The following is a 72,089-nucleotide window of genomic DNA, read 5'->3' as shown; positions in this document are numbered from 1 at the left end:
TGTGAATATGGAGTGTCATGTCCCGTTGCCCTTCCACCTCAGTCCCTTGCACTTCTGCCTTTTTGGCTGGTCTCTGGGGCTTCCACCCCCTGGCTTGTGCTGAACATGGAGCTCCATGCCCCGTTGCCCTTCCACCTCAGTCTCTTGCACTTCTGCCTTGGTGGCTGGTCTCCAGGACTTCCACCCTCTGGCTTGTGCTGAACATGGAGCTCCATGCCCCGTTGCCCTTCCACCTCAGTCTCTTACACTTCTGCCTTGGTGTCTGGTCTCCAGGACTTCCACCCCCTGGCTTGTGCTGAACATGGAGCTCCATGTCCCGTTGCCCTTCCACCTCAGTCTCTTGCACTTCTGCCTTGGTGGCTGGTCTCCAGGACTTCCACCCTCTGGCTTGTGCTGAACATGGAGCTCCATGCCCCGTTGCCCTTCCACCTCAGTCTCTTGCACTTCTGCCTTGGTGGCTGGTCTCCAGGACTTCCACCCTCTGGCTTGTGCTGAACATGGAGCTCCATGCCCCTTTGCCCTTCCACCTCAGTCTCTTGCACTTCTGCCTTGGTGGCTGGTCTCCAGGACTTCCACCCTGTGGCTTGTGCTGAACATGGAGCTCCATGTCCCGTTGCCCTTCCACTTCAGTCTCTTGCACTTCTGCCTTGGTGGCTGGTCTCCAGGACTTCCACCCTCTGGCTTCTGCTGAACATGGAGCTCCATGTCCCGTTGCCCTTCCACCTCAGTCTCTTGCACTTCAGCGTCGGTGGCTGGTCTCCAGGACTTCCACCCCCTGGCTTGTGCTGAATATGGAGCTCCATGTCCCGTTGCCCTTCCACCTCAGTCTCTTGCACCTCTGCCTTGGTGGCTGGTCTCTGGGGCTTCCACCCCCTGGCTTGTGCTGAACATGGAGCTCCATGTCCCGTTGCCCTTCCACCTCAGTCTCTTGCACTTCTGCCTTGGTGGCTGGTCTCCAGGACTTCCACCCCCTGGCTTGTGTTGAATATGGAGCTCCGTGCCCCCTTGCTCTTCCACCTCAGTCTCTTGCACCTCTGCCTTGGTGGCTGGTCTCTGGGGCTTCCACCCCCTGGCTTGTGCTGAATATGGAGCTCCATGTCCCGTTGCCCTTCCACCTCAGTCTCTTGCACCTCTGCCTTGGTGGCTGGTCTCTGGGGCTTCCACCCCCTGGCTTGTGCTGAATATGGAGCTCCGTGCCCCCCTGCCCTTCCACCTCAGTCTCTTGCACTTCTGCCTTGGTGGCTGGTCTCTGGGGCTTCCACCCTCTGGCTTGTGCTGAATATGGAGCTCCATGTCCCGTTGCCCTTCCACCTCAGTCTCTTGCACTTCTGCCTTGGTGGCTGGTCTCCAGGACTTCCACCCCCTGGCTTGTGCTGAACATGGAGCTCCATGTCCCGTTGCCCTTCCACCTCAGTCTCTTGCACTTCTGCCTTGGTGGCTGGTCTCCAGGACTTCCACCCCCTGGCTTGTGTTGAATATGGAACTCCATGCCCGCTTGCCCTTCCACCTCAGTCTCTTGCACTTCTGCCTTGGTGGCTGGTCTCCAGGACTTCCACCCCCTGGCTTGTGCTGAACATGGAGCTCCATGTCCCGTTGCCCTTCCACCTCAGTCTCTTGCACTTCTGCCTTGGTGGCTGGTCTCCAGGACTTCCACCCCCTGGCTTGTGTTGAATATGGAACTCCATGCCCGCTTGCCCTTCCACCTCAGTCTCTTGCACTTCTGCCTTGGTGGCTGGTCTCCAGGACTTCCACCCCCTGGCTTGTGTTGAATATGGAGCTCCGTGCCCCCCTGCCCTTCCACCTCAGTCTCTTGCACTTCTGCCTTGGTGGCTGGTCTCTGGGGCTTCCACCCTCTGGCTTGTGCTGAATATGGAGCTCCATGTCCCGTTGCCCTTCCACCTCAGTCTCTTGCACCTCTGCCTTGGTGGCTGGTCTCCAGGACTTCCACCCCCTGGCTTGTGCTGAACATGGAGCTCCATGTCCCGTTGCCCTTCCACCTCAGTCTCTTGCACCTCTGCCTTGGTGGCTGGTCTCCAGGACTTCCACCCCCTGGCTTGTGTTGAATATGGAACTCCATGTCCCGTTGCCCTTCCACCTCAGTCTCTTGCACCTCTGCCTTGGTGGCTGGTCTCCAGGACTTCCACCCCCTGGCTTGTGTTGAATATGGAACTCCATGTCCCGTTGCCCTTCCACCTCAGTCTCTTGCACTTCAGCGTCGGTGGCTGGTCTCCAGGACTTCCACCCCCTGGCTTGTGCTGAATATGGAGCTCCATGTCCCGTTGCCCTTCCACCTCAGTCTCTTGCACCTCTGCCTTGGTGGCTGGTCTATGGGGCTTCCACCCCCTGGCTTGTGCTGAACATGGAGCTCCATGTCCCGTTGCCCTTCCACCTCAGTCTCTTGCACCTCTGCCTTGGTGGCTGGTCTCCAGGACTTCCACCCTCTGGCTTGTGCTGAACATGGAGCTCCATGTCCCGTTGCCCTTCCACCTCAGTCTCTTGCACCTCTGCCTTGGTGGCTGGTCTCTGGGGCTTCCACCCCCTGGCTTGTGCTGAACATGGAGCTCCATGTCCCGTTGCCCTTCCACCTCAGTCTCTTGCACCTCTGCCTTGGTGGCTGGTCTCCAGGACTTCCACCCCCTGGCTTGTGCTGAATATGGAGCTCCATGTCCCGTTGCCCTTCCACCTCAGTCTCTTGCACCTCTGCCTTGGTGGCTGGTCTCTGGGGCTTCCACCCCCTGGCTTGTGCTGAACATGGAGCTCCATGTCCCGTTGCCCTTCCACCTCAGTCTCTTGCACCTCTGCCTTGGTGGCTGGTCTCCAGGACTTCCACCCCCTGGCTTGTGCTGAACATGGAACTCCATGCCCGCTTACCCTTCCACCTCAGTCTCTTGCACCTCTGCCTTGGTGGCTGGTCTCTGGGACTTCCACCCTCTGGCTTGTGCTGAACATGGAGCTCCATGTCCCGTTGCCCTTCCACCTCAGTCTCTTGCACTTCAGCGTCGGTGGCTGGTCTCCAGGACTTTCACCCTCTGGCTTGTGTTGAACATGGAGCTCCATGTCCCGTTGCCCTTCCACCTCAGTCTCTTGCACTTCAGCGTCGGTGGCTGGTCTCCAGGACTTCCACCCTCTGGCTTGTGCTGAATATGGAGCTCCATGTCCCGTTGCCCTTCCACCTCAGTCTCTTGCACCTCTGCCTTGGTGGCTGGTCTCTGGGGCTTCCACCCCCTGGCTTGTGCTGAACATGGAGCTCCATGTCCCGTTGCCCTTCCACCTCAGTCTCTTGCACCTCTGCCTTGGTGGCTGGTCTCCAGGACTTCCACCCCCTGGCTTGTGCTGAACATGGAACTCCATGCCCGCTTACCCTTCCACCTCAGTCTCTTGCACCTCTGCCTTGGTGGCTGGTCTCTGGGACTTCCACCCTCTGGCTTGTGCTGAACATGGAGCTCCATGTCCCGTTGCCCTTCCACCTCAGTCTCTTGCACTTCAGCGTCGGTGGCTGGTCTCCAGGACTTCCACCCTCTGGCTTGTGCTGAACATGGAGCTCCATGTCCCGTTGCTCTTCCACCTCAGTCTCTTGTACTTCAGCGTCGGTGGCTGGTCTCCAGGACTTCCACCCTCTGGCTTGTGCTGAATATGGAGCTCCATGTCCCGTTGCCCTTCCACCTCAGTCTCTTGCACCTCTGCCTTGGTGGCTGGTCTCTGGGGCTTCCACCCCCTGGCTTGTGCTGAACATGGAGCTCCATGTCCCGTTGCCCTTCCACCTCAGTCTCTTGCACCTCTGCCTTGGTGGCTGGTCTCTGGGACTTCCACCCTCTGGCTTGTGCTGAACATGGAGCTCCATGTCCCGTTGCCCTTCCACCTCAGTCTCTTGCACTTCAGCGTCGGTGGCTGGTCTCCAGGACTTCCACCCTCTGGCTTGTGCTGAACATGGAGCTCCATGTCCCGTTGCCCTTCCACCTCAGTCTCTTTCACCTCTGCCTTGGTGGCTGGTCTCCAGGACTTCCACCCCCTGGCTTGTGTTGAATATGGAGCTCCGTGCCCCCTTGCCCTTCCACCTCAGTCTCTTGCACTTCTGCCTTGGTGGCTGGTCTCCGGGACTTCCACCCTCTGGCTTGTGCTGAACATGGAGCTCCATGTCCCGTTGCCCTTCCACCTCAGTCTCTTGCACCTCTGCCTTGGTGGCTGGTCTCTGGGGCTTCCACCCCCTGGCTTGTGCTGAACATGGAGCTCCATGTCCCGTTGCCCTTCCACCTCAGTCTCTTGCACCTCTGCCTTGGTGGCTGGTCTCCAGGACTTCCACCCTCTGGCTTGTGCTGAACATGGAGCTCCATGTCCCGTTGCCCTTCCACCTCAGTCTCTTGCACCTCTGCCTTGGTGGCTGGTCTCCAGGACTTCCACCCCCTGGCTTGTGTTGAATATGGAGCTCCGTGCCCCCTTGCCCTTCCACCTCAGTCTCTTGCACTTCTGCCTTGGTGGCTGGTCTCCGGGACTTCCACCCTCTGGCTTGTGCTGAACATGGAGCTCCATGTCCCGTTGCCCTTCCACCTCAGTCTCTTGCACTTCAGCGTCGGTGGCTGGTCTCCAGGACTTCCACCCCCTGGCTTGTGCTGAACATGGAGCTCCATGTCCCGTTGCCCTTCCACCTCAGTCTCTTGCACCTCTGCCTTGGTGGCTGGTCTCCAGGACTTCCATCCCCTGGCTTGTGCTGAACATGGAGCTCCATGTCCCGTTGCCCTTCCACCTCAGTCTCTTGCACTTCTGCCTTGGTGGCTGGTCTCCAGGACTTCCATCCCCTGGCTTGTGCTGAATATGGAGTGGCTTGTGCTGAATATGGAGCTCCATGTCCCGTTGCCCTTCCACCTCAGTCTCTTGCACCTCTGCCTTGGTGGCTGGTCTCCGGGGCTTCCACCCCCTGGCTTGTGCTGAACATGGAGCTCCATGTCCCGTTGCCCTTCCACCTCAGTCTCTTGCACCTCTGCCTTGGTGGCTGGTCTCTGGGGCTTCCACCCCCTGGCTTGTGCTGAACATGGAGCTCCATGCCCCGTTGCCCTTCCACCTCAGTCTCTTGCACTTCAGCGTCGGTGGCTGGTCTCCAGGACTTCCACCCTCTGGCTTGTGCTGAACATGGAGCTCCATGTCCCGTTGCCCTTCCACCTCAGTCTCTTGCACTTCTGCCTTGGTGGCTGGTCTCCAGGACTTCCACCCCCTGGCTTGTGCTGAACATGGAGCTCCATGCCCCGTTGCCCTTCCACCTCAGTCTCTTGCACTTCAGCGTCGGTGGCTGGTCTCCAGGACTTCCACCCCCTGGCTTGTGCTGAACATGGAGCTCCATGTCCCGTTGCCCTTCCACCTCAGTCTCTTGCACCTCTGCCTTGGTGGCTGGTCTCCAGGACTTCCATCCCCTGGCTTGTGCTGAACATGGAGCTCCATGTCCCGTTGCCCTTCCACCTCAGTCTCTTGCACTTCTGCCTTGGTGGCTGGTCTCCAGGACTTCCACCCTCTGGCTTGTGCTGAATATGGAGCTCCATGTCCCGTTGCCCTTCCACCTCAGTCTCTTGCACCTCTGCCTTGGTGGCTGGTCTCCGGGGCTTCTACCCCCTGGCTTGTGCTGAACATGGAGCTCCATGTCCCGTTGCCCTTCCACCTCAGTCTCTTGCACCTCTGCCCTGGTGGCTGGTCTCTGGGGCTTCCACCCCCTGGCTTGTGCTGAACATGGAGCTCCATGCCCCGTTGCTCTTCCACCTCAGTCTCTTGCACTTCAGCGTCGGTGGCTGGTCTCCAGGACTTCCACCCTCTGGCTTGTGCTGAACATGGAGCTCCATGCCCCGTTGCCCTTCCACCTCAGTCCCTTGCACTTCTGCCTTGGTGGCTGGTCTCCAGGACTTCCACCCCCTGGCTTGTTGTGAATATGGAGTGCCATGTCCCGTTGCTCTTCCACCTCAGTCCCTTGCACTTCTGCCTTGCTGGCTGGTCTCCGGGACTTCCACCCTCTGGCTTGTTGTGAATATGGAGCTCCATGTCCCGTTGCCCTTCCACCTCAGTCTCTTGCACCTCTGCCTTGGTGGCTGGTCTCCAGGACTTCCACCCCCTGGCTTGTTGTGAATATGGAGTGCCATGTCCCGTTGCTCTTCCACCTCAGTCTCTTGCACCTCTGCCTTGGTGGCTGGTCTCCGGGACTTCCACCCCCTGGCTTGTTGTGAATATGGAGCTCCATGTCCCGTTGCTCTTCCACCTCAGTCTCTTGCACCTCTGCCTTGGTGGCTGGTCTCCAGGACTTCCACCCCCTGGCTTGTTGTGAATATGGAGCGCCATGTCCCGTTGCTCTTCCACCTCAGTCTCTTGCACCTCTGCCTTGGTGGCTGGTCTCCGGGACTTCCACCCTCTGGCTTGTTGTGAATATGGAGCTCCATGTCCCGTTGCTCTTCCACCTCAGTCTCTTGCACCTCTGCCTTGGTGGCTGGTCTCCAGGACTTCCACCCTCTGGCTTGTTGTGAATATGGAGCTCCATGTCCCGTTGCTCTTCCACCTCAGTCTCTTGCACCTCTGCTTTTCTGGCTGGTCTCCAGGACTTCCACCCTCTGGCTTGTGTTGAATATGGAGCGCCATGTCCCGTCGCTCTTCCACCTCAGTCTCTTGCACTTCTGCCTTGGTGGCTGGTCTCCGGGACTTCCACCCCCTGGCTTGTGCTGAACATGGAACTCTGTCCCCCCTGCCCTTCCACCTCAGTCTCTTGCACCTCTGCCTTGGTGGCTGGCTGCCCCCAGGACCGCAGTCCCAGGGCTCTTGATGGTTGTGGTGCACTCCTTCGCCCCATGCGCCCCTTCCTTCTTCGCTCTTCCTCCTGCTCTCTCCGCAGTGGTATGGCGCAGTTTTCTCGACATGCAGGCTCTGTTCAAAACAACGTGTTCATACTTTATTAATATTCTTTTTTTAAATTTAATAATTGCCAACAACAAAGAAAGCCCCTCCAATGCGCCCACCATAGAACGTTTCCTACTAATATTGTGTGTTCTAGGTTACTTGTTCTAAAGATAGCTGTGTGCCGAGCTTAGCACTTATTTCCCCTTCCTTTACGTACAAAAGAAGGGCTGTTTGTGTGTGACATGTGGGCCAGGTGGCGTCCCCGGCCCCAGGAGGGCGTGATTGCGGACACTCCCCAGTTCACAGCCAGGGGACCTCTCCTTGCCTTGGGCGGCCCTTTGGTGGGGGGGGGGGGCAGGAAGTCCCCAATGCACAGCATTTACCGTTGGGTGAGTCATGTACTATTTCTGCCTCGGTAACCAATGTGTCATTGTGGCTTTCTGCCGTTTCCCCTTAAAAAAAATCTATTGTGTGTGCATTTATTTTGTGCGTTTTTCGCCCTCCCTCTCTGCAGCCAGTGACTTCCTCTCTCTGTTGCAGCAGGCTGTGTTTTTTTTCTCCATCTTGCCACAGAGCCCTGGTGATATCACTGTTTGTAGTCTGAGCTGTAGGGAGGGAGGGAGCCAGGGAGGGAGGGAGGGGGGTTGTTCTTGGCAGACATTTCAGGCTTCGGCGCAATCAAGGAATGTGAAATATACAGCGGATGTTGAGTGAGATTTCAAAAGTCCTATTCATGGGAGCTCTCTGAAGGACATGGGGTAGGGTGGGGGGAGGGGCGGTAGGCAGCGGCGGGGCGGGAGAGGGGTACTGGGCAAGGTCCATCTAACAGAGAGGGAAGGAGAGCGTCTGCACAGAGGCTTTAACCCCTTAAGTGCCGAGGTTGTAGATTTGTATCCTCATTTCCACAGGAAATACACATTATTTGCTATATTAATTATAATGTATAATCACACTAGACTGTTTGGGTTTCTAAGCGCTGTAATATTCAGTATCCCTGTTTTTACTCAGTCTTATTACACAATTTACCGACATGCGTAAGATGAAGGCCTCGTTGCTCTTGCCCAGCAGCACCATACTTAATTCAAGTGATGTTGAAAGTGGTTTTTGTTGTTTGTTGACAAAAAGCATAGGTATTGCATGAACAGCCTGTCTTCCCTATCCAAGTATGACGAGTAATGAACATTCAAGTATTCCCAGCATGCACTCGGGCTAACTTGTCATTACTGTTGTGACTAAAGCACGCTTGCGTGCTTTCACGTGTTATTTGAGTGGTCACAGCACTCCCACGGGGACGGCTGTGATCACGTGGAATGCCTTAATGAAAAAGGGCGAGCAGCTTCAATGCTCCGTGTGTTATGCGTATCTGTGTGCACGAATAGCGCCCGGCCTCCCAGGAGCTCTTAACAACTAGCAACAATGGTCTAAAAGTACCCACGTATGTGCTGGCCTCCCCGGCGCACACTCTGTCTGGCTCCTGTGGTGGGGCTCTCGACTGCAGGTGTGTCCTGCTGTGTGGCCGGTATCCCCAGCACGCTCCTGGTGTCCTCAGTGCGGAGGTGCCACAGGAGAGCTTCATAACTCTCGCGGTGGGCCCGCTTCCCGGCCTGCGGTGGGCCGTCCGCATTCTCAATGAGGGCCCAGCTCGAGCATTAGAGGGAGCGGGTGCTGCAGATCGAATAAAAAAAACCCCAAAGAAATAAGGCGGTGGCGTTGAGCTGGCCGCCGGCAGCGAGGGACCGCAGAAGACGCCTGCTGCCCGCTCCAAGGCAGCGGCCCGCTCCAACTCTCAACGGTAGAGTGCAGGCGAAGGAGGAGCTAGACGCGCGCAGCCACATAGAAAGTAAGGTAGTGCGGGTCATGCCCGGCATGGCATCCTGGTGGGAAGGCTTGCAGTTGGCAGCAGGCCAAAGCTGCTGACGGCAGAGAGGGGTTAGGACAAAATTACCTAAGTAGAAAAGTCCTACCACCAAAAGTCCAACCCCCATTTATTCGCATATGTATATGTGGCGGGGGGGGGGTAACGTTAATAAAAAATGTCTAGGTTAGGTGTAAGGTGGTGGGGGTGTCTGGGGAGTCTCCCCCGACAATATGTGAAAAAATGAAGGGAAAAAAACCCGACTTTTTGTGGTCCCAGTAATTTCACGCAGATCTGGGGCAGAGGGGATACAGCGTGCCACGTCTCCCTGGCAGGGCTGAGAGCAGACTTTGGTCTGCAGTACATTGGAACAGTGTGGGAAAACAAGAACATAAAGTCCAACAGCATCGGCTGCAGCAGGTCACACAAGTATACCAGAAAAAAGCTGCAATAACCAGAAGTGGAAGAGCCGCAGGCTTGGGAAACCTGTTTATTGCCTCAGACCTGCAGTGCGTTGGACTTGCCAGTGTGCTACACACACAGACCAAAAGCCTCAGAGTGGCGTAGACCGCAATGTTATGCTTCACGTCCGCAAAGAAAGGCATGCACTGTTCAATCAAGTAGAATTTTGGACACAAACACAAAAGTCAGGAGGGGCGGCACCTGAAAAAATGTGCCTCTTCTGCCACGGCCGGCCCGCAGGAGGGTGCTGGTGCGGCAGGGTGAAACCAAGTCCCAGGGGAGCACGCCTGCGTAGCAAGGTCAGCAACAGCTCATCATGCAGCGGGGCTCCAGATTTGCCAGCAATGGCAGGGGTGCGAATGCCCAAGGGGTTGGGCTTCCAGCACCAGGGCTACAACTTCCAGACACCAAGCCCGAGCCCAAGGGGCACAGTACTGCCCACGGGCACGTCGTTTCACAGCCACCCAGCGCCAGAATTCGATATGAGGGCAAAGCCAGCGACCCTAGGCCCGATTTGGTCCCGCTGGCTGGAGAGGTTGGATATGTTTATTCGAAGTAGCTGAAATAAACGGCATGCCAAGAAGACACTCTTGCTGTTTTATGCAGGTGGCGAGGTCCATAAAATGTACAGAGTGCTGCCGCCAGGTGATGGGTCGTACCGAGCTGCGGGGAGGGCACTGTCCAACTACTTTGCCCCAATGGTCAATATTAACTATGAACGGTTCCAGCTCCGGCAGGCTGCTCAGGGGCCAGCAGAGTCCATTGATACATTCTACACCCGCATCGACGTGCACATTTGTTGACGAAGAGGGAGAGTTGTGGGGCCAGATAATCCAAAAATGCTGGTCCAACAAGTTGCGCACCCAGCTCCTGAAGGAAACAGGTGTTCCTCTGGCGCAAATTCTCAAGCTAGCGAGAGCCCAAGAGCTGGCCGAGGTACGGTCGAGCCAGATGGAGGTGGCTATGAAAGGGCTGCTAGCGGAGGAGGTACACGCCGTCAGGACCCCAAGCAAGGAGGCCGTTCCGGTGACAGGCCGGGGCGGAGTCAAGCAACAGAAGGGAAAGGATGAGGCACCCCTGAAACTGTGTGAATTCTGTGGAGGAGGGTTGCCACATGTAGGGCTTTGTCCGGCGGTGGGGCGGCAGTGTGGTAGGTGCCACAAGGCAGGACATTATGCCAACTTCTGCAAGACCTCATGGGCGTCAGTTACCGGGGCCAGCGAGCCTGAGCCATGGAGAAACACGAGGGCCGAAATAGCAACCACCATGTCACTCATCTCAGAGGATGCCAACTGGCTGAAGGAGGAAGTAAGAGAACGCAGAAACCGTGACGATTATGACATCAAAGACGTGTTCTTCCTGTCAGAGCAGGCGCCGAGACCACCAATAAGCGACCTATGGATGGCAGAGCGGAAAAGACAGAAGAAGAGGGCAACGAAGGCCTGTACCCGCCAGCACAGAAGTGCGAGTGGCCACGGCTGGCTGCCCAGATGAACTCTGGAGCCGAGTCGTATCAACGTTATAAAAGTTTATGTTGACTTTTGGTGCTCCTACCCTTGGCATCGGATGTGGTGACTAAAGCACGCCTCTGTGCTTTCACGTGTTGTTGTTTGAGTGGTCACAGCACGTCTCCCACAGGCACGGCTGTGATCACGTGGAATGCCTTAATAAAAAGGACGAGCGGCATCCCGCGCGCTACTTACTTTCATTCACAAGATGGCTCCGTGTGTTATGTATGTCTGAGTGCATGTATAGGACCCGGCCTCCCCGGAGCCCTTAAAAGTTACTCAAATGTACCTGCATGCTTGTTCAAATAGGCAGAGGAGGGTAAGTGCATGATGCTAAGACCTGTGTGCAACCAGCAAGTGACAGGTTTGAATCCTGGTAGGCTGTCCCCTTCTTCTAAGGTGAGTGAAAGAACACTAACTGTTTCTTACTCCTAGTTCTACCCTTCCTCCTTACAGCACTTATGTCCAAAGTAAGCACTGGGACGAGGAAGAGGGATTTGGAGGTAATGCTGGATTACTTACCGGTAATCCTCATTACTCCTAGTCCTATTGTTACTCGTCACATAATTTACTTTGGGCCTAAGTACTGGGACGAGGAAGAGGGACATGAACGTAATGGATAGCTAGAGATCAAGCTGCACAGCCCTAATAAGGCTAAACTCGGCCGATGCATGTCTGGAATTGCTTGTGTTTATTGCAGGGGGGACTTGGCCTAGTAGGAAAGGGGGCCATTGTAAAGGCAATGGGTGCAAAATGATGGATACACTCTTTCCATGGCTGTTATGATTAGTTGAGAGCTTTTTGGTGCCTTTAGCTACTGATAGTCCAGTCGCACACACTGCAGCATCAAGATTAAACTGAAATACGTGTTCTTAATTTAGTTCCTGTGACCCGCTGAGCCATTTTACCAGCCCCATCATTCCCTGTCTACACATTTTTTTTATGGTGGTTCAATTCCCATTGCCCTGGCAACACTGCCAAGTAGTTCCATGCCTTGTGTGCAGAATCTTCAACTAGAGTCTCCTTTTTTCACCAGGAGTCCTTTACATGCCGCAACTGTTAGTTTTGCCTTTCTTGTTGGGTGTATGAAACTGCAAGATCCAGCAAACAAAGTGCTTTTGGTGGCTCAAAAGCCAGGACTGGATTAGGTTGGCACGAGTGGCATGGGTCCAGGCAGCAGCTAAACTTCAGACATGATTATTATGAACCTTTTCAGAGTCATGTTTATAATATCCTGTTTTCATAGAGCCCTTCCTGCCAGACCCCCTGTCCCCCTACGCCTATGGAGTGTAATAGATGTGTTATTACTCCAGTTAAAGGCACTCAATTGATTAAGCTCAGAAGGATCAAGAGGTGAGATAATCCTACCAGGTTTCACACTCGATTTGGCAGGCTGCAGACAGATGTCAGAGGGGGAAAATTACCAGCTGTATATTACAGCAACACAGAAATTACCTGCTTTGCAGCTTGAACCATTAGCTGTAAGAGGTAGGTTTGAAACATGTAAGAGTTGCTTAAATATATCTAATGTTTAAACCTTTTGTAAAAACAGTCTAGTTTACTTAAGTTATTGGTTTTCCCGTTTTCTGTTGTGTGCACTCCTTATGTTTGACATGTAAATGAAGAGTATAGCGCTAACTTCATTGCAAGATTGCCTCCTGGTGCTATGCATTGCCCATACTCGTGTGTCTCTAGCCTTGGCCCACCTTGTTACCAGTGTGCTGTTTCTTCTGCCTGCTGGTTCTCACCGTCTTGCCAAGTTCATGGTAGTCACTTAGGGGTTAGGGGTAGCAAGCAGCACTTCTATTATGCTGCTTTTCGCTTTTGTGATTAAACCAATCAGACTCATGGCCTAGAGATGGTTTAGCCAGTGCTTAATTTGGTGGGGTGTTTGCCAGGGCTGAGCCCTGGCACTTATATTTCAGACCCGGCACTTATTGTGTCAGACCTCCCTCTAATGATGACGTTATTTAGTTGAATTAGTTTAGTTTATGTGAAGTTCATTATGAAGCCTCCACTGGCTCCAGGTTGCTGCAAGGATCACATTTATATCCCTCTGCATTATCCATAAGGCTGTCTGGGGCCGAGGACCAATCTATCTACAACTTGCTCTCACCACTTACCTTCCTTCCGGATCCCCCCGTGCTCCTCCGGCTCCAACTCTCTGTGTGTCAGGTGCTTTTCTAAGCAGCCAGCTGGTGACAGATCTCTCCCCTCGGCTGGCTCCTGTTATGTATGTCACTGCACACAGCGGCACGTGACGCGCAAAATAACAAGCCGGAAGCCCGGCAGTTCCGGGCTATCCACGACACTGGCTGGACGTGTATTATTTGCATGCGTCCCAGGCCCGCGACCTACATATGGCGCACCGGAGCGCCCTCACATCACGGGGTGCTCAGATACCATCTAATAGCTCCCTCCCCTGGAATAGCCTTCACCCTCCTCTCTGTCTTGAGCTGGATCTCCTCAAGTTCCGGAAGCCCCTCAAGACTTTCCTGTTCACCTCATCCTTCCCCCTCTGACCCCCTGGCTAATACCCCACAGTCACTGAGATTGGTGTCCTGGGACCTTACGTTTCCTTCTGGGTCCCGGCCTTCCGCCCAATCATTATAAGCCTGCCGCACCATCCCAGCACTTGCCTTAGGCCCCCACTGGCTTGTGTTCTCACAGGCCTGCACTTATTAATGGCAGGGGATCACCCTGCACAAAGCGTTCTCTGTCAGGTGCTTACTGTTGCACACAACCGATACCATGGCACTTCCTTCTGTGGAACTCCCAGCACTTACCCCCTTCCCTGCCCCTCTCTCTCTCTCTCCCTGCACTTACACGTTCTGAACAATAACAAGACCTAGAAGGACTGGCCTTCTAGCCTCTGCTCTCTCATGCCATTGCTCCCATGTTCCCTCCACTTCGCCTTTGTGTGCGCTTTGAAACACAATTTCTTCTTGTTTAAACTCCTTCCAAATGCACAATAAATAAAGTAATTGCTGATAATCAGTGCATCCATCAAACACAATGAGCAGGTGTGAGCTGCAGAGTAACCCCAAATATGTCTACACTGTGAGGAGCAGCAATGGGTGGTGGCAGAAGTGGTGCCCACCCGCAGTGCCACAGGAGTGCTAGAAAATATTTGGGCCTTGCCATTTTTTTCTGTACAAATTAAGCCCTGGGTTTAGCACACACTCTTTGAACATAGACGTCGCACCTGGCAGCATCAGATTTGAGGACAGAACAAGGGATGGTGAGGCCTAGGGTCAGGCACCAGCAGATGACGCACGTATCACAGAGGCCATAACTAATTCCAGCTGTGCAGCAACAAATAATACACACCGGCTGTGTAACCTATTGGCGCACGAACTTCATTGCAGGCTGGCTGTCGTGCTGGTTGGAAAGCTGTAGTTTTTGAAAGCTGCACCTCTCCTGGAGTCTCGAGAGGCCCACCCTGGGCGACCGAGCTCCAGAGGGCCTCTCACCTCGCAATGCTCCCATGTTTATTTCAGTGTTTTGTTTGTTTCAGAGGGTGCCTGGGGCCTGACGTGGCGGCGGCTGAGGCACAGGATGGAAAGTTGCACAGACCGACCAGCTATGCAACAGTGACATCCAGTGGCCGGAGGAAGCGTTGTCACAGGCGAGCAAAGAAAACACAAATCAGGTCGTAGATGGAGTTTTCAGGCTGTGAAAAAAAGCCCCCAAAAGGTGTTCACGTGCGACGTGCATTTTTTTAAATTGAAGAATGTTGCATTAGCAGTCATACACCATTAACAAAGTACACTCTTGCCAAATCACTTGCAGGCTAAACACCTACATGGAGGGGTAAGGAGGAAAAAGGCAGGGTCTACTTGGAAAGAGAAACAGATTAGGACATAGAAAGGGCTCAGATAAGAAAACGAAAACCAAGAAAAGCCGGTAAAACCAAGCGAGGCAAGCTAAGCACTAAGTATACCGAAACAACCACTTGTTTAGGCAAACGTACCAACAAAATGCATGGAACCGTGGCTCCCAATATTCGAAAAGATCCCCCTGGCCCGCCCCAGTGGGCCACCCACTCCGACACAAGCGGATAACAATTGTCAAATCTGCCACAGAGCCAACAAACAGTAATCCTGGTGCCAACAAAGAACACAACGATACACGTGGAGCTAGACAATTCAGGGACTGCACCAGGTGTCGCCCAGCACATGGAAGAGTGCCGGGTGACATTGAGAACTGCAAGGGTCAGATGGTGACTACCCCTGCAGAGGAAGGAGCCATGGACTGTAATGAAGATGAAGGGCACACGGGTGCTCCTTCCTCCTCTACACGAACCCCACCTGTTTGGGGATAATGGCAGGAGCTAGGGGTCTGAAGCTAGGCGTCCCTTGGACGTCCGAATATGATATCACTGGCGCTCCAGCAGCCTAAAGACCCAGGTGGGAACTATGGGCAGAAATACTGTGTGTCCTTCACATCAACTCATGAACTGATGGGTGCAAAGAGGTCCATGTTAATCCTTTTTGCAGGAGGAGCAGAACACAAGATTTTCAAAGCTTTGCACCAGCAAAAAGGGCTCAGACGAACCATTTCAGCTGCAAAGTAAATGCACATTGTGAGTAGGTCAGCATTCACACCAACCATGGGCAAAGGCCATATTGAGTCAAAATGTCCCTCTTTTCCCAGATAAGCCGAGGACACTGGGGCCATCGGGTTTAAGGGAGAGCAGTGGGTCCTTGTCCCCAAAGGGGGCGTCAATCCCAGTGAGACTGCACTTGCCCAAACCCCTAGAGGAGGTTTTGCATAGTGGGCTCCCTTCCCAAGTCTCGCAGGAGGTGCCCCCACCCCTCCTTGGAAGAAGGCTGAATTCCCAGGATCTGTCACAACCCTGACTCCCAGATTCAATTGGCCACACTTAACAATGTCGACTTTATTCCCTCTTTTTCCTCCAAAGAAGTAAACACTGGAATATTGACAATAACCTCTGTTCCTCAATCATGCTAAACAAAATCATTGGCTTCGACCCCCCTCAGCCAACTTCCCTCCCCTTCAGCTGCTTTGAATCTTTCTTCTTCCACAGCCATAAACCTGGGAATACGGCTCAACTCTAACCTTACTGTGGGGACATCACATGATCGCGGGAGCGTGGACTCGCGAGATCTCGGCATAACAAAATCTCGCGAACCCGCGCTCCGCGAGAAAACGTTCCCGCCAGTGTTGGCGAAGCGCCAGACCAAGTAGTCGACCCACAGCGCTGCTCCTGATAAGGAGCCATCAAACCAAGGCCCTGAAGAGCCTGATGATCCTGCTTCCAGGGCATAAATCCAAAGCCACAGGAGGCCACCTGGGGGCCGTGGAAGCTTACAGCGTGCCATCCTTGTGCACACCTAGCCCCAGTGAAGTAACGGAGAGGCCCTGAACTGAACTGTGAGTAATTCCCCTGCCTGTACGAGGACTAGTTTATGTTCACCTGTTTGTCTTGCAATAAAGACAGTTAGAACCCACTGAAGCTTCCTGTCGTCCTTTAAGGCCACAACATAATTGGCGACGAGGATATCAAAAGACCCACAGGCCCACCATGCAAGGTGCCACACCGCCCCCTGCGTTTCTCCCCTCACCAGGGAACCCGGCAATTCCGTGGATGCAGTGGGAGCCCCTTTTCTCCACCTATCGAGATATGCCCCCACCAGGAAGAGGGCGATGCTGCTGAATTCATTGGGGGTTGAAGGTCAGCGCATATTTGCCAGCTTAACAGCCATTCCAGTGGTCGACGACGACGACGACGTCTACAAGGAGGCGACTCGTCGCATTGTGAAGAGGTTCACCAATAAGGAGAACGTGGTACTACACAGGCTGAGGTTCTACACCCGTAAACAGGAAGGGAACGAACCCGTGGACGACTACATCACCAGGATGAGGGAGCTGGCCTCTCTTTGCACCTTTGGCGAAAACACAGAGCAAGTTATCTGCGACATGCTCGTCATTCACACTAACTCCAGGAAAGTGCAGGACAAGTTCATCCAAGAAAAGGAGGTCACCCTCTACAAGGCCATCCAAATTGCCAGGGCGGAAGAAGAAACCTCTAGCAGACGCAAAGAGGCAGGAAGTCACCTGCCCGTACCCGAACTTGTGGCGCTACAGTGGAGAGGGCGCAGAGACAAGCAGTCCCGCGACAGCCCCAGGGACAAAGGCCCCAGGCAAAAGGACGTGCCGAAATGCTATAGATGCGCCAGCACCAAGCACATGGCGAATGATCGGGACTGCCCCACCAGGAATAAGGAGTGCTCCAAGTGCGGACGCATTGGTCACGTGGCCCCGGCATGTACGTGGCAGGAGAAAACCGTTTCCCGCGTCGATGGCGACCGTGCTTCAAGCGATGATGACGAACTACAGGACAGACCCATGGTCATCATGGTCAACGCCCCCCATGCAAGGAGGGAAAAGCCCCACTTCACCATCAAAGTGGATGGAATGGAAACACGTGTCATGGCAGATTCAAGATCTGACCTCACAATCCTTCCCATCAACACGTATAAGGAGATGATGGGACAAGCACAAGTAGAAATCAGAATGACCAGGCAAAAACCGACAGTGTTCGGAGGTGCGACGGTCGACCTCCTAGGCTACATCAGAGCCCGGATCGAATTCAAAGGGAGGTCCAACACCACCAAAGTGTACTTCTCACCCAAGGGCCCAGCCGTGCTGGGATGGGACGATCAACACAAACTCAGTATAAAACTAGATCCCAGCACTCCGGAACAGGTACTCATGGTCTCCTCAAGAGCAGCGCAAAATTTCAAGGAGATTTTCCCGAGCCTGTTATCCGAGAAACCAGGGAAAGTGAAAAACTTTGTCCACAAGATTCACCTTAAACCCAATGTGGTCCCTGTGAAACACAAAGTCAGGGCGGTACCTGCCACGGCGAGACCTGCATTGGATGCCCACCTTCGGAAGATGGTTGAAGAAGGAACAATCGAGACTGTGGAATCCTCAGAGTGGCTGAGTCCAGTGGTGTTAGTCAAAAAGAAATCCAGCAACGACCTCAGGATATGCATCGACCTCAGAAGCCTGAATCTAGAGGTTGTTCCGGATAGTTTTCCACTCCCCAGCATTAGCGAAATTGTCCTCATGATGAAAGAGGCGGCAATCTTCTTGAAGCTGGACATGCGTGACGCCTATTACCAGATTCCTCTACACAAATCTTCACGCCCCCTTACAGCGTTCATCACTCCTTTCGGCACCTTTCAATATACCCGCATGCCATTTGGGTTGTCGTCGGCGGCGTCCGCATTCCAGAGGATGATGAACTCTCTACTTAAAGGACTCACAAATGTTTCGTTCTTTCAAGACGACATTCTCGTGTATGCCAAGGACAACGAGACCCATGACAAAGCACTCAGGGCAGTCCTGACCAAGCTTCAAGAGGCGGGCATTCATCTACGCCACGAAAAATGCGTGTTTGGAGTGAGCAAGGTAGAATACCTTGGGTACTGCATCTCCAGCGAAGGGGTCAGCCCCAAGAAGAACCTCATGGAGGCCATAACAGATGCCCCGGCCCTGATGTCCAGAGAAGAACTGCGCTCGTTCCTGGGCCTAGCCGAGTACTATGCTAAATTCGTCCCAAGGTTCTCCGAAACCACGTCCCCCATGAGGGAGCTTCTGAAGAAGGGGGCAGCCTACTCCTGGGGCCCAGAGCAAAATGAAGCTTTCTGTGAAATCAAAAGGAGAATTCTACACGCACCATGCCTGAAACCGTTGAACCCTGAATGGAACACCTGCATTACCACAGACGCCAGCGCATACGGGCTGGGGGCCACCCTGACCCAGAAGAAGGGAGACACCGAAAATATTGTGGCGTTTGCATCAAAAGCCCTATCATCATCGGAGAAGAATTACTCCACGGTTGAGAAAGAAATGTTGGCATGTGCCTGGGCCGTCGACTACTTCAGATCTTATGTTTGGGGCACGAAATTCAGGCTGGTCACTGACCACAAACCCCTCATTCACATGTTGAGCCCGGGCGGCACCAAGACTGCCACCCCGATACTGGCCAGGATCTCTGCAAAGCTTCAAGAATATACATATGAGATAGCCCACATTGCAGGCTGGAAAAACGCACAAGCGGACTGCATGTCCAGGCTCCTGAACCAAAGCGCCCCTGGTACCACATTCTTGGAAGATGAATGTGTCGTAGCCTCCATCGGTGACTTGAATAACGGCGAGTACATGGACCTGAGTGAACGCCACTGGCAGGAGGAGTTCGAGCAGGACGAAGCCCTACGGTGCGCAGCACCCTGGGTCCACGAAGGGTGGCCCGACGAAAGAGCGATCCCTGAAGGCCTTCGTCCCTACTGGAAAGTGAACGAGGAAATCACCACCATGAACGGTCTCATCCTCAGAGGCAACCAAGTTATCCCGCCCAGCGGCATTCGCAAAGTGATATTGTGCAGAGCACACTCAGGACATCTGGGATGCAACATGACCAGACGCAGGATACGCGACGCCTACTGATGGCCAGGCATGGACCAGGACATACGACAAATGGTCGAAAGGTGCTATGAATGCACCAACAGTGCCAAGCGCCTAGCCGTGAGGCAAGCCCCCATGCTGCCCACCGAAGTCCCCAAAGGGGTGTGGCGCAAACTAGGGTTGGATTTCATTGGGCCTCTGGACAGCATGCCCCCAGAACGTAAATACGGGATAGTCACGGTCGACTATTTCTCCAAATGGGTCGAAGTTGATTTCACTTCAAACATCACCACAAGCACAGTCATCGAAGCACTCACCGCCATATTCCAGCGGGAAGGCCTCCCAGAAGAAATTGTCACGGACAACGGGGTCCAGTTGGTCTCTCGAGAAATGGAGAAATTCCTCAAACTCAACAACATTCGACAGCGGAGAGCAAGTCTCTACCACCCACAGGCCAATGGCCGGGTCGAGCGGGCAAACCGCTTCATCAAAGGGGCGCTGCAACTGGCGAATGCCTCGGGCCTAGACCCGTACAAGATAGTCAAGGAAGCCGTAGCAGCTCACCGCATCACCCCCAACGCTGTCACCGGTGTTTCGCCATTCCATCTGCTAAGGGGGAAAAGGGCAGCATCCACACTGGTACCACCTTGGCTCCATCAAGTGAGAGCTGACGAAGACGTGGACATGGAAGACGTAGTTTTCCGCATGCAGCGTAACAAAGAAGCCATGAAGGCTCAAGGGGACCTGCGTCGAGCCGCTCGCCACACAGCAGTTAACAAAGGCGACCCAGTAAATATACGCCTCCCCCACAAAGACACTTCGACTGGCTCCAGATACAGCAGTCCCATAGAAGTCCTGGAGAAAGGGTCAAACCACATTTGCACCAGCGACGGAAGGAAATGGAACCTAGAAAGGGTGGCCATGTACCGCAGCAAAGGACCTATTGAACAGCCACACTGGGAAACTGGAGAAGATCAAGACCACAAGGAGACATCCGAAAACCCTCGCGTGTCAGAAAGAGATGCCTCAGAGTCACACTACGGCAACAAGCCCTCAAGCCCCAACTCTCCAACCCCACTCAGGGAGTCACAGCGAAGAGTAAGACAAGGAGAACCCGAATCACCCGCACCTCCCCAAGAGTGTTCCCGCAGTCCTGCCCCATGTCCAGATCTAAGTAGACCCCAGAGAAAGAGAAGGAAGCCCAGCAAGTTTACAGACTTTGTCATGGAATGACCGTCCATCCTTTTTCCAGCAAGGGAGGTGTGTGGGGACATCACATGATCGCGGGAGCGTGGTCTCGCGAGATCTCGGCATAACGACATCTCGCGAACCCGCGCTCCGCGAGAAAACGTTCCCGCCAGTGTTGGCGAAGCGCCAGACCAAGCGGTCGACCCACAGCGCTGCTCCTGATAAGGAGCCATCAAACCGAGGCCCTGAAGAGCCTGATGATCCTGCTTCCAGGGCATACATCCAAAGCCACAGGAGGCCACCTGGGGGCCCTGGAAGCTTACAGAGTGCCATCCTTGTGCACACCTAGCCCCAGTGAAGTAACTGAGAGGCCCTGAACTGAACTGTGAGTAATTCCCCTGCCTGCACGAAGACAAGTTTATGTTCACCTGTTTGTCTTGCAATAAAGACAGTTAGAACCCACTGAAGCTTCCTGTCGCCCTTTAAGGCCACAACACTTACCTTTCCCCCTCAAATCAGTCTAACGAACGACTATGCTCCTGCACCACTGTGCCCACATCAGGGACACACAGTTGATCCATACCGCCACTACCCAGACAGGGGCACCCACTTCCTCCCACCCATCCTCCCACATACACTCTACTACCTTACAACCTCACATATGCCCTCATCAATGCGTGCTCCCTGTGTGCCCATGCTATGCACATACATGTTCTAACACTGGAAAAGGACCTCGACATACTACTAGCCATGACTGAAACTGGGCTGCACGATGCAGCTGGTCCAGCATTATTTCTCGCTATCCCCCATGGTTACTCCAATCTCAGATCAGAGCGACCCGCCATACAAGGCGGCAGAGTCGCAATCCTCTCCAAATCTATGTTTTTTTTTTAATCAAAAATGTATTTGATTTTTAACATGCATCAACATTACAAATAACACTTTGCATTGCAGGGAGGGAAAAGAGACATAAGGGGGAAACCAACAAGGGGGAAAGAAAAGGGGGATGGGGCCGGAGCCCCTCGGACCATCAAGTCTTTAGCGAGGGATCACATGGAACAAAATGTTCGTATCGGGTACGCTAGCCCGGTGCTGCCCAGCCCATCTAATACATATTGATTGTGCCATCTTGTCGGGAGTTCAATTGTCATCTTCCCATCTCTGCCATATTTTGCTCGCTTTTTGCGGGCATCCCCTTGCCGCGTACACCCTGCTTTCTGTTATTGCACAAATATCCACGTCGGTGACCCATTGGTCGTGGCTTGGCGTGCTCTCCGATCCCCATAGGTGTGCAATATTCCTTCTGAGTACTGCTGTAGCGGTTGACCAGAGCAGTTTTTCATAACGGGACAGATCACATTCGTCGGAAATCCCTAATAGGAGCTGTTTTGATCCCCTGTGTAATGGTTTACCCAAAACTCGGGACGATTTATCACAGCATTTCCGCCATACTTGCTGTATCTTGTCGCATTCCCATATGATATGGAAGAAAGTTCCTTCCTTACATTTGCAGCGTAGGCATCTTGGGTCTGAGGCTCTACCCCATCGGAAGAATGCCACCCTTGGATAGTATGTGCGGTGCAGGATCTTCAGTTGGACCAGACGGAGCTTTGACAAAATGGTTACTTCCCGGGGGTACATTAGCGCCTCTGGCTGCAGTGGTCCCACGTCCTGTTCCCATTTGGCTTTCAGGCTGATCAGTTTAGGCGTGGCGAAGGATGTGATCATGCTGTACATAGTTGAAGTGATTTTTTGTTTTATTTGGTCCTGGACTATGTTGCGCTCTAGCGGGGTGCACTCTGGTATGTCTCTGATAATCTGCCAGCGGGTATGCAGTGCATGTTTCAATTGGGTGTAATGGTATCTCTCGGCAACTGGGAGGGCGAATTCAGAGTGCAGTGTTTCAAACGGGCCAGTTTGTCTTCCCGCAGCACATCTCCGTCTCTGGTGATACCAAGCTGGGTTCAGACGTGCCATTTGGGCAGCTTCTGTATTTTGGGGAGAAGGCTGTTGTTCCACAGGAGTTGGGCCAGTGTTAGTTTCGTGTCCCACCCCACGTATCGATGTGCTTCTGCTCAGATTTGCTTGATATGCGTTTCCATGTCAGGGTTTGGTGTGCGACCCAGGCCGCAGTACAGGAGTTCCAGGGGTGTTGTTATGCCGTTAGTATTGATCCTTCTGATGTGCGGCAGGTTCCTATCTCCATGGAGCACGTCATTCACCACCGCCATCTGGCTGGCCCAGTAGTAAGTTTGCAGCCTGTGCAGCCCAATCCCACCCTCCGAGATGGACCTCTGGAGTGTGCAGAGAGCTATCCGTGGGTGGCCCCCGCACCAAAGTAATTTCCGAAGGATGCGATCGACTTTGAGAAATTCATGGTGTGGGATGTGCAGCGGTGCATTTTGCAGGATGTACAGAAACTTGGGGAGGGCAATCATTTTGAACAGAGCGGCTCTGCCCAGCAGCGTCAGTGGCAGAGGGATCCAGTGGCGAGTATCCTCTGCGAATCTTGTCACAATTGGGTGGAGATTCAATGCTGTGTAGTCTGTGAGGTGCTTTTTGATTATTACACCGAGGTATTTGAATTGTTCTGTTACAATTCGGTAGGGGCAGTCTGCAGGTTCTGTGGCTGCCATGCTGCCTATGGGAAACAAGATGGATTTGAGCCAGTTCACGCGTAGACCACTGAAGGCTCCGTATCTCTTCAGCATTTGTGTGACCCTATGGCAGGAGTTACGTGGGTCTTTCAAGTAGATGAGTAGGTCATCCGCGTAGAGTGAAACTCTGTCCTCCCATGTCTCTGACCAGCGCAAGTCCTCCCACAGTGGTGTGTTTCGTAGGAGAATGGCCAAAGGTTCGATGGCGATTGCGAAGATCATGGCCGATAGGGGGCAGCCCTGTCTTGTGCCTCTGCCCAGACTGAAGGGGTCCGATTGCCAGCCATTGACCTTGGTTCTGGCAATGGAGCATTTGTATAGTAGTTGCACCCAGCTCATAAAGTTCGCACCAATGCCCATGCGCCTCATTATGTCCCATACAGACTCCCATTGCACCGAGTCGAAGGCCTTTTAGAAGTCTATTGCTAATAAGGCTGGTGGGCATTGTATGCTGTCTGCTCTTTCCAGGGCTGAATGCAGTCTATAAAGGTTCATGCGCGTCGATCTCTGGGGCATGAAGCCGCATTGGTCAGGGTGGACCAGGGAGTGGATAACCTGTTGCAGTCGGTCTGCCAGTATCTTTGCTAGTATTTTGGTTTCGCTGTTTATAAGTGAAATAGGTCTGTATGAGTTGCAGTTTTCACGGGGTTTGTCCGGTTTGGGCAATACTATTATTGTGGCTTCTCTCAGATCTGGAGATAGGACGCCCCGTGTCCTTGTATATTGGTACATTTGCAGTAGGTGTGGGGCAATTGTGTTGGTTCCCACCTTACACCACAACTCGATTGGGAAGCCAATTGGGCCTGGGGCTTTGCCAGCTTGGAGGCCAGACATGGCGTGTACGACCTCCTCCTCCGTGATGTCCCTCTCCAGCAACTCTTGTTGTGCTGTGTTCAAAGTGGGGAAATTAATTTCCTCTATGATTGAAGTGTTTGCACGGGTGGTGGGAGTCTTATAAAGTTCAGCGTAGTAGTCTGCAAAACCCCCTGCTATGTCTCGATCCGATACTAGCGGGCTTGTGCCCCCTGTCCTTAGCTGCCGGACATGGCTGCGTCCCTCCTCCCTGCGCTCCAGCCATGCCAGCATCTTACCGGCTTTGTCGGCCGTTTCATATATTCGTGCCAGCATTGCCGTGTGTGTGCACCTGGCGTTGTCTAGTGCTGTGTTTTGCAACTGTTTCTGTGCTAGGAGCAAGGCTCGGTTCGTACCGGGCGTGTCTTGGGTTATGTGCAATTTTTCTGCCCGTTTTACCTGATGTTCTGCTTCGTGTACCTTAAGTAGATGTTGTTTTCTGTGTGCAGTCGTCCATGAAATGAGTTCACCCCTCAGTACTGCTTTGTAGGCCTCCCAAAGTGACTTGGGGTCTGATGCAGATTCTGTATTTAGTTCGAAATATGATTTGGTTATCTCTGGGAGGTTGTCCACCAGGTCCGGATTACCCAGATAGTAATTATTCAGGTGCCAGCAGGGTGGGGGGATGGGTCTGAGTGTTGTGATTTTTAGCACCAGTGGGGAGTGGTCGGAGAGGCCTCTGGGGAGCAGGTTTGCTTCTTGTGCCCTGTGTAGGTCAGTTGCCGGGAGGAGGAAGTAGTCTAACCTGGAGAGCGAGGCGTGTGCCCCAGAGTGGAAGGAGTATTCCCTGGTGTTGGAATGGAGATCTGTCCATACGTCGCACAGGCCCAGGGCATTTGTGAATGTGGCAAGTTTGGTGGGTATGTTGGGGTTCCTATTGCGTAGGTGTGAGCGATCTAGGGTTGTGTCCATGACTTCATTAAAGTCCCCTCCTATTATCGTGATGTTGGAAGTGTCTTTTGTGATCAGGGGGGAAATGTCAGTTAATAGCGGGATTAGTAGGGTGGGTGGTGCATAGATAGCTAGTAATGTGATGGACTGCTCCCATAGCGCGCCAGTCGCGTATATGTATCTGCCTCCGGTGTCCTGGATAACTGCATTCAGGTGGAAGGGAACATTTTTATGTATGAGTATCATGACGCCCCGTGAGCCCGTTGTGAAGCCTGCATGGAGTGCGAGTCTGTAGTTTGTACGTTTGAATAGGGTACACTCTGCGCCAGCGAGGTGTGTTTCGGAGAGAAAGACTACATCTGGTGCATGTCTATTCAGGTATTGCCGTACCAATCAGTAGATTCTCCTCGAGAGGTATAACTAGGGGGGTGCTACCACTCGTGATAACGTAGAGTGTATTTAATTATTGGGGGGGGCCCTAAACGTGCGGGCGTGGGGCATCACCGTGACCGCATCAAGCAAGTGTGTGTTGCCTTTTGTTGGGTGTTAGGATGTACTGCAGGTGGTTCGGTAATTCAGATTATAGGCCCTGTCGAGTATCAGGGTTTTATTGGAAATTGAGGCAGGGGTCAACCCTCTAAGTCTTCTGGCGGGTTTTGTGCTGGTGGCTGTCGAGGTGCTCGCTGTTGGTCAGGCGGTGGTCTACAGTTCCTTCCCCTATTGCCATGAGAGGCCGACCAGTCACCATCTATGTTTTGTTCGGCCCAGCGCCATGCTTCTTTGGGGTCATTGAAGTGGACTGTGGTTCCCTTGTGGTAGATCTTGAGCTGTGCGGGGAAGAGCAGACCGTATTTCACTCCCATTGTTTGTAGTTGTTTTTTGAGGTGGTCAAAGGATTGCCTTGCTTTCTGCACTTCCCCAGTAGAATCGGGGAAAAAGGCGATTTTGGCACCATTGAAAGTGATTGCGCCCTTGGCGCGTGCATGTTGCAGTAAAGCATCTCGATCTCTGTAGTTTAGAAACTTTACTATTACTGTGCGTGGGGGTGCCCCGGGCGCTGGTCTGCCCGTAGGTACTCTGTGTGCTCTCTCTATAGAGAAGAACTTGGAGAAAGCGTCTGGTTCGAACAGGTCGGTGAGCCACTGTTCTAGAAAGAGCTCCATGCAAGAGCCTTAAGCCTTCTCGGGTATGCCGAGTATGCGCACGTTGTTGCGTCTAGATCTACCTTCTCCATCTTCGATTCTGTCCTCCAGCACCTTAAGTTTGGATGTGACGTTCTGGAGCTGCTGCCGCATGTTGTGTATCCCATCCTCTGCGTTGGAAATGCGATGTTCGGCTTCACCAGTGCTTGCAGTTAGTTTTTGGAGGTCGTGCCTGAGGAGAGACACATCCATGCTTATCCCGTCCATTTTCTGTTCCATTGATGTGCGGGAGTCGGCTATGGCGGCCATAATGTCCTTCAGGGAGATTGCCTGGTCTGTTTCCATCTCTTCCGAGGATGGCGAGTGGAGGTCGGAAGCCTGTGATAGAGGAATGGTGTATTAGTCCATTCTTCTTTGAATGGGGAGTCTTTTGGGTCTGTCCTTCCCCATGGTTCCAATTGCGCTATGTGGCTGTGGTCTTTGCGTGGTGGACCCCTTATGGTAGTTGGCTGGCTGTATGTTTGGTCCGCACACTTTTCGTGCTCTATTGGCGCTGGGATTGCAGTCGTGGTCCTCCATGCAGTGGGATCCGGTTATGGCCCATGTGTCCCACCCATCACCAGCAAGCTCTTCTTCTTTGGGTTGATTTCCTCGTAATTGTGTTTGTGATGCTTAGCCCCTGACCTTGGTCCTCTTTTATTGGTGCCTTCAGGGGTTGGGATGGTGTGCGTTGGTTCTGTGTCCTATGAGGGATCCCTCCAGGTCTTGGCGTTATGCTGGTTGTCGGTATTTTAGGGAGACTGACCCAAGGGGCATTCTGCCACTTCACAGCCGGGTGCATGGGGCTGCAGCCATTTTGCTAGGTCTGCCTGCAGCTTGAGCGGCGTGCCTATTCTTGTTGTTGGTCCCAGTGGCGCGCCCGCCCTCCACACGGGCTGGGGTGGTTGTTGGGTCCGCCAGGTGACTGCTCGGGCACACCACCTCCCTCAGGACCGGCTTGGTTGTTTTCTGGGGTCCGGGCCACACCTGCTTGGTGCGGCTCGCTGCGGGGCTCCTGTCACCCTACCTCTATCGATCTGGTAGTCATTCATGTGGGGTATAGTCCTCCGGTCTGTCCCTCCCGGGCTGGGCCGATGGTATCTCCGCGCGCGGGCCACGCCTCGGTTGCCGCGTGGTGCAGGCCTCCTGGCCCCGCTCCTGGGGCGGTACGTGTGCAGCTTTACTCCAGACCCTTACAGGGTCAGGCTGTTGGTGGGCTTCTTGTGCGCCCCGCGGCGCCACAGCAACCCTCCGCCGGTCCTCCGGTCTACGCTCGAGGTAACATGTCCGTCCCCACAACGGGGGTGCAGGTCTCCAGGCTCTGCTCACGGGGCCGTTTGTATGTTGCTTCCGTTCGGGTGCCTACATGGTCAGGCTGTTGGTGGGCTCTCTTCAAATCTTTGTTAACCATCAGAACCTCCTGCCTACCGTTGTTGCAAGGTTACAAACTCCTACTTACCAAGATCAAGTCTAGCTGCCAAACAACCATCAATTTCCTACTCCCCTACCACCAGCCCAACTCCCCGGACACTGACAGCACTCTTCCCATCTCACCACTTATCAAACCTAACACTAAATGAATACTCCTCTGTGATTTCAATTTTGGGTTCAGTGACACCACTGAAACTAAGGCCACTGCCCTCAGTGCCATGGTACAAGAGATGAATCTTGCCCAAATTACCGCCACTCCCCCCATTCTAGAGGCCAGGTTTCTGAATCCAGAATCTCAACATACACATCACGGGCCCCACCACTGACCCATTACCCTGGACTGACTACTCCCTCATTCTATTCTCCCTAACACTGGAATCCACTACAGGTCCCAAAGCCACAAACCGTCTCCCCATAACTTCAAGGCACACCCGCAAACTCACCAAAGAGATGTTGGAACCTACCATCTGTATCTCACTCACCTCCCTGCCGGACAGCAATGACCCTGATACTATCCTTGCCGCCGATAATGCCACACTCCTGCGCACACTTAACCACTGCGCACCTCTCAAAACATCTCTACAGAAAATAATCCACCAATCACAAATGGTTCACAGATGAATTACTCACCCTCTGTAGACACAAACGGGCATAGGAACACCTCTGAAGGAAAAACCCCACGATAGATTCCAGAGAGGCTTTTCTGTCCTCTGCTAAGACCTACAAAGGGGCCAACATCTATAATACAAGAATTAGTGAAGCTAGCTCTAACACCAGGAAACTATTCAAAGTCTTCAAGGAACTTGAATCCCATGCGATTCCCATCGCCAACTTTCCTAAAGACAAAGTCTGGTGCACTCTCCTCCAATCAGCCTTTACCAAAAAAACCTGTAATAATAGAGACAAAACTATCCTCAAAAAATCCACGCTCTGTGCCAAGGATGAGTCGCCGCCTCACCAAGTAGAGCCCTCTAAGATCACTGCACCCCCTTTCCACTTCTCCATTGTCACACCTCCCACACCCTTCCCATCATCAGGCGACGCAAACCACTGAATTGCAAAGGAGACATCTGCTCCTCCCACATCATCAAAATGTGTGCGGATCCCCTTGCATATCATCGCCAAATTCATCTTTGCCTTGTTTGCCTCCTGCTCTGTCTCAAACGCCATCAAAGAAGCCTGGGTTACACCCCTACTTAAAAAAACGTCCCTAGATCCTCCCCTTCCTGCGAACTACCGTCCCATCACTACAGAGCCATCCCTTCTTAAAATACTTGACCGAACCGCCTGCACCCAACTCCAAACCCACCTGGGGACACACAATCTTCTCGGCTCGCGTCAATCTGGGTTCAGACCTAGGCACAGCACGGAAGACGCCTTCCTTGACATCAAGATCCAGCTCGATTATATACGCGATGCCAGAGAACTCACCATCCTCCTCTCTGCGGCCTTTGATCTTGTCGACCATGACATCCTCTGCCAGCGCCTCACCTCCGAGTTCAAATTCTCCAGAGAAGCCATTAAATGGGTCAGCGCCTTTCTCAATAAGCAGTCCTCTAGGATTTTTGCTGGCTCTGAAGCAGATGGCCCTATCCCCGTACTATATGGTGTCCCACAAGGTTCATGTCTATCCCCCACGTTCTACAATGTGTAGATTAAGCCCCTCTTCTGTCACATCGACAATCTTGAATTTCCCTACACAAACTTTGCAGATGATACCCAAATTGTATTGAAACTGATGGGAAATCACAACTTTGAATCTGCCAAAATTAATCAAGTCTGTAGTATCCTCCAAGCATGGATGGCAGACCACCATCTTTGCCCGAACAATGATAAAACAGAGCTCCTCATTATAGGCTACCCGTATCGACTAAAGCATTTGGACCCAGCCTTTGCATCTTTCTCCATTGATGGCAACATCACTGCTGTCTCCAGCCACATGAAAACATTGATCGTCTATCTAGCTGCTGAACTCTCTATGCAAAAACATGTTAAGGCCCTTGCCTCATCGGCAGCCTACTCAGCCAAGCTTATTAGCCTGAGGTTCTCCCTTTTGGTTCCCCTTAGCACTTCCCTCCCGGGCCCACCACCAGCACTTGCCACTCCTCGGGTCCCCCCTCCTTATACCCTGCACTTCTCCTCACTGCACTTGTACACCCAAATGCCACAAGGCCTAATAGGACCATGACTGTATTTTACTGTTTTGCAATTGTTTTTTCCCCTGTTCCCTTCCCATTTAGCCTTGTGGTGCTTTGAAACACTATTCAGTTGTATAAGCTCCTAACAAATGCTAGCCAGAGCCATCATCGGTAGCAAACAGGATTATTGTAATGCCATCCTCTCTGGAATCTCCCAGTGGATGCAAGGATTACATTTAAAACCCTCTGCATTGTCTACAAGGCTTTCTGGGGCCTGGGTCCAAAATACCTTCAGATATCCCTCCGCAAATACCTCCCCTCTCCAGCTCTTCACTCCTCTACCTCTAACTCCCTCAGGGTCAGTCGTTTTTCTAAGAAACGAGCTGAGGGCAGATCTATCTTCTGGGCTGGGGCCTTCCTCTGGAACAGCCTCCCTGCCACCTTGAGACTTGAGGAGAATCAACTTCGGTTCCGGAGTCACCTCAAGACCTTCCTCTTCGCTTCTGCCTTTGCCCCTCTTCTCCCCTGCTGATCTGTTTTTCTCTCTCTGCACCGTGCACCTGGCCACCCTCTGTCCTTTGGGCCCAGGTACCTGCTCACCCTGCCACCCTCCTGCACTGCCTCTGGGCCAACTCTTGCACTGCGACCTGTATCTGTCCCCATATAGTCCCCCACCCACTCTTCCTCTGCACTTATCAGATGCACCCTATCTGACTAACCTAGCACTTTCCCACCTACCGGCTGCACTACCACTGTTTATCACCTTTATTTTTTATTCTTTTATTTTACTTATTATTATTTATTTTGTTCTCTCCTATGTTCTTCACTTTCCAATTTCTCCGCCCTCCCATGTACTTTCCTCCTTCTCCCTTCCCCATGCACTTGCGCATTCTCACTGTCACTGGGCCTTGTAATATCATTGTTTTTGGTCTCCCCTGTTCCCCTCCCTTCGCCTGGTCGCGCTCTGAACCACCTGTGTACGAGTGGGATATAAATAAAATATCATTTCATATCATTTCATTTCAACAAAAAACAATACCAAACTTCAACTGATCCAAAATAATATCCTGCGGGAAGCCTGAGGTGTCAAGTGAATGGATCACATCTCCCTAGCGAGGCGTGAAACTCACAGGCTGCCTTTCAAAGTCTGCATAGAGTACAAAATCTTATCGATTAGTCATCAATGCATACACACCTACTTTCCCCAAACAGCGCACCTTCAAAGGAGCCAAACCACGCTGCCTACTCTCCTCCACCACCATGGCTCTTGCCACACTAATATTCACCAGAAAAAGAGCTGGCGGAGCTAGCTTTACTGTTACAGCTCCCACTCTCTGGAACGCCCTACCCCTTGCATCCAAGAAAAACGAAAACCTGTATTGTTCGACATAATATGGGTGGGTGTCGAAATACATAAGACACCCACTCAACTTTCAGAAAACTGAAAACAGTATTGTTCAACAACTATGCATAAGACGCCTAATGTATTTCTGCTTACCGTGCCTTGAATGTGTTTTGATCTAACTATATTCTAGCTCTGTGATACCTCCGTGTCTGGCCGCTATCAACAAATTCAATGAATAAATAAATAAATGCACAGAAGCTTCACTTCTAACTGTATATTCCGAAGAAAATCTTCTCAATCCCAAATACACTGCAGAAAATCAATCTTACTCAAGCACTCATTCTATCCATGATGGACTGCAGAAACTCTCTCTGCATGGGTATAACCAAGGGACCCATCCAACATCTGCACCTTCTTCAAAATGAGGCAGCCAGGATGATGTTCTCCCTCAAGCCCTGGGTTCACATTTCCATGTCTCTCAAGTTCTCCACCTCGGTTGGCATGACCTTGCAACGATTGCAGGTACACCAGGTGGAAACGTTTTCCATGCGACTAGGCTCAGGCTCATGATCCAGTGATTCATCTTGCAAACTATCTGTCAGGAACCAGGATTGGAAATGCTGGAGTCGCTGGAAGTTCAGACTTCGATGAACTTTCTAGTCCTCACCCAACATGGCGCCGGCGCCTATAAATCTAGGCCCCGCCTACTACTCGGCGCGTTGTATCTGTGTGTTGTTTTCATTCAACGCTCCGAGACTAGTGTACTCATTCTTCCCTCCTGTACTGCTGATTCCTCTACAGCCCTCCTGTATTAGCCTGTACTACATTTATACCCTCTCTTTCTACCTGTCCTCCTTGGTTCCGTACTTCTATTTTCTTTCCGCTTTCCTTTATTGCTCAGCTGTTTGTTTTCCTCCTCTCCTCCTGACTATTCTAGCTCGCCTACCGCTCTGTGTAGTCGGCTTTGGCTCCTCGTTCACGGAACCCTTCCGTACTCCTTGCTTACCTCTCTGTCCGCTCGACTTCTGCCTCCTTCTTGCTGGCGGTCTCGGCGTCGCCTCTCTGCGCCGCATTCGGCGGAGCTTAATCACCTACCGCTCTGTGGGGTCGGCTTCGGCTCTTCTTTCACGGAACCCTTCCGTACTCCTTGCTTACCTCCCTGTCAGCTCGACTTCTGCCTCCTTTTTTCTGGCGGCCTCGGCGTCGCCTCTTTGCGCTGCATTCAGCGGAGCCTAATAAGGTGTCCCCTTTTGCTTCTTCTCTTGTGTGTATTACCGTTAACTTACGTCCTCCTTCTTTTCTCTCTCCGCTACTTTCTTTATTCGTTGTTTCCCAACCCTTTCTTCGTTACTCCCCCTTCCTTACTTTTGTAGTCTTTTTCCTCCTAGCTCTCTCTTCTTCTTTTTATCCATTGTTATCATTATCCTCTCTTCGGATTGTGTATTCCATGATTATGATTATCCCGGACATTGTACCTGAAGATCTGTGCCATCTCTTGAACTCATCATCTGAACCCATCTATGATCTAGGGTTTTTTCTGCTTTCGCGCTTTTTCCCTAGTACTGAGGCTGGCCCCCTGGTGTTCCCCTAGGGGAGGTCTTAACCTCTGCCAAGGTGGCCTCCGGAGGGGCCAGACCTTACCTACACGAAAAGAAGGTTCGAGCACCTGGAGTCAAAGGTTCAAGGACAAAGAGAAGACCCCAGAAGACCGAGACTGATCTTCAAGGATATACCTCAGGGGAGTCAGGTGAGGAGAAAGGGGAGGTAGACTCGGATATTGACAGAATACAACGCCCAACACCTACCATGGCCTCCTTGGAACAATACCAAGAATTGGTGGCAGCTATGCAGAACCTTACGGCAGAAGTCCAGGCGCTGAGAACAGAGAATATCGCTCTCCGACAGCAGGTAGTCTTACATAGAGATGACCACGGCGATCTACCAGCTGTGCCCCTTTCTTTCGGCAAGTATGATGGTCATCCGGGAGGATTGAAGGACTTCCTGGACGTCTGTAATGTGTATTTTGCCTTTCGAACCCATGCCTTTGAATCAGCGAAATCTAGAGTCGGATTTATAATAGCCAATCTCACAGGGAACGCACTAGCCTGGGCTACCCCGCTGGTAGCCAGAAACGACCTCTCCTTGAATGACTATGATCGTTTTGTTGTAAACTTCAAGGAAAAATTTGACAGACCCGAAGTATTCTACTCTTCTCTAGAAGCCATTTTGGATGTCATACAAGGGAATACAGACGTCCAAACTTACATATCCCGCTTCCAGAGATTGGCGGCTAAGGCAGACTGGCCAGACTCTGCTCAACAAACCATATTCAGAAGAGGACTTTGCGATGAAATCAAAGATGAGTTGGCTCACGTGGCCCGACCAGTATCCTGCCAAGATTTGATGACCTTGTCTCTACAGATAGAATTCCGTTTGACGGAACGGCGACAAGAAAGACGATGAATCAGAGGAACCCCTCAATCTGTCAGTCTACCAAACCATTCTCCCACAACCAGGACAAATTTCACTCCTGAAGAACCCATGCAAATAGGGGCCACCCGAGGACCTCTCACTCCTGAGGAACGCAAACGTAGAAAGGAAGCCGGATTATGTATGTATTGCGGATCCTCTAAACACTTATTAAGAAACTGTCCGGAAGTGCCTCCCAGGCGGAAGGAAAACTTCAGCCCCCGATCTACTGCAAGGGAAGTTTCGGGGGAAGTGCCAAGTACCCTTGCAACCACTCAAGAACCATGAACAACCCTGAGGAGAACAGTCTGATGGTGTTCCGAGTTAAATTGTGGCTATCCGACTCTGGTCCACCGAGGTGCTTGCCATGTTAGACTGTGGAGCAGCCGGGAACTTTATGGACTCCAACTGGGCACAGGAACATCATGTATCCACTAAACCTAAAGTTACTCCGATTCCGGTGGAAGGGGTGGATGGCAGGCCTTTGTCCTCCAGACCAATTACCAGAGAGACGATACCCTTAAGGATGGAGCTGAGTCATCATTCAGAATATTTGGTATTCGATCAGAGCTGCACACTTTCCAGTGGTCATTGGAATCCCTTGGTTAAGAAAACACAATCCTCACATAGACTGGAAGGCCAATAAGGTGAGTTTTAATTCACTCTTTTGCAAGTTGACCTGTCTGAACCAGTCTGTATTCTCCACATGCGAAGAAGTGACGTCGGGTCTGGCCCTAGGTCCGGCTCTAATTGCCTCGATTTCAACACAGTGGGCCTCATTACGACCCTGGCGCTAAGTGAAAAACGATGGCGGTAAATGGTTACCGCCATCGTTTTCCTCCAGGTCCGATCATGACCCGTGACCGTTAACTACGATGCCATTAGCGGCATCGTAGTTAACGCTGCCGCTAACTGCGCTAAGGGTGCGCGCACGCGACCACCCACACCATACTTAGCGCCATGGCGGAAAGGTACGCAAATGCCGACCCAAGCGGACATGCACCTAACGCCATCACCCAGCCCGTTAAGTACCTTACCGCCATGGCGCTAATAACGCCATCGCGAACCAACCGTAAAGGGCCATGTTAAGTGAATGCAGCTGCCACAGGTGCACAGAAACAGCACAGGTGAAGGCAATACAGACTCAGGAAGTACAAAAAGAGCACACCCCACCCCTTCCCACACCCAGTCACACTCCACAATGATACCAATACGACTAGCAATGTTGGGGCTGGAGGACCTGATAGCAATGCATGTGCTACAACAGCAACAACAACAACAGGCGGCACAGAGGAGACGCAGGAGGAGAAGGAGGGCAAGGCAGGCCCAGCAAGCCCCACCAGCACAGCCAGTGCCACCATGCAGGCAGCCCCCAATCCCACGCATCAGAGCCAATCCATTCAACCTCACTGCTGAGCAGATCCACACCCTGCACCGTTTGGACCGGAACACCATCACCGCCATCGTAGACATGACACACAACGACATCGTCAGCATGATAGAAAGTCCAACCGCCATCCCCCCCCTTACTGAAGGTAGTGTCTGTACTCCACTTCCTGGCCACAGGCACCTACCAGCACACAGTGGGGCACCTGCATGGCATTTCACAACCATTATTCTCACGAACACTCATCCAAGTGCTCGATGCCCTCCTCAAGCACACAGACGACCACATCTCATTACCACGGACTGCCCAGGAGATTGCAAACACCAAAGTGGGTTTCCATGCACTAGCCGGCATACCCGGTTGCATTGGTGCCATCGACTGCACCCATGTGGAATTGGTGGTTCCACGTGCCATGGAGGTACCGTACCGCAACCGGAAACAGTTCCACTCAATCAACGTGCAAATGGTCTGTGACTCCAACAAGATCATCACACATTGTTGTGCCCGATTCCCCGGATCAACCCATGATTCTATGGTCCTGAGGAACTCCACAATACCACGCTACATGGAGCGACATGCAGGGCCAAGATCCTGGCTACTCGGTGAGTCCAATGTCATGGAAGTGGGCAGGTGAATGACGTACCGATGCATACTCCACCTGGCAGAAAGGGGGGGGGATGATGCATACTCCACCTGGCAGAAAGGGGGGGGGATGATGCATACTCCACCTGGCAGAAAGGGGGGGGATGATGCATACTCCACCTGGCAGAAAGGGGGGGATGATGCATACTCCACCTGGCAGAAAGGGGGGGGGATGATGCATACTCCACCTGGCAGAAAGGGGGGGATGATGCATACTCCACCTGGCTGTGAGTAACACAGAGAACGGAGACAGAGGATGGGCACTCACAATGCACACAACCCCTCTGCATACATTGGGTGATGGCATGCAAAACAGGCCATGGGAGCCATGAGCATATACTGGTTGCATTGTGTGAATCAATCAGTGCATGTAGAAGTGAGCCAAAGTAACAGTTGGATGCGAGCTATGGTGGAACATCATGTTCCTGATCAGACGACATGACTGACACATACATTCTCGCCTACATACAGGTGATGCAGGCTATCCCCTGAAGAGGTGGCTCCTTACACCAGTCCGGAACCCGCAGAACCAGCACGAGGAGGACTTCAACCGTGCACATACACGTACTCGTGTGGTCATAGAGCAGACATTCGGCCTATTGAAGGCACGGTTCCGAAGCCTCAGCAGGTCTGGTGGGGCACTCCTGTATGGCCATGAGAAGGTGGCAAAGATCGTCATGGCATGTGTCATGCTACACAATATGTGCGTCAGACGGAATGTGCCCCTGCCCCCTGACGCAGAACTGCAACCACCTGACGATGAGGATGAGGAGGGTGCAGATGGGGCGGCACCCCATGGAGGAGGCGATGCACAGGAGGGGTGTGCAATGCGCCAAAGTATCATCGACCACTGCTTCTAGCACACACGGCTGGTGTTTATCACATGGAGACTGCACTTGGGGCACTGTGTGTCTCTGGGACATGCACACTGTGGACTGTACACCAATAAAGCACACATACGCAATGAAAATGTCCACACATTACTTTTTTTGAAAGAAAAAAGTGTATTGAAACTATGAAATGTCGTGTCACACCCCCTCCCACCTCCCCCCTGCACCCCCCAACACACCCCCTACCACCTCCCCCCTGCACACCCCAACACACCCCCTACCACCTCCCCCCTGCACACCCCAACACACCCCCTACCACCTCCCCCCTGCACACCCCAACACACCCCCTACCACCTCCCCCCTGCACACCCCAACACACCCCTACCACCTCCCCCCTGCACACCCCAACACACCCCCTCTAGGTGTCAACAGATGCCTGTGACAGTGGCCACAGGCTGTCACAAGCCCCCTCTCCCGGCCCCCGGGGCACCCCTGGCTGTGGAGCGCAGGTTACGTCCGGAACGTCGCACGGGGCTGCTCTGTGCAGAACTGGCAGTGGAGGATGTCCCTGGCTGCCCCTGTGCATGCACGTCCTGTAGGGTGTGGGTGTGCTCAGTGAGCGCACGACGCAAGGCGGCAAGTTCAGCACAGATGTCCCTGGACATGGCCTGCATGGCATCCCTCAGGGTGGCAGTGCTCTGTGCTACTTCGGCCCTTAGGGTCTCCGTGGCCTGTTCAATGGTAGACCTAGCCCCCACACATTCCGCGGCATGCTCATTCAGCATCGTGGACAGTTGATGCTGCCGTTCTGTGATGTCCTCGAGGGACTGCTGGCCCTGATGGCCCATGGCCAGTGCTGGTGGAGTGATGGAGGGGCTGCTCCCCTCCTGTGGAGTGTGGACAGGGCATGGGGTGGAAGGCCACTCCTCTACCTCTGTGTGCCCCTGTGTGTGATCCTCATGGGGGCTGGCGTCTGAGAAACGGGGAATGTAGTAGGTCAGTGGGGCTTCTGACCTTGTGCTCCATGTCTGAGTCTGAACATGCAGCTGTTGCAGCTGTCTCACCGATGTTGCTGCTGGCCGCTGACCCCGTGCCTTCTGTGGCAAGCAAAGTCGGTGGAGGTGAAGCAGCTGCTGCTGGCTTGCTGCCTACAGGGGTGCTTGCCGGTGGGACGTCCGGTGTGCTTGCAGTGGGATCTGCTTGTAATGGGGTCTGCCTCACTGCAGCTGAGGTTGAGGGTGCAGGGACGTTATTGATGGCCTTCTTGGCTCTTTTCGGCGCAGGGGTGTCCTGGTCCTCTGGGTGTGAATCTGTTCCTGTGGTGGAGCAAAGGAGGGAGGGCGTTATTGATGGGTCTGCGGACTTTGGAATGACGATATTGACATTATTCTGGTCAGTAGATGAGGCAGATTTCAGGCAGTGCCATGCAGGTTGTCTCCTTTCAGTGTGGAATGTGGATGCAGGTATGCGGGTGCCAGCAGTGTATACAGGGTGGTGCTTGCATGTGGCTATGGGCAGTGTTGATATGTGTTGCATTTACACTCTAGGGCAACCTTGTGCTACACATGATTGGACTGCAGTGACTATGGCATGTCTTGTTTGAGGCACCTACCTTCTTCGCCTGATGTCGGAGCTCCCCTTTCCATCCCTCCGACGCCTTCAATGGATTCCATGCCAATCGTGGTTGCACAGATCTCCTCCCACGGTTGGAGTTTTAGGGGGGATTCTGACCCTCCACCGGTACCCAGGGCAAGGTTGCGGTTTGCTGAGATGACGGCTCTGACCCGTATGCGTAGGTCATCCCAGCGCTTCCTGCACTGCTGTGGGGTGCGGGGTACCGTCCCCACCGCGCTGACGCGCTCAGCCACCAGGGCCCAGATGGCCTTCTTCTTCCCTATCGCTGTCCTGGTCATTTCCGGGGAGAAAACGACACCTGCGTTGTCTTGCAGGGTCTCCGCAAGCATGCAGAGTTCCTCCTGGCTGAATCTCTCCTGGCGCTGGCGGTCACATGCCTTTTTCACAGATTTAGGCATTTTCGGGTACTTGGATGGGTGGGTGATAGGTTGGGACAGGTGTCAGGGTTGGGTCTGGTGTTGTTCGGTAGGATGGCAATGGATTGTGTTTTTAAAGATGGCCGATGGGCTGTTTCCCGTTCCGGCGCGATGACGCTATTTCCGGTTCTGCTTTTTACGGCCGCCGCAAATTACGGTGGCCGCTACTTACGGTGGCCGCAAATTACGGTGGCCGCTACTTACGGTGGCCGCTACTTACGGTGGCCGCTACTTACGGTGGCGGAAGTGCACCTTGCTCGCTTTACGATGCCGGTAGGGGCCTTTTCCGCCATGGCGTTAATTGCATTACCGCCATGGCGTAATGCTCGTGCGCGATGGGTCGTAATGTGGCGCTCTTTACGCCATCGGCCCACGGCGTAAACGCTCATTACGCCATGGCGGTAATGACGGGCGATTACCGCCTGGGTCATAATGAGGCCCAGTATCAGGAGTTTTCCGAGGTGTTTTTAGACATTCAACCCCGAGAATTGCCTCCCCACAGAGCAGAAGACTGTGGGATTGACCTTGTTCCTGACGCTGTGGTTCCATTCGGGCGGATGTATCCTTTGTCTCTCCCGAAAGGAAAGCCCTGTGAAGCTACCTGGACTCCAATCTACAAAATGGGCTCATCCAGGAGTCAAGATCCGCCTGTGGAGCCTCATTGTTCTTCATTCCGAAGAAGGATAACGCTGAATTACGCCCATGCATCGACTATAGAGGGCTAAATAAGGTGACGATTAGGGACAGGTATCCCGTGCCATTGATCCGAGACATTCTGGAGGTGGTACAGGGGGCTCTTTACTTCACCAAGCTGGACTTAAGGGGCGCGTACCACCTCTTAAGAATAAGACAAGGGGATGAATGGAAGACGCCATTCCGCACCCCTTTTGGACTATTCGAATACAGGGTGATGACATTTGGCCTTGTCAATGCCCCCGCCGTTTTTCAGAGGTACATGGATAAGGTATTTGCAGATATGTTGTTTGTATCAGTTGTGGTGTATCTGGATGATATCCTGGTATTCTCCCAGACGTTACCTGAGCATAGGCTACTGGTTAAGAGGGTACTACAGCGACTTCAGGATCACAAGCTTTTGGTTAAACCCGAGAAATGCCAATTCGAAGCCACTTCGGTATCCTACCTAGGATTCATTTTGTCCGGTAAGGGCATAGAGATGGATCCCATTAAGGTGAAGGCTATCAGGGAATGGAGAGAACCCAGCACTGTCAAGGAGCTACAAAGCTTCTTAGGATTAGCCAACTTTTATAGGAGGTTTATTCCCAATTTCTCCAATGTAGTGCTTCCGCTTACTTCCCTGCTAAAAAAGGGTGTCAAGTTCATCTTTGGAGAGGAACAACAGATGGCTATTCAAACCCTTAAGGAGTGTTTCTCCTCTGCTCCCATTTTGGTACAGCTTGATCAGACTAAACCTTACATTTTAGAAACTGATGCATCAATAGGGGCAATAGGTGCCATCCTCTTGCAGAAGGCTGCTGATAACTACGAACACCCGGTGGCATATTTCTCTAAAACCCTTACCAGTAGCGGACAAAATTACTCAGTCCTGGAAAGAGAGCTTTTGGCCATCGAATTAGCTTGCCAAGAGTGGCACCATCTCCTAGAGGGTGCAATCCATTTTTTTGTGATCAGAACTGACCATAGTAACCTCCGGGTTCTCCAACAGATGGAATGTACCAATGCCCGTCATGCTCGATGGGCTTATTTTTTTTTACAGTTCGATTTTGTATTGACATACATTCCTGGCTCTGAAAATAAGAAGGCGGATGCCTTGTCACGAAGCATTGGGAACAGCTTAGGGAATTACGAAGGACATGACCGTATTTTCCCCAATCTCAAGGTCTTAGTATCTACTGTTTCCTTCCTCCAAGATCTGGTACCTCAATATCAGACTTGCACAGAGCTCCCTTCTACAGTCATCCAAGGTAGTGATGGGTTATGTTACCATGAGGACGCTCTTTTCATTCCTACCAAGAGACTCCAGAAACTCATCCTATCCTGGTGTCATGATTCTCACTTGACACAACATCCTGGCATTAGAAAGACCTATGAACTACTACAAAGAGGTTTCTGGTGGCCAAATTTAAGAATGGATGTGTACCAATATGTTACTTCATGCTCGATTTGTGCCTCTAATAAATACCGAACGGGTAAGCCGCTCGGTCTCTTGCAGCAACATTCCTTACCGTCACGACCATGGGAACATATTTCTACGGACTTCATTGTCGACCTCCCACCTTCTGACGGCACGACGGTAATCATGGTCGCAATAGACTCTTTCAGTAAGCTGGCCCACTTTTCTGCATTCAAACAAATACCTTCTGCTTCAGAGACCGCAGATGTCTTTCTCTGAGACATAGTCCGTCTGCATGGGTTACCCCGGACTATAGTATCCGATCGGGGACCTCAGTTCACGTCTAAATTCTGGGCTTCGCTTTGTCAGACTTTGGGTATTCACCGAGCCCTTTCCCCGAGTTACCACCCTCAGAGTAATGGGCAGACGGAAAGGTTAAATGCCAGTCTTGAGCAATACTTGAGGTGTTTTTGCAGTCCGCAACAAGAAAGGTGGCACCATTTCCTTTCGCAAGCAGAGTTTGCTTACAATAATTCACTGCATACCTCAATCCAAATGAGTCCTTTTTTGTGCACCTATGGGTTTCATCCCCAACACTTACCTGGGCTCAGCTCTCCAACCACAAAGATCCCTGCCTTGGATGGTATCTTGCAAGAAATACATGAAGTTCATGAACTCGCCAAGAAGGCACACCAGGTCAGTCAAAAAACTCAGAAGAGATGGGCAGATAAGAAAAGGGGATCTAATCCCAACTGGGGATTAGGACAATTAGTCTGGTTATCTACCAGATTTCTACCTAGATGGGTTCATGCTGGAAAGTTTTCCCCTCGATTTCTTGGACCATTTCCTATTCTACAACAAATAAACCCTGTTGCTTATAAACTCAAACTGCTAGCCTATCTCAAGAGAGTCCATCCGGTTTTTCATGTCTCCTTGCTCAAGGAATATAAGGAAGATCCGTTCCTTAGACCCATTCACAAGGGTCGTGCCCAGGTAAGACCGATTCCAGAAGAATATGAAGTGGCATACCTGGTGGATTCCAGATACCGCAAGGGTCGTCTCCAATACCTGGTTCATTGGAAAGGCTATCCAGTGGAAGAAAGGTCCTGGGAACCGGTAAGCCATATTCATGCACCCAGACTTCTGAGAAGGTTCCATCGTCTCCACCCGGGCAAACCCGGGGGTCCCCCGAGAGGAAGGGGGCATACTGTCAGGAACCAGGATTGGAAATGCTGGAGTCGCTGGAAGTTCAGACTTCTATGAACTTTCTAGTCTTCACCCAACATGGCGCCGGCACCTATAAATCTAGGCCCCGCCTACTACTCGGCGCGTTGTATCTGTGTGTTGTTTTCATTCAACGCTCTGAGACTTGTGTACTCATTCTTCCCTCCTGTACTGCTGATTCCTCTATAGCCCTCCTGTAGTAGCCTATACTACATTTATACCCTCTCTTTCTACCTGTCCTCCTTGGTTCCGTACTTCTATTTTCTTTCCGCTTTCCTTTATTGCTCAGCTGTTTGTTTTCCTCCTCTCCTCCTGACTATTCTAGCTCGCCTACCGCTCTGTGTAGTCGGCTTTGGCTCCTCGTTCACGGAACCCTTCCGTCCTCCTTGCTTACCTCTCTGTCCGCTCGACTTCTGCCTCCTTCTTTCTGGCGGTCTCGGCGTCGCCTCTCTGCGCCGCATTCGGCGGAGCTTAATCGCCTACCGCTCTGTGGGGTCGGCTTCGGCTCTTCTTTCACGGAACCCTTCCGTACTCCTTGCTTACCTCCCTGTCAGCTCGACTTCTGCCTCCTTCTTGCTGGCAGCCTCGGCGTCGCCTCTTTGCGCCGCATTCAGAGGAGCCTAATAAGGTGTCCCCTTTTGCTTCTTCTCTTGTGTGTATTACCGTTAACTTACTTCCTCCTTCTTTTCACTCTCCGCTACTTTCTTTATTCCTTGTTTCCCAACCCTTTCTTCGTTACTCCCCCTTCCTTACTTTTGTAGTTTTTTTCCACCTAGCTCTGTCTTCTTCTTTTTATCCATTGTTATCATTATCCTTTCTTCGGATTGTGTATTCCATGATTACGATTATCCCGGACATTGTACCTGTAGATCTGTGCCATCTCTTGAACTCATCATCTGAACCCATCTATGATCTAGGGTTTTTTCTGCTTTCGAGCTTTTTCCCTAGTACTGAGGCTGGCCCCCTGGGGTTCCCCTAGGGCAGGTCTTAACCTCTGCCAAGGTGGCCTCCGCAGGGGCCAGACCTTACCTACACGAAAAGAAGGTTCGAGCACCTGGAGTCAAAGGTTCAAGGACAAAGAGAAGACCCCAGAAGACCGAGACTGATCTTCAAGGATATACCTCAGGGGAGTCAGGTGAGGAGAAAGGGGAGGTAGACTCGGATATTGACACTATCGTTCGATTCCCTATTGTTTCCACATCTTTCTCTTTCAATTACTTCCGCCTCAGAATACTCAGGCTCGTACTGGTAGGACTGTATTGTTGCCTTTATACGACACATTTTCAAATAAAACACAGTTAACGATTGAAATCAATAGTTATGCTAGTATAATTATCTGTTCGCAGGGGCTTCGTACTATGTAGAAAGCAGAACAGAGAAGAAACTAGTCACAGTTGAATAGAGCAGAAACGAGTCAGAGGCGATCCAAAAAAAAATACAGTGAAACGATTGAAAAAGCAACTCTGATGTTGTCGGATGAGAAGGGGTCTGTTTATACTTACTGGGGAAAGAGGCGTCCTGCCATTTTCATGGAGACACGTCAATAGCTTGCGCACAAAGAATGTTGACACGAGATGTGCATTGGCTTTGTGAAAAGGGCCCGGACGCGTCTAGTGATGTCAGCTTCAGGGGCGGGCGAGCTGTATTCTTGCAGCGAGCGCCCTTGAAGATAATTCTTTGGCTCAACGGATAAGATGGCCACGCCCAACCCGTTGTTTTCGCATTTGTAAAAGAGGAAAACTAAGGTAAGATGCATAGGAAAAATATTTAAAATCGATTAGAGTATGCTTAAAAATACATACCCGAACAATCAGCCAATAACCTTTTTGAGCGCACCTCCCCTTTAATAGGCTCCTTGTGGCACACAGAGCCAGGTTTATATATCTTTGTTTTTTTCCGCAAAAGCTTTGCCAACAAGAGTTCACCTTACCTTCACCCTGCACCCATAGACACATCCCTACAAAGAACTTAAGGCCTTGATCTGCTTCCTTGATCCTGCTTTTCACCCTAAATTCTGCATTTGTGCCAATCTCCGACAGTGTCTGGGACCAGATGCTAGAATAATCTCCCAGAGGAAATCAGAATTCAGCCTTTATACAAATACAGAATACACCTACTGTACTTAGCCTTCCAACAGTCTGTCTAATACCCGCTATCCCTCAATTGAGGTTCTTTCCCACTGCACCTGCAATTAAATGTTAATATTCTGAGTATAGCAAATGCTGCCTGCGGCACTAACTTGCAGTTGTAAATAAGTGCGTAACACCTCTTGTATGTTTGGCCACAAATCCATGAATATGTACTGCATTGTGATTATGAATTGAACCTCCAAGAGCTTCAAGGTGGTTTCCTGAGATATGGAAATTACCAAGAGGGGTCCTGGGAGTCCCTCTGCCAAACATTAGTCCTGGTTACGAGAGACTTACCCAGAGTCTTTAGCTCACTATCTTTCACAGAGAAGAAATATCCCAAACATATCAGTCTTTGTCCTGCCCTGGGGCAGTCCAGCACCGAAATGGTAGGCAATTCTCCTCTGAACAAAAGTACCAACAGCAACCCCAGACACGTGTTTCAGTCTGGTTGGACCTCATCAGTAGGGTGAATCTGTGCCTCTCTAAGAATAGTGAGCAAGGGGTCCACGTCTGGATTCCCCTAGTAACTTCCCTGAGATACGGCACATTTTAAATCTTCAAAATAAATAAATATAAATAAATTAAACAACTACATCTGGGGCACTCAAAAGAACATTGAAGCAAACCTGCCAAAAGCCCTTAGCCTTCTGTCCATCTCCATGCATTTGCACTATTGGTTGCCTATGAAACACTGCTAAAAGACTAAAGGCGGTTGGCGGATTAAAAGGAACTGGGAGGCGCTAGATCTGGCGGATTAAAAGGAACTGGGAGGTGCTAGATCTGGCGGATTAAAAAGAACTGGGAGGGGCTAGATCCCATCATTCGTCACAGACAGGACAGAACACACACACACACAAACCCATTCAAATCACACCTGCGTATCTACCTGTGAGGTACCCCTTGGGGATCCCGTCTCTTACCACTTCTTTTCAATATCTACATGACCCGCCCTCTTGGAACTCTTAAGTCAGGGCTCACTTGCTTTAACCGGCCTCTCGTATGTAAAATCATGGATGAAAACAAACACAATGGAATTCAAATCAAGCAACAGATTTGCCACACCACAAGCTCCCACACCCCTGCCAATCCCCTGGCCTGAAGAAATGGGAACCTGCTTAAAGCCGATGGCAATGGTCAAAAACCTTGGACTCATGATGGACAGCACCCTCACACTCGAACCCCAGGTAAAGGTCATCGTGAGAAGTTGCTTCTTCCATAGTCGAAATATCTGACAAATCATGCCAGGCCTGACCTTCATGCACAGATGAATAGTACTATCCAGACTAGTCTACGCCAACAGCCACTTAATGGAGCTCCCTGAATCGTTCCTTAACAGACGACCAAGAATCCAAAACACAGCGGCTAGATTCCTTCTCATTCTCCAAAGATGGGAAACACATTACTTTGCACCTCTGACCATTCCACTGGCCCCTGGCCAATCATAAGATCACATCAAAACTCCCTCTATCGCCCTCCGCGCTTTGCAGGGCAAGGGCCTAGAATTCACCATGAGGAAATTCATGAACTACAAGCCAACCAGAATGACTCAATCCTGTAAAGCCTTAGTAACAGTAGCATGTTTCAATCAGACGCACCCCGGAGTATTGTCCTTCCTGACTCTGTCAATCAAGCTCTGAAAGTCAATCCCAAGGTTTCTGTTCCCAGGGGCACTCCACTTGGTTTTAGGAAAAGTCCCTCAAAACCTGGATGGCTATTCAACGGACTGGACTGCAAAGGACATGCTAGCATGGCGGTCGCAAAGACTGGACCTAATCTACACCTGCCCTGGACCGATCTCAACCAACAGCTGCTCTAGATTTAGTGAGAATGGCCCAGTCAGATACACGGACATATAACCTTTACAGCTATCCAACCTTTTTTACATCGTAAAACATCTCGAGCCAAACGATCATCCAGTGCAAAAAAACGACCAGAGGAACAAAGTTGCAAACCAGGAACAGACAGAGATGGGAATGTCTTCGGTCACTCCCATACCAAGATGTCGCATACCAAGATGTCGCACAACTGCATGCAACACCCCGGTCTGGGAACGCAGGCGAGCATCCTCAGGTGGGCCGGTCTCCCTTGCCTTTCTCATAAAACTGAACAGCGGGCAGTACACATCTGCACACCCTGATGGGCAAAAAGCACAACAAAATTGCCACCCCAGTTCAGAAACAGACCAGAACATCAACAATCCAGTCTAGTATTACAGCCCCTATGACTGGAGCCTTCACTAATCCAAATTCCCTCTTCTACCCCAACTGCCTGGCTCACCTCCCCGTCTCTTACCACCCTACACTTCACAGTTACACACATCCGCGATATACCTACCAATACCACATTAATAATCACGGTTCCATGTAATAATGTCGCCACAAAAATATCGCCATGCAAAAATATTGACGAAAAATTGTCATTTTTTGTGGCGATATTATTGCATGGAACCGTGATTATTAATGTGGTATTGGTAGGTATATATCGCCACATATATGGTCACCCAAATAATATCGCCACAACATTTTCCCGGCGATATTATTTACGGCGACCATATATGTGGCGATATTAATACCTGATACCATAATCACAGAGTAATGCTACTTCTCACCTCCTCACACCCATGCCTATGCCAGTGGCTAACATGATATAAGCAGCCCTGGCTTTTCCCTCTAGATAAAAGAAATACCGCCACAAACTACATCGAAGTACCCATGATTTGGGTACATACGCCCTGCAAGAATCTACACCTCTGCATTCTCATGTGCTTCCCCTGCATCCAACTAAACCCCAACTCCCCTTTCTTTGCAGAGCCACGTGCAACGAGGCCGCCAAAATGGCGGAGGTGTACTATGGAAGACCTCTTTAGATTACGTAATTTTCTGCTTATTGTTTGACGTATAATCGAATTAAAAGATGTAATGATTTAGAAAGAAAGGGGAGAGAACCAGGGTTGGCTGAGACAATCACGTGACTGTAGCATATACATGCATGGATTGGTTAAATGGTGTCTTGATGCATCGGGGTAAACTCTTTCGTGAATGTGTGTTAATGAGGATTATGGTGCCTCTGTGGTTGGAGGTCACTAGAGAGCCCAGCCAAGATGGCCGCTCCCAAGTGAGCTCTGCCGCGACCCTTATAAATCCAGACTAATAATCCTGTCATCGGCCTAAAGAGGGTGTATTTCTGGGAGAGCGCCATTGCGGATGCTGTCTGGACCCGGAGGCAAGCTTCTTGGCTTCCCTAATGGCATAGGGACAGCAGACGATCACTACCGTCCGTAACCAGCTCGAGACGTGAGCTGATATACTGGGTGAATGGTCGGCCCTGCCTGGGGCACCTCGGCAGAGGACCGGTGTCTGGAGAGCTCAACCGGAGATTGAGGGGAACCCAGTAGTGCTGCCATTTGGGTAGTGAGGTTGTCTGGTGGCTGCCGGCTGGGTTCTTCTTATATATCTGGAGGCATTCAATACCCAGGTTTGGGGTCATGATCAGGCTGTCTGGAGCACTGTCAGCTGGCACAGTGGCAATAACAGCCGGGACGTGGAGGACCCTGTGGCGGGTCTGGGCAAGCTGGTCCTAAGGTGAAACATTTGTCGATCAGATGAAGCTCAGAAGCTGGCTACAGGTTAACAGAAGCATGCTGTATAGGGGTGGGAGTAGTAGTGATACGACAACCTAAGATGGTGGCCTGCTTTGGGGGCGGTCAGCTGGGGCATTGCTAGGGGGGGGCTTAGGGGGCTATAGCTTCAGGACTTTTGGTTGTAGCCCCGGATAGAATCTCAGGGGTTACAACCAAAAGGCTACCTAGCCCTGAGTCCCAACAGTCCCGACATTAGCGCAGCCCCAATCTTTTCCAGACCTAGCAACACCCCTGGTTGTCAGTAACACGAATTGGAGGTGACGGAGGTGCTCGCACTGAAATGGTCAGAGGTGGGGGGACATACCCGGTGCACCGCGGGGCCTATTAGCACATAGTTGGAACTGGCAGCGAAACTTCCCCTGCTTACCTCTGGAGTCGCGCAGGCCCTCAATTGGATCACTAGAGGGAAGCCTACCACAGGGCGACTTTCAGAGTGATACTTCCCACACAGAGATCCTAGTGGGCAACATAGCAGACTGTTCATGAGAGGTGTTTATGCACCCACCCGCATTTGTCTTTTCTGCTAGTGGGGCAGCAAGAGGCATCTTCTGTACTCGTGAAGTAAGCAGCGGGGCCTTTATTGTCAACAATCACAGGCTAGATATTAATAACTAAAGTTTGATAGTTCTCACCCGTCTCCCTCGAATTCTGCTATATTCTAGGCCATAATGGGGAAAACAGACAAACATCAGTCCAAATTCCCCTTTGAGATCCCAAGCTCCAGCAGAAAGGGGAAAGCGAGCGAGTTATCCCCACCAGACCCCCAACTGGACGTGAATCCAAACACGATGAACAATATCAAAGACATGTTTGTGCAGCTGCAGGCGGGGATACAATCACTGGATAGTAAACTGAACACTTTAATGTGTAAGGTGGACCACATGAAGATCTGGCTGGACAAACATGGGGACCGTCTTGTTGGAGCCAAGATGAGGATATCAGCGGTGGAGGATCTGTCCACGAAGACGTCTGGGGACATGGTTCTGGTTAAGAAGGTGCTAAAGGAGTTGGCGGATAAACAGGAGGACCTAGAATCCAGATCGAGGCGCAACAACCTGCGAATAGTGGGAGTGCCAGAGTGAACGGGGCAGTTTGTGGGGGTCGATGGAGCTGTTGGTGGACTGTGAATGCATCATGAAGTAAGACACAGACAACAGATTCACTTTCTTAATGCAAAGCACTTTTATTTCAAATGTTAGGATGGATTAAGGCCTAACTTAACCTACGCTAAGGTGGGATTTCACGACCTAAAGAAACTAACGATAGTCTGTGTCAATAAAGATACACAATGTGGTGGTGTGGCTTGGAGGCCATGTGCTAGGAGGCTAAGCTAGAGAGCTCCTGAGTGATCCTGAAGAACATCTGCATAAGCTGGCGTGAATTGCTAGGAAAATACAGCTAAAACGAAGGTGCAGGTGTCGGAGCACTGAGGGATCGGCTAGGGGGCTTGCAGTCAACAATTGGAGAATGAATCGTGAAGAAATCACAGATTAAAGATTTTGCCTGCCAAATCCAAGATGGCGGGCGCAAGCTGAGTGATCCCCAGAGGAGGGCCGTCACACTGATGGATCGGAGGGCAGCCAACGTGAAAAGGAGCTGCTGGAAGACGGACCACTATGAGCAGCAGGACGGCAAGAACGCTCCATGAACGGGCCGAACACAGCCAGTGCCATACAGTTCCTGAAGAATGGGGACCAGGAATCCAGCCGACAACAGCAGCCACATTGTCAACGGCGTGACCGCCGGTGCGGGACGGTGCCCGGGCCAGTGGAGCACCATAAAAGAACGAGCCGGAAAAGGGAAGCAACCCATCTGTTGCCCCTCCGGACTCCGGTGAAGGGAGCCCTTAGCTCCGAAGCTGATCCAGCAGACTGGCCCGGGCGAGACAAGGAGAACCCACAGCACACAGCAGGCGAAGTGGAAATCAGCAGTTCTCCCTCCACAGGAGAGGCGGACACCAGCCTTGGCAGACCCACCGAGATACAGCGGTGCGAGCCCCTGGCTTGGGGCGAAGGTGTCCAGTGCACGGCTGCGGGCATAACACACAGCAGCACCTGGTGCGTGCTGCCGAGTAGCTCTGGCGGGGCGCACACAGCAGAGATCGTATCTTTCAGCTTGCATCGCGAGGGAGGCTCAGCTTGCGACCACAGCATGCTGATGATCCCGGCCCTGATTCGGCAAGCAGAGCGGAGCTGATCAGATGAGGTGAGAGTGAGGACCGGAGACACGGCCACAGTGGCCCAGACCCGTGAGAAGAGGGCAGCACGCATTGGTGTGACCTGAGGAGCCAGTAGGAGTTCTGGCCTACACTGGGGTTGAAAAGTCACTGGGTATCCCTCCAGGTATGCCCATGGTAAAATAAAGGCAACCAACAGCGCTGGAGAACAGGCACAAGTCGGGAATACAACCCACTGGAGGCTCACATGACGAATTGCAGAGGACAGAGCAGGCTACCACTAGACACGCACATAACAAGCAACACCCCAAGTGAGCAGGCGGATCAGCGGCAGAGAGTGCGACAGGGGGGGGTGACCATCATATAAAGCGCCACCCAGGAGGGTACGAATGAGTGGCTGAAAATGGTGAACATGGGAGAGCACAACCCACTCTGCGACAATACCGAGTCTCATGATCACTTGAGGGCTCGGAACGCTACCACAGGAGGGCCTGACCCACCCGCCCGTGGGGAAACAACCAAAAGTTAACCAGACTGGAGACGTGGGAGAGCATAACCCATCTGCTGGACATAAAAGGGGGGGGGGTCAGAAAAAGCAGGGAAGACCTGGGAAGGCGCTCAGTGAAGCCAAGCCTGTGGAGTGAATCTGACACAGGAGGACATACGGTGGACTTACCACCAAGAAGGCCTGCCAGAACGGACGCAAAGGCAGGTAGTACCATTTAATCTATCGGATTGCTGCAGACAGCATTCTGTGACCTTCTCTCCCCTAAGAGTGGCCAATGCCAGAGTGGAAGTGAGGGCAGACAATCCCACATGAGGGTAGGGGACAGGCCCTCAGGAGTATGGCCGCACACGCATACAAGAGGGGCAGAGCGCCCAAGCGAAGGGAGGACATCAAATACCCGCCCTCAAAGAGAAATCAGCGGGTGCACGAAGGGAACCCTGGGAGGCCGCCTGACAAGGTGAAGTAGGGGAAGAGGCTGTATACAGTTACACAGCAAAGCATGACAAGTAAATCAAAGAGGGGAAGAGGTAGACAGACCAGCATTGACTCTTTCGCCAGGAAGCCGGACGAGAGCAGGCCCACTCCAACCGCTGCAGCCATGGCTTCAACCAGCTCTGCAAAGCAAGGGGGGATGATGGCAAGAGCCCAATCCTAGGAGCTACAGCAGCACTGAAGGCATCACTGGAAACCAAGCTCGACACAGCTATAGCAGTGCTGAAGGCATAATTGGAACACAAGATGGACACAGTCATGGTGGACGTGAGTCTCCTCCAGCAAGACGTGAAGACCATGGCGGACAGAATGGACATGGCAGTGCAGCAAAATACCACTGATGTTGCGACCACCCAGACCCAAATGACAGATATGCTGCAACAGATGAAGATCCTGGAACAGAGGGTGAAGGACACGCAAGGGAGGGCCCAGAGGACGAATATTTGGATTGTTGGGCTGCCGGAAGGAGAAGAGGGCAACGACCTCACGAACTACACAGAGAACCTTTTGCTGCAGGAGATTGGGGCAGGGGTACTGTCCCAAGGTTTCATGGTGGAGAGAGCCCACAGGGCCCTGACCAGAAGGCCCCAACCGGGGGTCCCCCCAAGATCTATGATCGCGAAAATATTGAATTTTAAAGATTGTGAGAAAATATTGACATTTTCACGAGAAGGGGGAGTGATAACTAGAAACTCCTCCAGAATAACGATATACCTGGACTACACAGTGCTGGTACAGAGACAACGGTCACGATATGGCCCCACCAAAGAATGCCTTAAAGCAGCGGGTATTCGCTACATGCTGCTGTACCCGGCAAAACCTAAGGTAATACGAGATGGCAGGTCACACTTCTTTGAGACAACGGAAGAGGCCCATGCATGGATGGACCGACAGGGTATCCCGCGACAGAGACCCAGGAACGCCAATAACAATGATGAGAACCCGCCTCGTAGACAGAGGGAATGAGTCTATCATGGGAAAAGATGGCTCCGACACCATAGACATTATGCAAGCCAGATGGAATAAAAACAAAGGAGGAGAGAGCTTGGGTCCTGCCACGGGAAACGACAGGACATGAAACCCCAAAGAATTCTATTAGTTAGGGGGTCCGTTTCAAGGCATCTCGCTGCGGCGGGCCGGTCCCACCTGGGTGGGCGGAGCAAGAGAAAGCAGCGAGGCATAAGCAGGGGGAGGGTGGCTGGGCGTTTGTTTATTAGTTGTAGTTAGATGGTTGTTTAGTTGGTTGGAGGAAAGCACAAATGTTGGAGGAAGCCGCACACAAAGCAATAAAAGGCACAGTGATAGTGGCAAAGGAATTGGAGAGGACCAAAAGAAGCCAACACAGGGAAGCCTCCTTAGTCCAGGGCCTGTGGCGACATCAGCGCAAAACGGCATTAATAAGAGGAAGATGACAATATACCGAAGGGGTGGTGGGACAGCACAGACTTCGGACAGAGCAATGAGTATCAGGCTGGTGGACTCACGGAAGGACAAGGGAAAGGCAGGCCCACAGGGCACAATACAAAAATGGGTCTGGATGAGGTAACCATCGCAACCTGGAAAGTCAGAAGACTCAGCGCTTATGTAAAGAGCCTCGGAGTGTATGCATGGCTGAATAGGATGAAGGTTAAAATAGCTTTGTTACAAGAAACTCACCTAACACCTGAGAAGCAAACCAAAGTAGCCAAGAAATGGGGGGCCAAATGTACAGTTCAACATACTCTAACTACACCAGAGGAGTACTGATATGGGTTGCCCTGGGGGTCCCATTTCAATTGATCAAGCAAGAAAACGACCCAGAAGGTAGACTTGTGATAGTACACACAATGCTGGAGAACAGGGAGATATATGCTTGATAAACACATACGCCCCGAATCATGATGCAACAGAGTTCTTCAGGAAAATAGCACCCAAGCTAGCCCAATACAGAGAGGCGACGTTCATCTGGGCAGGCGACTTTAACTGCACACTGGACCCGCTTATGGACTGATCTGATGACAAGTACAGGAAACCGGCACCGCCAGCGAAGGCTCTGCAAACGATCCTGATCCAACTGCACCTGGAGGACGTCTGGAGGAAGGTACATGGATGAAGGAGAGGGTACACACACCACAGCGCCCCCCAAAGGATATTCACATGTATAGATTATGTATTCACGGGCACAGAAACTTTGGGCCAATTCACGGGGATTGACATTAAGGCATGGACACTATCAGACCACGCACCACTGCTAGCGACATGGGCACAAACTCATAGAAAGGCCCCCATAACAATGTGGCGGTTGAGGGCAGAGGCATTGAAGGAGGCAGAGTTCCAGGAACATATGCAAAGCGCGATATATGATTACTTCGAGCACAACGTGGGTAGCGTAGAGAGCAATGGTATAATCTGGGATGCTTTAAAGTGGTGGTGAGAGGAGCAGCAATAGGGAAAACAGGAGGCCTAAGGGGAGGCGCCCTGGCAGATCTCGGGGAGGTAGAGAGGGAGATAGAGGTTGCCGAACACCACGCGGGCATAACTGGGGAGGAGCATGGGGAACTCACAAGGTTGAGACTGAAATGTGTCGAGATCTGGGAGAGATTGGGGAGATTGGATTATGGGAAGTACATACAGCGGCTACATGCGGAGGGGGACAAGCCCAGCAGACTCCTGGCCTGGCTCATCAAGCAGGAGCACAAGAGAGAACCCATTAATGTGATAAAAGATGAAGCAGGGGTGGAGGTTAGAACACAGGATGGTATTAACAAGATATTCTCACAATTTTATGAACAATTATATGCTCCTAACCCAGCGGCAGAGATGGGCGATATAATGGACGCCCTAGCGGAGATCAGACTCCCAAAGCTGGCAGAAGAGCAGGTCCAAATACTTGATGCTCCCTTCATGGTAGAAGAGCTAAAGACCGTAATTACTGAGCTACCTTCTGGCAATGCACCGGGACCCGACGGGCTCCCAGGCGAGTTTTATAAGGAATACAATGGCACCTTAGCATCAAGACTGCTGGACACGTATCAAGAGGTGTTTGAAAAGGGGAAGTTGCCAGATAGCATGTCGGTATCGGTCATAATACCCCCCTGAAACCGGCGAAAACACCACTAGACAGCACCTCCTATTGGCCGATTTCCTGATTAACCAAGACTCCAAAATCCTTACGTCAGTGCTTGCCAACCGGCTTAAGCAGGTGATACCCACATAAATCCACTCAGACCAAACGGGCTATGTCCCGGGATGGAACATGACGTGGAATCTACAAAGACAGCACCATGTGGTGGACCAAACGAATCAAAGACAGGGCGAAGGTGCTATAGCATCTATAGACGCTGTCAAAGCCTTCGACTCTGTGAATTTTGAGTGGCTGATGAGGGTCCTTGCACACTTTGGGATAGGGAAGGGGTTCCTCTGATGGGTCAAGCTACTATGTAAGAACCCCAGAGCAAAGGTGAAGACTGGGAGGCATGTCTCTGAGGCTTGGAGGATCTATAGAGGCACAAAGCAGGGTTGCCCACTGTCACCAATGTTGTATGTACTGGCGCTCAAACCCTTGGCGGCCTTTCTTAGAGCCGAATACGGGGACACTGGGATAGACATAGATGGGGTCATACATCAAATCTCGTTATACGCAGATGACATGCTCCTTTTCGTGGGGAACCTGTGGGAAAACCTACCATGCCTATTGGAAGCAATAGACGCGTACAACAGACTTTCAGGAATAGCTATCAATAAAGATAAGTCCTCACTTTTCCCCCTCACTGATCTAAGATGGGTCCCCTTGAAACAACTGCCAGACTTGGGACTCACATGGGCACCACACTCCTTTAGCTATCTGGGGATAGACGTGCACCACGATATCCTGGACAAACAAATTCAATACACGGGTGGCCCTCGAGAAGACGTAGAAGGCCATGACCTTCTGGTAGACACTTCCACTAGGGATGATGGGGAGGGCGGCCTTGCTGACGATGACTGTATTGCCACGCATGCTGTACTACTTCACAAATATTCCACCCAACATACCCAAGGCATTCTTTACACAGTTTAACACAATGGTACAGGAATTCCTGTGGGGCGGGGGAGAGGAATAGGATTGTGCTGAACACTTTGCAAGGAGACTATGAAGCAAGGGGCATCAGATTGTCGGACTTTGAGCAGTATTACCTCGCTGGGCAACTGCAATTGGTGGTCAGATGGTTGTGGGATGAGACCTCGGTAGGCTCATTACTCTTGCAGCCGGCGCTGAAGCAATATTACTTGAGGGAAATGTTATGGACTGACAAGACCCTGACCAAGACCCTACCCAATGTGGTGAAGCTGAGCCTGACCCTGTGGAACAAAGCATGGAAACTCCAGGGGGCACAGGACCCCTACTCCGCACAGATGCCCCTTGCGGGATTCGTAGGCGCAGATACAGGTGCCCTCGCAATATATAGATCTCAATGAGAAGCTATAGGCGTTGTTCAGGTAGGAGACTTGAGGAAGGAAGGACAATGGGCGGAATTCCAACAGCTGATGGAGGAGCACAACATACACAGCGGTCAGTTCATACAATGCAACAGTATTGTCCAGAAAATCAAGAAAAGATGGCCAAAACTTCTGGATGACGAGAACCCAAGGGGGATGCTAGATGCATGGTTTGATGTATCCGAAGGGGGACACACGGTCTCTAGACTGTACCAGCAGATGCTGACATCTAACAACGAGCGAGAGCTGCAAACGAGGGAACGCTGGTAAGGGGAGCTCCAGAGGCCCTTCACTGACCAGGAGTGGTCCAGGGTCCTGAAATACCCTAAGAAGGTGTCCAGGAATGCAATATTTAAACAAGCGCAACTATACCTCATGCACCGAGCGTATATCACACCCAAGAGAATGACTGCAATGGGGACTGGGGAGCCCTGTAATTGTCCACGCTGCGCATAGGAGGAAGCTGATATTGTTAGGAAAGATTTCGATTTCATGTGTAATTTTCCCTTCAGTTGTGTACCCCAACTTTCTGCTGATGTTTAACACCATAGTCTGACCTTACCAGAGGAGCCCAGCCCTCTTGGCTTTTTGCTCACTTTTTATGGGGAAACTGACATGCCCTTAAGACAGTCAGTACTGCGAGACTTTGTTTCCCTTAGTCCTTTCCAATGTTGCAACTTTTCTGCAACATGTAACAAGTGTACAATGTACCTTCCAGTACGGTGCACTTGGGTCTATTAGTCATTTCCAAAGGCTCTAGATACTCTGGAAGGATTTTTTAGGAGAGGTGCAGATGTGCTGCTTTGGACAGGGCTGGTGGCAGCTTATCATTTCGTTTATTTGTAACCCTTTCCTGCCAGGTAAACCGCGATTACCGCGTTTGGCACAAATAGGTGGCCTGGCTGTACAATGGCCATGCCACAAGGTTCTTTTTCCTGTCCTTTGGCCATCTTGCCCCTTCATCTTCCCCTTCACCTTCCCCAGGTGGGGTCAGTCCTTATTTGGGCATGCATTTTCCCGCGAAGCGCCAAGCTTTCGCGACCTTCTGCATGCCTTGTGTGTGTGTGCCTCCAGGATGTGGGCTGGGATGTCTGTTCCCAATACACATCCTGGGTGCCAGAGAGTCTGCAGTGCTGTGAATGCCTGGTACCACCGTGGTCCGTGATTGGTCCACGTATGGTATGCCTGTATGTGAGCAGATATCCCATTGGGTCCTCTTAGTTTTGGGGCAAAGGAGATTCTGGATAAGAGAAGGACCCAAACACCCATACCATGTTGATCTCTGGAGTTCTCACTGAACGAAGGATAGGATCCAAGTATCCTGAAACTAAGAAGCCGAGTCAAGGAACCGCTGGTGACCCGCTGGAAGGTTTGGCACCCTGAACCCTCTGTCGTCCCATGGGACCCCTCAGCATCTGGTCACCCTAGAAGGTCTGCGAAGACGCTTCGACCCATTGGAATAGTGGGACCAACTATTCTCGCCACCTTCATCAAACCCTGCAAGTAAGCCTTCTCGGAAGTGTCCCTGGGCCAATCAGTCGGCTGACAAGCTTACGCAGACTCTTTGCACTGATACCGCCGCCGTTTCGAGGAGGCCCTCGAAACTTGGTATGTCGCTAGCACTTTGTGCCCGGCACTCTCACACCGAATTTCATACACTTGGCGTTCCCAGGTCTGGATAAAAGTGAGTATGCCCGAACCAGAGTATACGCAGTTACCGTGTCGCCCAGCCGTGGTGATGAACTTTGCAGGTGCGCTACATTTGTGCCCCTCTTGCCCCTGAAGCCTGCTGCAGTGAAACTGGCCTGATCCATCCACCAGGAGTGAAGAAATTGTCACTGTATCGTTTGGGAATCATCGCTGTATCTTCGTCGCTGAAAGCCGCCGAGCCGCCAAATTTCTGTTTCCTTCCTCTTTTAGGTTGTGGACCCATTTCATGCATTAACCCTTTAGACCCCATTGGTCTTGTATATATGTAGTTAGATAAGATTGTGTTGGCTTAATAGTATTACTGTGATTTGATTTGTATGTTGAAACACAAAGGCCTTGAAATAAATGTATTTGTATTTTTAATATATCTACACCTGACTGGGAGTGATTTGTAATTGTCCTTTACTCTGTGTGCTCATTGAGGTCTTTCAGTCACCCTCACCCCTCCTGAGACCTAGTCTTGACCGCCGCCAAGCTACCTTGATTGGTCTGGCTTGTCCAGAAGGTTATCCTGTTCCAAGAATCTAGGCTGGCTTCCTGAACCTCTGCCCACCAGGTCAGAGTTCAGAAATCCCATCTGAACAGACATGTTGCACATGTTTTGGACCTGCCCGGTGATAAAGACTTTTTGAGAGGGAATCAAACAAAGGGTGGAGGGGCGGAATTCAAATGCAAGCATGGACCCCTGAATCTTACCTAATGGGCCTCTTTCCTAGAGGCGACAGGCAAAGAACACATCTGGCCAAGATGAAAGATTTGGCGTGCATTTTGGCAAAGCACCATATAGCAATGGCATGGAACTCCAACTTGGGACCTAGCATAGGCGCATGGTGGGTAGATCTTAAAAAATGGTTGGTGGCAGAAACAGTGGTGTGGTCAAGGGTGGTGCAGAGGGCAGAAGGGGAGAGTGGACAGAAATGACTTGCATGGAACTCCCTGATACAGGATTTATTTGGACAAAGGGAAGTGAGCGGCACAGATGACCCTGAAGGAGCGGGTGAGCACAAATAGGAGAATTGGTGGACAAGGGGAGCACAAATAGGAGAATTGGTGGACAAGAGGAGCACCCCCTGGCAAAGGGGAATGCAAGGAAATAGACCTGAGATCAGACTAGACGGAAGGGTTGGCCATTGACCATGGAGCATGACTACGGAGCATGACCATGGGACAGTGCCATGAGGAAGGATGAAGCAGGGCTGTCATGGGTATCAGGCAGGTAGTTGGGGCAGGCTGGGTGGAGGCTTGGCAGGCCTGGCATAGGCACACAAAGAACCCATAATAAATTCCTCCTTTCATTCCTTCCTAGTGTTTGAAGTAACTTCCTGGTTACCACTTCCTGTTGCCAAACAGGAAGTGCATGATAACTCATGAGTTCTCTTGTGTTTGGGTGTGGCTGGCTATATAAGCCACACCCAAGATTCTTCCAGTGCTTCGTGTTGCTTACTGTGAGCTGTATCAGCAACACACTAGCCGTGCTCTGGATCAGCTAGCATCTGCTTACCTGCTCTGGATCATCCTGCTTCTGCTTCCCTGCTCTGGATCATCCTGCTTCTGCTTCCCTGCTCCGGATCATCCTACTTCTGCTTACCCGATCTGGATCATTCAGCTTCAGCTTACCTGGTTCTTACTCCATGCTGCAGTGTTATGCTTGAGCTAAAACATGGCGCTGGTGCGCAGTGCATTCTGGGAGCGCTCGGAGCCATGATTGATATTTACCCCATGCCTCAGTGAAAAGCTGTACTTACTTTGCTGAGAGCTGAATTTACTTTGCTGAAGAAAACATGCTTTCCAAACCTGGTATGCAGTCAAGGACATTTCTGCTGGGAAAGCTAACTTTGTTATGTCTCGTTATGAGCTATGGGACTGTTTTTCGTGGTGCTTGTTTTTAGAGGAGGGAGGCTGCTCATCAATGCGCAAGTGCGTTGCCAGAAGGTTCGAGAAATCGCCACCCCTTTTGAAGGGTGCATATATGCGGAACCCTTGAGCGGTCAGGTGAGACTTCAGCCGGAGGGGGACGCTTTCGTCCGGCATACCTGTGGGTTGCGCTCTCGGCCTGGCTGTTATCGGGGTCTTCCAGCTGCTTCTGGCGAGATGAGGAATCCAGTTACGCTCACGGTGATGTATTTTCTTTTGAATTCTCTGTTTCTTCTGTGATTTATTTCTATGTTATCACTGGTTGCTTCTAAGCTTTGAATAAATAGCCGTATAAGTGCTCATTATTTTCTAAGAGTGTGTGGTTGCAAGTTATTGCGTCTTCCTGCATTCAAAGTATTGGCTCCGTAATTGTACTGGTGATTTATGACTGTCCGTGCACTTTGGGAGAGCAATATATGCAGCTATCTCCAATCAAGAGGGGACTTCTACACCAGCACCTGTAAGAACAAAGGAGAACAGCGTTAACACGCGCACATCAGTAACGCTGCGCATACTCACTGAATCTTCCCGCGACGTTGGAATCCAGGTTAGTTGCATGAGCACACAAACCCCTGTAAGAAAGAGGAGACATTATTCATTGCGCTCGCTCCAATAACACAGACAATTATTTCACTGCGCTCTCTCTCTCTATGCGGTGCATACTTACCAAAAGCCTCTGTGCAAACCTACCTAACCACCAAGTCTCCAGTAGCGCTGAACCCGGACTCGAGGCACTAATACCACATAGTTTCTCCTGCAAGGGAAAGGGAGAGACATTACCAGGCGCGCTCGAATTGAAGGCGCTGTGCAAACCTACCAGCAGCTAGCTTCTACACCCAGCGCTACTCACCCACAAAAATACCGGCAAACAAAGACAATACGGACAATTTTGGACACTCAAAATTCTCCGCGCAATGTTCACTTGTGGGCAGGACTTTCTAGCCAGTGAAGAAACTGGCACCTTGAACTCTCGGCCTCGCTGTGAAGGCATAAAACAGCGTTTGGCATCTGAACTCAGCCTACAGACATTGACACCAATCACATGAATGAATCGCGCCCCTGCAAATGCAGGATGGAGTGCACACTCTACTAAAGATCAAGGTAAACCCATAGGGGGACATCACAGCACACAGTAAAGAGAAGGGAAGGGCCCAGGGGAATCCAGGTCTGAGTGTACACCTTGTATTTGACAGGCTTTCCTCCGGGTGAAACAGGGGAAGTGAAGACTCGGGGTCAAGGGAGGCTCGTACATCGCTCCTGCAGAGACACAGGTGAGTGTGACAGAACACAGAGCCATCCTCAATTCCTCTGCCCGAGCGATGGAAACCTCTGAGGTAGACCAGCTTTCCCTATTGTTAGGTGAACTACAGGCCGAGGTGCATGCAGCCCGCTCAGAGACAAATACCTTAAGGTGCGAACTGGTAGTCAACAGGGACAAAACAGACGATTTGGCAAGACAGCTCCTACCGACCCAAGCTGGTCTAGCACCCCTACCAGGTGGAGTTCCACAAGGCCAGCCTACCATGGCACCTGTAGCCACACCCGTTCAGGTATTGATTCCAGGCAACATCCCTTTAGCACCCCGAAACGCTTCTCTGGGGATCCCAAGAAATTTGGAGCGTTCATGAATCAATGCCGGCTGCATATTATATGCAAACCAGACACCTTTCTGAACGACCAAGCTAAAGTAGCTTTTGTCCTCTCCTATTTAGGAGGGCATGCGGCGGACTGGTCTGTCCTGTTAGTGCTTAGGGACGACCCTTTACTGAGAAATTACCCAGGTTTTCAGCATGAACTGGAAAAACTATTTGCCCATCGGACTCGAGGTCAGGCCCTGGATGATGAGCTACTCTCTCTGCGACAGGGTGGTCAGGATCTAATCTCGTATGTCGCCACATTCAATCGCTTAATAGCCGAATCAGGTTGGCCAGGGGAGAAACGAATAATGTTATTTTATCGAGGACTGAGAGGAGAATTAAAAGATGTCTTAGCGCAAGCAGTTAATCTTCCCGAAGATTGCAGTGAATACATCGACCTAACTATGCAACAGGATCGCAAGGCCGACTGAACCAGATCAGAGCATATACCAGTGTATGTCTGACCAAAGTAGACGTCCCATCGACAAGCCTCAGAAATACACTCAGAGCCCATGTAATTGGGTGTTCTCAGGGGACCACTCACTAAGGCGGAGAGAGAACGGGAAGCGTCCCATCGACAAGCCTCAGAAATACACTCAGAGCCCATGTAATTGGGTGTTCTCAGGGGACCACTCACTATTGCGGAGAAAGAACGGAGGCGCCAGGACAAACATTGCTTATATTGCGGCCAATCTGGTCACTTCCTCCGGAACTGCACGATTAAACCCCCATGGAAGACAATGGGAGTACTAGATAACATAGGGGAAGACACAGGTGCGGTACCGGAAAACTCCAACGACCGGCAGATGTAGAGGTCGGTCTGTCGAGCCAGGAACGGAGCACTCAGATCTCACATTTCAGTATTCCTGTGGTTTTGGTAGACCCTTCACAGCCCACATGAATGCATGCCCTCAAGGCTTTCATAGACATTGGGGCTATTGGGAACTACCTGGACATAAACACAGCAAAGACCTTGGGATTAGCATTACACCGTAAGGCCATCACAGAAAGTTTGACAGCTGTGGATGGCACACAACTCCATTCGGGACCAGTAACACAGTGTACTTTCACCATCACCTTAATCTGCCAAAATGGCCACAGAGAATGTACTAGATTCGACCTTATCGCTGCACCCCAATTCCAGCTGATTCTTGGGATACCGTGGCTAGAAAAGCACAACCCAAAGATAGATTGGCAAGCTCAAACCTTACTCTTTTCCACGGAATGCGCCTCTTGTTACAACATCAAAGGGATCAAAGGAAGCCCAATGTTAGCTTCACAGTAAAAGATAGCAGGTTTAGGCTCAGTGGGCACTTTACCAGAGGAATACCAGGAGTTCCAGGATGTGTTCGCGAAGGAGCAAGCTAATACACTACCACCACATCAAGTTTACGACTGCCAGATCAACATGCAACCAGGGGCACAAGTACCGTGCAGCTGCATTTATGCATTAACCGAGGAAGAAAACACTCATCTACGGAACTACTTGGATCAATACCTGGCCAATGGCTTCATTAGACCATCTAAGTCACCAGCCGCCTCCCCACTCTTCTTTGTACCAAAGAAAGAGGGAGACTTAAGAACGTGTATTGATTACCGGGCCCTAAATCAAGTCACCATAAAGAATAAGTACCTGTTACCTCTGATACCAGTACTCATAGACCAGGTGAGACAAGCGAAGATTTTCACCAAGCTAGACTTACCCGGTGCATATCACCTGGTACGCATGAAGAAAGGGGATGAGTGGAAGACTGCGTTCCGTACCCGCTATGACTTTGGGCTTTGCAATGCCCGGCTGCGTTCCAGCATTTTATGAATGATGTGTTACGGGAACTCCTCGATGTCTGCGCAGTCGTCTACATCGATGACACTCTGATCTACTCCACCACTCCGCAAGAGCACGTAACCCACTTGCGAGCTGTACTCCGCAAACTGCGTGAAAACCAACTGTACGCAAAGCTAGAAAAATGCTCCTTCCACGTCACCGAGGTGGAGTTTCTGGGTTATGTACTGACACTGCAGGGGATCAAGATGGACAATATGTCATGAACCGTCACCTGCGTCCATTCTGGACTTCGTGGTCCCTGACCCATAGAGGACTGAATGCAGTAATCCTCCCAACATGGCCGCCTGATACGGAATGCAGCCTGTCAGTCTTTGCGATCCACGCTTTGCACACTATTAAACAGACACTCTCGGCCTCGCTGTGAAGGCATAAAACAGCGTTTGGCATCTGAACTCAGCCTACAGACACTGACACCAATCACATGAGTGAATCGCGCCCCTGCAAATGCAGGATGGCATGCACACTCTACTAAAGATCAAGGTAAACCCATAGGGGGACATCACAGCACACAGTAAAGAGAAGGGAAGGGCCCAGGGGAATCCAGGTCTGAGTGTACACCTTGTATTTGACAGGCATTCCTCCGGGTGAAACAGGGGAAGCATCTCAACGCTACCGCTCGCTGTAGTTGGACGTGTGTTGCCGGAGTTCGCTCAGGGCTTTTTCCTCACTCCTGTTTCCCAGTTCCTTGAATCCCCCTTCTTCCTTTCTTCCCTCTAACTTACCTCCGAGCTTCCTGGATTTTCGCCCGCGCTCGAGTCACGGCGTTCCGTGCCTCCGAGCCCGTACACTATTCCTTCCTGGTTCTGTCCCGGACTTCTGAACGTATCCTGGAGTTGAAACATCTTTCTCATGCTGGAATCCGAAGAGCAGCACACAGGCTTATATAAATCCCGGACCGTGCGAAAGAAGTCACCAAAGAAGGTCACAAGCAAACAAGAAAAACAGGTGAGAAGGGGAGAGACTTGTGACACAATAGAAAAGTGAAGGCAATCCTCACTTGGTGCTCACCCACGTCTGTAAAGGGAGTACAGAGTTTCCTAGGGTTTGGAAACTTTTATCAACGCTTCATACCAGGATTCTCACATATTGTACATCCAATAATGTCCTTGCTGCGTAAACACCGAAAGTTCAAATGGACACCAGCAGCGGAAGAAGCTTTCCGAGCTCTCAAGGAAAAATTCACCTCAGCCCCAATTCTGCAACACCCACAGCCCGATTTACTGTACATCGTGGAAACGGACGCTTCAAGCATTGCCATGGGGGCCGTATTGTCTCAACAAAATCCTGAAACCGGATGCCTTCACCCCATTGTCTTTTGGTGAAGGAAATTTTCCCCAGCAGAATTAAACTATGCAATTTCTGAGAAAGAACTCCTAGCAATCAAAAGCACACTGTGTGAATGGTGACATTACTTACTAGGAGCAAAACACACCATCACAATAATAACAGATCATCGGAACTTGCAATACTTACGCTCAGCAAAAGCTCAGTCTTCTAGGCAGCTCTGTTGGGCCCTATCCTTAATGGAATACGACTTTGTAATCACCTACCACCCCAGAGTTAAGAACGGGAAAGCGGATGCGTTATCCCGCATTGGCACAGGAGAGGACGTCTACAATGCCCCTAACCCAGTGGAGAGCATACCCAGCCATAAAATTCTCTGCCTCTGTATCGGCCCATCTCCGTTAAATACTCTGCAGGAAACAATAAAAGAAAATATGTCTGAAGAAGACCTACTGTCTTGGGACACGAAGGGAGCCATTCAAGACAAACTACCATAATACCAAAAACGCCTCTACATTCCAACTGAGGATCTGCAACAAGGAATCATATCAGACTACCACGACTCACTGTTAGAAGCCCATCCGGGTTTAGGCAAAACCATGAAGAAAGTAAGCAAATCTTATTGGTGGCCAACTTGGCCATAAGATATTGCCACCTACATAGGCACCTGTGAGGTGTGTGCACAATACAAAACATCCAGGCAAAAACCAGCCGGCCTCCTTCAGCCAATCACCATTCCGCCAGTGCCCTGGCACACAGTATCAATGGACTTCGTCACTGATCTACCTCCTAACTCAAGTTATAATACCATCCTCATAGTAGTGGACCTCTTCTCCAAAATGGCCCATTTCATAGCTCTAAAGGGTATTCCCACAGCTCAGACCCTGGCGCAGGTTTTTCTAGACCGAATCCTTAAGTTACATGGATTCCCTACCATAATCGTTTCTGACAGAGGCAGCCAATTTGTATCTCGTTTTTGGACAAGATGTTGTGCCCTGGCAAGAGTAGAAGTCCGTCTGTCTTCTAGTCACCACCCTAAAACAGACGGGCAAACTGAGCGCACAAACCAGACCATGGAACAGTATTTGCGCTGTCTACTACACCAAACAAGCCAAAGCTGGACAGAAATTCTATGGATGGCAGAGTATACCTACAACAACTCAACACATTCATCAACCCAAGCAACACCCTTCTTTACTATATACGGTCGAAAGCCAAGAACGTCGGTCTACGATCTGCCAGAAAAGATTGAAATGCCCGCAGTAAAGAATCTACATGCCAGAATCATGAAAGCAGCCAGAGAAGCCAGCAGGAACCTACAGCAAGCCAAAGAAACACAGAAAAGAAACGCTGATCACCATCGACGAAAAGCCCCAGATTATCACGTGGGAGACTCGGTCTGGCTGGCAACTAGACACCTTGCTTTAAAGGGTCCCAAGAAATTTCAGCCTAGATACATCGGCCCGTATACAATAGAAAAAGTAATTAATCCAGCAGCCATGAGACTGGTGTTACCTCAACATATGCGTATACATCTCATATTTCACGTGTCACTATTGAAACCAGCACACCCAGGAACCCGAACTTCCACACCTCCCGCACCCATACAAGTGGGTCAAGAAGCACCAGAATATGAAGCAAAGAACATATAAGATTCCAAACAAGTACGAAAGACCCTGTATTATTTGATTGACTGGAAGGGGTACGGATCCCAGGAAAGATCATGGGAACCCAGCATGCATGTGCATGCCCCCGATTGGTGCAGAAATTCCATCGGGACCATCCTGAGAAACCAAAGCCCTCATACACACCATTGGGAGGGATCTTGAGGGGGACGACTGTCATGGGTATCAGGCAGGTAGTTGGGGCAAGCTGGGTGGAGGCTTGGCAGGCCTGGCATAGGCACACAAAGAACCCATAACAAATCCCTCCTTTCATTCCTTCCTAGTGTTTGTAGTAACTTCCTGGTTACCACTTCCCGTTTCCAAACAGGAAGTGCATGATAACTCATGAGCTCCTTAGTGTTTGGGTGTGGCTGGCTATATAAGCCACACCCAAGATTCTTCCAGTGCTTCGTGTTGCTCACTGTGAACTGTATCAGCAACACACTTGCCGTGCTCTGGATCAGCCAGCATCTGCTTACCTGCTCCGGATCATCCTGTTTCTGCTTACCTGCTCCAGATCATCCTGATTCTGCTTACCTGCTCCGGATCATCCTGCTTCTGCTTACCTGCTCCGGATCATCCTACTTCTGCTTACCCGCTCTGGATCATTCAGCTTACCTGGTTCTTACTCCATACCGCAGCTATCTCCAGTCAAGACGGGACTTCTACACCGGCACCTGTAAGAACAAAGAAGAACAGCGTTAACACGCGCACATCAGTAACGCTGCGCATACTCACCGAATCTTCCCGCGACGCTGGAAACCAGGTTAGTTGCACTAGCGCACAAACCCCTGTGAGAAAGAAGAGACATTATTCATTGCGCGCGCTCCAATAACGCGGACACTTTTTTCACTGCGCTCTCTCTCTACGCGGTGCATACTTACCAAAAGCCTCTGTGCAAACTTACCTAACCACCAGTAGCGCTGGACCTAGAATCGAGGCGCTAATACCACATAATTTCTCCTGCAAGGGAAAGGGAGAGACATTACCAGGCATGCTCGAATTGAAGGCGCTGCCAAACCTACCAGCAGCTAGCTTATACACGCAGCGCTACTCACCCACAAAAATACCGGCAAACAAAAAAATACAGAAAATTTTGGACACTCAACACTTTCCGCGCAACGTTCACTTGTGGGAAGGACTTTCTAGCCAGTGAAGAAACTGGCGCCTTGAACTCTCGGCCTCGCTGTGAAGGCATACAACAGCGTTTGGCATCTGAACTCAGCCTACAGACATTGGCACCAATCACATGAGTGAATCGCGCCCCTGCAAATGCAGGATGGAGTGCACACCCTACTAAAGATCAATGTAAGCCCATAGGGGAACATCACAGCACACAGTAAAGAGAAGGGAAGGGCCCAGGGGAATCGGGTGAATTTAGGTCTGAGTGTACACCTTGTATTTGACAGGTATTCCTCCGGGTGAAACAGGGGAAGTAAAGACTCGGGGTCAAGGGAGGCTCGTCCATCGCTCCTGCAGAGACACATGTGAGTGTGACAAGGGCGGAATCCACAAAGGGGTGCCAGTGTGATTGTTATGTTTTGTTTGTTTTTGGATTTGGTTAATGTTGTAAAACACTAAAGAGTAAAAAAAAAAGATATACAATGTGTGGGGATATTAGCACAAAAAGAAACAGTGTTCAAAATAAAAGTTCTGTGCTTCTTCCAGCTCATGCTTCATTCAGCTTTCCCTTTCCCAAGTTGAATAGTTCCATAAAGAAAAGCTTGGGGTTCCATTCCCCAAGGGTAACACAATCCAGTAAAGATCGCAGGGGTCTCTTCCACAACTTCATCAAAGTTCCAGGATATCTCAGGGCTCCCTTCCCCAAGATCAATACAGTTCCAAAAAGGTTCAAGTCTCTTGAGATGCACCAGTATTGAACAATTCCCAATGGCACTCATTTTACCTTTACCTTAAATGCTTTTTCTTCACTTCACTTCGGCACTGATATCACACTGCCTTGGTCTCTGTGCTCTTTCTTGGCTCTTTCCCAGATTGGGCTAATTGGTCTAGGTACAGTTGTTGGACCACACGGTTCACCCATTACAGATCAAGCAACCGATAACCCTTAACACTTTGTGATGCCCTTGATCCTTCTTGAGCAACACTGCTTTTCCACTTAGCACTTGTATTAACACTTGACATTTGTTGTGGTTTCTTTCGGCAGTCTTTTGACTTTGCCACAACTTGCATTTCACCCTTTGTATACAGCCAGTCTTTTGGCTTAGCCACATCTTGTATTTCACCCTTGATATATTGGCAGTGTTCTGGCTTTGTGAAAGTGGCACATTGACGTACAAAGGCGATGAAATATGGATTTTCCCTGATTTTTCTAATAAAGTTTAGGCGTCTAGGAAGCCCTACCTAGATGTGAAAAAATGCCTGCGAGATAGAGGGTTAAAATATCCCATGCTGTTCCCGGCAAAACTTCGGGTGGAATACAAGAGGGACTTGGGCCTCCCCATCTCGTGATAATGACTGAGCTGGCATGGGCTGCCTTCTGGGGAATGATGACGTTGGCAGATACGTATCCTTACGGCTGATGACAAAGAATAATCTATTTTATGGGTTGGCTGCGCCCCGTGCGCCCTCTGAGGCGAATGCGCTTAGTTGGTTGGGATTCTAGGGGTTTGGGCACTTACTGGCATGTTGAGGTTGCTGGTGGGGGGTTGGGTGAGGTCGGTGAGATTGGATGGGTTTGTGTGTTCACTCTTTTACTTTGTGTTAAGGCAGCATACGTGACAGGCAAGAAGCTGGCATTTTATGCTGAACTGTGGTATAAACTGGGAGCATTGCTGATGGGTGAGTGGTCGAATATACTGGGATGCACCGCTGAGAGGCCGCTTCATGGTTGACGATGGCGACGGCTAGAGGGGTGCATTTCATCATTTGGAACATCAGAGGTCTTAATTGCTAGTCAAAAGCAAGAAGGGTATTATTACACCTGGCTAGGCATCACACAAAGATAGTTTTTCTAAGAAACCCATATGACAACAACCAGTGAATCCAAATTTGCTAAGACTTGGGGATGTCACTGGTTTTTTGCCTCGCATTCGACCTATGCAAGAGGGGTGTGTGCTTTAATTCCAAATCCATGGGCTTTCACTCCTGGAGGTGGTGCGCAAAGAGTCCGGTAGAGCCTTGCTTGTAACTGGGGTGGTTCATAATTGCACTATGACGTTGGTCAATTACTATGGTCCCAATACGTCAGAATGGATAGAACATCAACTATTAAAATACACGGACAACATGAAAGTGTAGACTGAGGACTTTTACACAGTTATGGATACTGTATTAGACAGATCGAGTGGGGTGCACTGGGTAATCTCCAGGAGCACCAAGAAACTGCAGCATGTATGTACTGTACATGGTGTGAGAAACCAGAAGGCAATCTCACAACTACTCCCCAGGGATCTTTTGCTCCGGTGGCTATGGAAAGGCCATCACATTTGTATCCCGATCCTGGGGGTGGACAAGCGAGGGAGGATCACCTGGGTGGAGCGGGGATTGGGAAGAGAGTGCTGGTTGGCGAGACATGGTATTCCCCCTTCCCTAATATAGATTCACCTTTCCTTCTCTCAGCCTTCATGCGCCACGTCCACTCATGTCCTATCTCTCCTTGTAAAGCCCACGAAGTACTGAGAAGAAGAAGAGGCAACTAGGAACAATACACACTTTCTATGATCTACACCACTCTAATACTGAGACGAAGAAGGGGGGTGTAAGAGCATGCTGTACTGAAGGTCAGGCATGTCTCATTAATTGGGCTCATTATTGCCAGGCAATTCAGGTTAACAACACACACCTGAGGACCCTTAATAGGGCTTAGGTGTGTAAAGGAAGGAGAGGCAACCATGTGAAAGGAGAAGGGGAACCGCTGGGTTGGAGCGAGATTAAGCAGTCTAGAGACTGACAAAGAGCCCGGAAGGAATAGTAACTCGAAGGAAGACTACAGTAAGAGCGCAAATATTTTGACACAAAAATTGTTGGCCAAGGGCTATCCATCGCAAGTGATCAGGAATGCCTCCAAGAGGGCCTATAACAATAATCGGGAAGCCCTGTTGTTTGTCAACACTTCCTCCAACTTATCTTACAAGATCAAAACGATTATTTAAAAAACTTGGAAAAAAGCTTACCATGGCAAAGAAGTTTTACAGCCGTTGGTAGCCTTTAAGAAAAGCCAAAGCTTACGGAAACTGCTGGTCAGAAACGATATTACAGACTCCCAGACTAGACAGGTACGACAAACTACATTGTGGGGCTTGCCAGAGGTGAAGGGACATTTCCCGTGCGGCCAGAGCAGTATGTGTGGACTAACGGAGGAGAAAAGAACTATTCAAATTTCACCCAATTTTTTGTGGAATCTTAATGAAATTACTAATTGTAACACTCAGAACGTCATTTATTTGATTACTTGTCCTTGTGGCCTACATTATGTAGGTAAGACAAATAGAAAATTCCGGGTTCGCATGGTCGAACATCGTAGCTGTGTAAAGAACAAAATAATTACAGCTCCATTGGTGAAGCATTTTTTGGAAAAGGACCATGCACATACAGATTTTACATGGTCAATATTGAAAAAGATACATGGGACTAGCAAGCTAGAGATTGACCGTAAATTGCTTAACTTTGAGCAGAACATTATTGTTAAACTACAGAGTCATATAGTGAGTCTGAAAGAGGGCATTGATTGGCATTGTGTGAACTTAATAGGAACTACTGACCCTGTGGTTGTTTAAGTAATCATACCTGGTTACACAGTCACTTGATAGTTGTGTATTGCAGAAGTTGCCTTGCAAACTCATTTCGCTAGTGTCTATTGGAATGTGACCTGTTTTGATATTGTAGAAATGTACAACTATCCCCCATGTTCAAGTTGGAGATGGGGTGGTTAACGTAAACATGTGGTGATCCACGACCTAGAGGGTTTCACAGAAATTTGATAAATACATGCCCCAAATGTTAGTTGACATGTGTCTAGGAATTAATGCTATAGTGGTCATGTTTACACAGGGCGTGATTTGTGACCTTTTCTGAATGTATTGATGGCATCATGATCGTCGTGGATATACCAGCCGTAATATGTTGACTTTGTTGAAAGGTATTGTGATATCTACATTATATATGATCAATATGGCTCATTATTTTCATTCATTTTTTTGATTATTGCACATCATGGTCCCTTGTTGGAATTCTAATATAAGGAGGTCAAATAATGCAAAAATATGATGAATCGTATTCTCTGTCTGTAATGTTTGTTCCAAATGTTTGCAATACTGATGCGAGATCTATCTTTAGTACTTGTGCTTCTTTGATCTCATGCTGTGGTAACTGACGTAATGGTGGTGGCGATGAGTCCCCACTTTCCCCTTTTATGCAGGTTGCTTCAACACGTGTTAAGCAGTGAGATAGTCAACTTTTTCAGCTTTATCAACCTTCGATTCCATTTGCACTCCTACTCAGATGGCCGCAAATCTGCGCTTGAATTATAGTCCTTTCTTTGTGTCTGTGATCCATCAAATTGGGGCGGAGTCCTTTCTTTGTGTCACGCGAGGCATGCCGGAACATAGTAAACTAGTCCTTCCTCTTGTATTAGACAGTGCGTCTCTGGTTGGCGTGTTTGGAGCTGTTTGATGTTGTATCCCGCGATGCGTGCCGGAACGTGGTAGTCTTTCTTCTTGAATTAGACAGTGCACCTCGAGCTGTTTGCCATTGCCGTTGTACTTGTGGCAAGAACATTAATTACACGGCATTGGCTTTTCATTGTTTCACTTCGAGTGTTGCATCAGGATGACAGAAGCATGGCTGTAATCAATCACAGGCTTTACCACGCAGACTAAAACTATAATAGGTGTAACTAATGGGCACTTGAGATTCCTAGCAGCATGCCCTGAATACATGACGCTGGCGGTGATGCTTTGCACTGACTACAACTAACAAGCCTGTAAGCAACTGGCATTTGACGTTTTTGGTGTTGGGATTAATTTGATGGACAGCCTAGTTGGTAGAGCTGTTGTCCAGCATGCTAAATGATATTGGCAGGTGATAAAAGGATACTGGCCTTATAAGTTACGGGCATTGTCTGTTTTTGTTCCCAGGTGCCTGTCAGGTTTCCTTCCCCTATTCAGGCTATTTTCCCTTACTCAAGTTTCCTTCTCATTATTTCTCTTTATTAATCCTTTTTAGATTGGCCTTATTTGGGTGGGAAGTTTTCTATTGTAGTTGGTTTGGCCTTAACTTGCTGATTCAGAATCCTGGTTCTGACCCAAGGCAAAATGGAGTCTCACAGTGACAGCTCTGATTGGTTAGAAGACACTGCAGAACAACAATGAACATTCTAAACTGTCACTCTGTGCCTTTCATCATCTAAACTCCAGCTGAGAGGACGTGTTTAGTGGCTGCTCCTGATTTAGACTTGGGCCTGGTGGATTTTATCCTTCAGGCGTTAGCAGTTGAGCGGCTACTTTCTTGGGGGTTTCTGGAGAAGCTATCAGTTGTCAGGAATTCGTTTTTGAAGACAGGAAACTCTGAAGATCCTTATGAATTCGCTCTGGAGATAAGTGACTTTGTTTGTACTGCAGCTCTGTTCTTCTTAATGACATTTCCTTGAAAATTCGTAAAAAGTTATCTTTGTACTTGTACTATTGAACTCCCTGAGTGCGCATGAACGCTATTTGAAAATAAGCGTACTAATTGTAATCTGAAAATATCATTGAACCTTTGCGCGTGCGAGTGTATTCAACTGCGCGTGTGTTTTCCAGCGCGTGTGCTCCTTAGCGCGAGAATCTGTTTGTCGCGTGAGAATTCAAGAGCGCGCGTGTTTTCCAGCGCGGGTGCTCCTTAGCGCGAGAATCTGTTCGTCGAGTGAGAACTCAAGAGCGCGTGTGTTTTCCAGCGCGGTTGCTCCTTAGCGCGAGAATCTGTTCGTCGCGTGAGACCTCAAGAGTGCGTGTGTTTTCCAGCGCGGGTGCTCCTAGCGTGAGATTCATTTGTCGCGTGAGAACTTTTTAGCGCATGTGATTTCAAGCGCGTGTGCTTCAGCACTAGAACTCAATTGCGCGTGTGGTTTCTTGCGCGTGTCTTTTTAAACGCATGTATTCGATTGCGAGTGAACTCTTTGCGCGT

Source organism: Ambystoma mexicanum, chromosome 14 (assembly GCF_040938575.1).
Source record: "Ambystoma mexicanum isolate Mex_15411 chromosome 14, UKY_AmexF1_1, whole genome shotgun sequence".
Taxonomy (NCBI): domain Eukaryota; kingdom Metazoa; phylum Chordata; class Amphibia; order Caudata; family Ambystomatidae; genus Ambystoma; species Ambystoma mexicanum.
Note: the sequence above shows the minus strand (reverse complement) of the source record.